Source organism: Gordionus sp. m RMFG-2023, chromosome 2, assembly GCF_954871325.1.
Source record: "Gordionus sp. m RMFG-2023 chromosome 2, tfGorSpeb1-WG-v2, whole genome shotgun sequence".
NCBI classification, from domain to species: Eukaryota; Metazoa; Nematomorpha; class Gordioida; order Chordodea; family Parachordodidae; genus Gordionus; species Gordionus sp. m RMFG-2023.
The window spans coordinates 26536387-26604417 of NC_088776.1; the positions used below are offsets into that span (position 1 = coordinate 26536387).

Here is a 68031-nt window from a genome sequence, read left to right on the forward strand (position 1 = left end):
TAGAAAATAGACGAATATTACGCCAAGAAAAACTTGAAATCGAAATTAATTGATAAAATAACTTAGTAAATGAATGTGATAAATAAATGTAATTAAATATATTTAAAACGAAAGAGAATGGATTAAATATTATAAAATAATATTTTTGAAAAATTTATCCGGCATCTGCATTTTTTGGCTTTGGGGGGGGATTTGCCCCCCCCCTTCCGCTGCGTACGCCAATGTATTAAATGATTTAACATATTTACAAGTTTGAACTATTTTATGCTAACCCCCATGAATAATTTGCTAGCTTTTTTTATATAATATATAAAAATTTCCACTTGAGGTTTGGTTAATAATAATCTATTTGAATTCCACTCCATATGGGGAGATTGCAAAGTCTTTTTGTATTTTTGCATTGCTTTTTTTAAAGTTATTGTAGGAATATTTTAATCGATATTAATAGTATGGAAATTAATGATAACATCAATTGCCAGTTAAATTTGTTCATCATTTGCATTTTCATCAAATGTTATTCAATATGAATGTGTGAATGTATTAATTTTGGCTAGTCAATACATGGCCAGACGACACTCACATGTTGTATTATAAATAAGTGCCTTTATATGTATATTTAATAAAACTTGGAAGCTCTAGTGTGAATAATGCTAAATACCTAAGGATAATATTATAAAATATCAGTAATTTAAATTTGTAATATTTTTTCACTATGCAAAAAAATGTATACCGTGATTTTTCTAGAAAGAGATACTAATAACTGTTATTTAAAAATGAACTTAATAATTATAAATATACACATTTTGACCAATTTTGAGACAAATTTGTCTAATAGATAAAAAGTTAAAGAGTGGTGACCAATCTTCAATCATGACCATTTATGCCACATCTCTCTATATTATAAATAAAATTTTGCCATTGGTAAATTGTTTATGAGCTCCATATTTGAACTATACACTTTTTTTTACAGTGCGGCTACACTTCCATATACAATAAGATGTGTGATCACGTGCGGAGTGGATTTCGATATATCTCACTTAATATGCACTCTGGGTTGCACCCTAAACAAAAACGGCACTTGTTTTTATTTCGTTAGTATGGCTTTTTGGTGCGTGTCGAAAAATAATCAAAATTTAACAATTCAAAAGATTATTACCATATGGTATATTATTTGTATTATTTTACTTAGGTTGATGAATTATTTTTATCCATAAGCATGCAAGATTTTTCAGGGAAAGGGAACGTTTGTGGCAGGGGTGAACTGGCGAGGCTACGGCCTCGTATGCATTTTTTATAGCAGCCCCCATACCCTTCTATTTTGCGGGCCTTCGGCCCTTAACCGGCCTTCCCCCGGGTTCCCTTAAATGGCTTATGATTTTTATTACCTCTTATTTTTGAAAATAAGTTCAAACGATTTACATTTTTAATAAAAATAGAATCGTGTGACACGATAATCATATATTTTACATTAAAAATGCTTCTAATTTTTCTTGGCCTATATTAGCTCTCAACCTATTTTTTAAGAATTTTTTACACGCATATTATACACTTGTTACATTTATTATCACACTCTGAGTTATTATCATATTGTAATATTCCATCAACTATATTTGACTTCTCACTGGTACATACGATATTATAGTCCGTTTCATTTAATTCTACTATTAAAACACTGGCAAATGAACACAATTCGTTACATAATTTAACACTCAATATATTTGCCAATTGTGCCAGTTTTTCTAAGGCCTTTTCAGAAATACCTTTAATATTTATTTCATCAAAATGCCTTGGATGCAAATATTGCACATTCAAAATAAACTACTATTCGCAAAAAACAGTTCCGACACGCTATTTATAATTTGATGAATTATAGGACGAAATACTTCCACCCTATAAAAGTCAATCGATTCTTAAGGAAGTTCATCTTAGCCTTCGTCACTATATATTCTCTTCGCTCTTCCTATTCGATCTACAGATCATTTTGTACTCAGAGACTCTCCGGGAACTATAAATATGAAAATGTTTCATTTAAATTAGAAGCATTTTTATTGTTTCATTTTGAATCGATGTAATAGTTATCGATGATACAGAAGACTTAGCATCTTCTATCATTTTCCATGCTGATAAAATATTTAAATTTTTAGTTTGAAGATATAATGACATCAATATAAATTATCGACCAAAGACTGAGCTTCTTATGAGGTTTTTGCCTCAAATGATTTATTATCTTTATAAATTGAAGTGCACTTATCGTTATTGGGAGCAAGCTCTCTTTACCATTTTTATAAAATTTCTTCACCTTTTATACATACAGAAAATTATAATATATAAAATATAACTAAAACAGACTCTCGTCGAATATAAACATTTTTTATCAATATTCAAAACAATCTTTTTTTCTTTAAACATTTTTTTTATTTTTATTTTATTCAAATTTACTACAACCATACATCATCTAAAGGCTATTCCCTATTATTTCCAGCCTTAGCTTACTTTAGCCAGATAAATTATTCTGTTTTACCCAGGCACCCATCCTTTTAATGATTTACTAAAGAAGTTGCTAGTCTGTTCAATAATCCAAATAAATTTTTGGCTTCAATATTATCTCATGAATCACATATACTGAGATTTAATATGTGACTCTAACCAAATATAAAAAACTATCTGGAGCCTCTAGTCTAATAAGAGCATGAAACCCAACAAATTCACCCCACATATTTGCAGCACTATTAAATGATTCTCCTATTATATTTCTAATTTGAATTCCATGTTTTAAAATCATTCACTCAAGATATCAAAAAATCCTTTTCCAGAAGAGTTTGTAAGTACAAAAAGCCTTTCTGTTATTTTGCCATTATATATGTATTGTAGGCAAAAGGTTGCTTGATCATAAGCGCTAATGTATTGAGTAATATCCATTTGCAAACCATTTGTTACCAATCTCCTTTTTTATTAAATTCCTGATTTGATCAAGAACAACATCAATAACATTTTTAACAGTTATTTTTGACAACAAGGTTATAAGTGAACCTCTTCTCTTCGATTATGATTTGTCAGAAAGTAAGCTTTTCTTTTCTACGTTTGCTCTTTAAAATAGCTTTCTCTAAATGATCTCTGAATATGTAATCATTCTTTGATATAATACGAATCATTTCCTTGGAAATTTACATGATTCAAATTTTCATTTTTAAAGTGGCTAAGTGTTTAATTAACATTTGATCCTTTGTAAGGTAAGTTTTATCTGCCTAAAAATTTATCTTCGATATTTGTTTTATTGTGGATATTGTTATAAATTTGTCGATTTTTTCCATTTAATATTTTAACACTAATTCAATTATCAAATGACTTGTTTTTTGATGCTCTGAGGTAGGCTCAACTGCACTAATATGAACTTTTGAATTTCATGTATTTTAATTACTAAATGCATATGTCGAAAATTTGTTGAACTTGTTATGAAAGTGTTTTCGCATACTGCAAATGCCAGGCAGATTGAGCAGTACACAGTTTTAGCTTTATTGCATATTAGTTTTATTGTAACACATGAAAATCAAATTGATCAAAAATTTATTTTATTAAAATTATTATACCTGGGTTTTATTTAATTTCAATGAATTAAGAACAAGAAATACAATTATAAATGTTGACTATATTATTTTTACATTAAATCATTGTATAAAAATGTAATATAATAAATTAGTCAAAACTTAGCTTTCACTCTACTCAAACGGAAGCGTTTTCGCTTCATTTGAAAAAAAAACAAAAAAAAGCACTAGGTAATGATGTATAGCATCAATCGACGTTATTGATATTTTATGCATTAAAATATAGTAAACGACATAATTCTCAAGGAATGTGATATTCAAATAATATAGATGTCTTTAAAAATAAATAAATGATAAGAAAAAATAATGTAAACATAATAATATTATTTTTTCTAATCGGCCTCTTTTTGATACTATGATCGGCCTCAAAGATCGACATTTTCTCGCAGCCTCGTGGGCAAAATGCCTATCTGGTTTTATGGCCAGTCCGCCCCTGGTTTGTGGAGCTATTCTGGCATTCAATTTTTTGAAAGGACTTAGGCCCACCTTTGTCGATTATAGAAAAAAAGAAGTGTAAACCCATTTTTTTAAATACTATTTAAAAAAATGCATGTATGTAAATAGTATTTTGTAAATATAATCACAATATAATATAATCTATTTGCACAATATAATATATCTATTTGCAAAATATAATATATTTTATTTTATAATATAAATTTAACAAAAGAAAATAATTGTATTATATCATATTGTAAAAAAATAATGATTAAGAAAACTTTCAGGACTCAAGGCAAAATATAACAAATGCAATAAATATTTGACAGTTTGCAATGTAAAAAACTGAATAACGAAATCCTATACTCAAGAAAGATGTAAAACATTTACAACTTAACATGAAAAAAGAGAAGCATATCTACCTTTTCAGGTTAAAGATTACTTCTTCTTTCTTCAAGAATTCTCCCAGTAGTGGAAAGTTTTTGAAAAGTATTACATAAATAGTTGTATAATTAAATAATACATTCTAATAAGAAAAAAAATTTGGTAAGTATTGAATCCAATAATTTTCTTGCTTCTGAGAAAATATTTCTTTCAAGGTATTGTGATATTTCAGTAATAGCATTAATAATCGGCTCTTCTAACTCTATAAGCTGTTACTGCTTGATGGCGGAGACTCGATCTTGTTGGACAAGCTTGCAATTTCTTTCTCCCTGTTGGACAAGGAGTTTCAGAGATAATTATTATTTGACTAGAAATTTAGATAAATAATACGCCACTAAAATTTGAAAATAATAGGTAAATTACGCCAATGAAAACTTGAAATCGAAATTAATTGATAAAATAACTTAGCAGATGAATGTGATAAATAAATGTAATTAATATATATGAGATAGGAAAAAATATTAACAAATATAAATTAATATTAATAATATTTTTGAAAAATATAATCAAGCATCTACATTCCCCCCCCCCTCTGCGTAGGCGCCTGTTTATATATAATCAAATATTTGAAAAATCTCCAAGCTAATATATAATAAATATAATATTAGAAGTAATAAAAACTTATTTTGCTATATTATCACCTCTGATAACGGTAGAAATATGGTTAAATCTACTCAATTGTTAAACCAAGAATACTAACAAATTTATGGTGCGAGAAACTGACAATTTTACTGATAATGCCTCTCTTAGTTCTTTAGAAGTTGAATTTCACAATTACAAAGTCCTTTAATATTAGAGCTCATAGGGATTATTTTAGAATGTAAAACTATATTCGAGAATTTGTGGCATTGGAGAAAAATAGACGATATATTATAGATACTGAAACCACTAAAATAGCAATAAAGGCATGCCAGAGTGAGCAACTAACGTTGATTAGTTTATATGTTACATGGCTAAAATGGGCACTCCTCTTGCCAATGTAATAGCAGCTGGCATAAAAATGTGGGAACGTGACTAACTTAGAAATGATACATTCCTTTTTCCCTGTATTTGGATCTTAGATTCCAAATTTTAAGAAAATTTTTGGGAAAATGGTATTTACTTTATTTATGGACCAGAATGCTAAATCGAGGATGTTATTAATATTATAGATGATGAAATTAGTGTTGATATTGACATGCCATCCCTAATGATGAACTAGAAGGGTTGTTGGGGCAGAAAGAAAGTAAAAACTCTGGGAAGATTACTTCAACAAAAAGTGAAAGAAACATTATAATTTTATTAACATGTTTCTTAGCTTGATAAATTAACTTCAATATGATAATCTATGTGCTCTCTATTTGATATTTTAGATCAAGGCAAAATATTTCAAGACCAGGAAACACTTGAATATAGAAGGAGTGAAGGAAATCCAGCCTCAAATTGTTAAATTTCCAAGTGGTCTTAACAGTTCCAGCCATATATGTCGGCATGTAAAGAGCATTTTCTTCTTTAAAATTTATATGAGCCCATAGATCTAGAATGGACAATAATTTATTAGAAGATATATTAATTATATGCTTAAATAAGCTGTTTATAATAGATGCATTATAAATATAATTAAACCTGTACGCCGGCCGACCGGCGCTATTTTTGGCCACGCCGAAAACAAGCCGTTATGAAAATTGTGCCGGTACGCCTTTAAATCCCCAGCGCATGACCGACGCAAAATTTTATTAAAAATAATTCCCATATTTTATGCATTTATATTCTAATAAATGGTCAACATCACTATTGTAAATTTTTTATGTCAATCAGGATGAATTCTTATTTAATATTATTACTTATTTTAACATATAATTATTTTGAAACCATTTTAAAGTTCAATCAATCAAAAATCTAAAATTCCAAAAATTATCATAATTTTACACATTTTTAAAATGAGACCCAATATTAGAAAGGTTGTTTGTTAGGTGAATACAAGCACCACTTATGCTTTGGTAATGGTTTACATAATCTGGTTGAGTGAATGGTATTAAATACCTTGTGTTAAAAATCTTATCAAAAGAATAAAAGAAATTATTATAGCTCTAAGTTATAAAACTGCAAAGATGGAATTTGAGTTCGAGGCAGATCAAAGAAAATACCTAAGTATAATAGTTCAAACATCAGATATGCTAGATATTAATAGCACTGATCTATACCCAGAGTTGGGCAGGTCCTCCGGAAAAAGAATCTAGATACAGATTTTTTATAAAAAAATAAATCTTGGATACAGATACTAGTAACTTCTCAAAATATCAAAAAAATTACTAAATTAGAGTATATTAAATAGAAGATACTTTAAAATTATCATTACCAATTAAATTAGAATAGTTTATAAAATACAGATTTTACCATTTATTTATGAAGACCATATAGGGATAGGTTCTAAATCCTAAAACAAAAATCGCTAAAAATTGGGAACATGGCTTATATCTCCTAGAAAATTTTTAAAGTAAATTTGAAATTAATATTAATAGATACTAGGGACTAAACACTTCTATTTAAATTGAAAATTTAAAAAAAATCGCTAAAATGGAAGAAATATCATCCAAAATCCCAGTTTTGGGAATCAAATTAAGAATTTGGATGATATTTCTTCCATTTTAGCGATTTTTTTTAAATTTTCAATTTAAATACAAGTATTTAATCCCCTAGTATCTATTAATATTAATTTCAAATTTACTTTAAAAATTTTCTAGGAGATATAAGCCATGTTCCCAATTTTTAGCGATTTTTGTTTTAGCGATTTAGAACGGGAACCAACATATATGCATATAATAAGAATGAATATTTTCAATAATTAATAAAATATTTAATGATGAGTTAATTATAATAATCAGGCATTTTAATATGAGTATTAGCCCATTCTTAGCATAGATAGGGAAGGGAGACTAATGGGAGTTGAAATATTAAGCAAAAAAGTATTTATTCATTATTTTATAAGATAATCAAATTTTTCAAATAATTTATCATTAAACCTTTACCGTTTCGGCGTACTTAACATTTTGCTAAAACTAAATAACCTTTCAATTGGATCTGATGAAGGTATTGCAGTATTTTTAAAACATTTTCTTAATGGAGGGATAATAATTAAGCATTTATAATGTATTTCGACAATATTTAATATAATTTAAAATCCAGTTCAATGTTATTTGTATTATTAAACTCAACAACATTTGTTTCACCAAAAGAAAAATAATCATTATTTTCTTTATTAAATGTTAAATCTACTGATGTAATGAGCCTGAACTCTGGTAATACATTTAGAGCACCTTTTAATATTATATTTTGAAACATTCGACTCAATCCATAAGTTCTTAAATGCCAAAAAAGCTTCATTATATTTATATCATAGAAAAATATTTTCTCAAAATCTTTTGCCCATACCATCTTGGGCAGTTCTTTTAATAAAGGTAGACAATATAGTAAACTTGAATTTTTAAAACCTATGCCCATTTTAACCACACATAAATAATAAACTTTAATATGTTTAACAAAATTTGTGTTTTTATAATTTTTTTGTTTATACAGGTTTTACATCTATCCTGTACATTGTCTTTTTTTAACTTTTATTAAAAAAAATTTCTATCTAAAATTTTAAGATTGGGTATTAATTCAAGGGAACTTATTTTCATAATTTAAATTCAATACCTTCTTCTTCACCACCATGAGTTTTAATCATCAAATAAATTAAAAATATTACATAAAATTGGTAATGATCTATAGTTACATTTATATATAAAATATAATCTGCACTTATTTCGTTTTGGTGTTGTTATATTTTATCTATCTATCTTAATGTGAGTTGTAAATTTTCCAGCTAATTTTGGTTGTCAATATATTTATAATATGGCTAAAAAAAATTAGGAAATTAATACAAGATTCGCGAAGAAAATAAGATGCGATATATAAAATTTTGAACATAAATATATAAAAGAATCTGTATCTGTATCTTTTGTCAGGAAAATAAAATAGATACACCAGGCGCGTACGCAGGAATTTGGTCTGGGGGGGGATAATAAAATTTTTTAAGAAATATTATTGTTATTTAAAAATATTAAGCATAAATTTATTAGGACTAATAACTTTTCTAATACACAATTTTAAATTAATGTGAATTACAAAAAAATTATATATATGAACTGGCATTAAAAAACTATAAAATAAATGTGAATTATATAATATAAAATGAATATAACCACGATATGAATCACTTAAATGACTCAAAATTGAAATTTGAATTTTTTGAGCCCTAGTATAAAAAATTTAAATGTTGGAAATATAAATTAATACACAAAAAGTTTCTTAGGAATAATTGTATTTTGTATGTTTTGAGAGCTAATTTCAATTATCTATTCATGCTTGGCGTTAAATACCTATGAATATTCAGAAGATCCAAGTCATTCAATCTACTTTCAGAAGTTGTATTTCATAGGTATGTTTCTCAGAATTTTTTTTTTAAAAAACACCCGGGCTGGGTCTAATTTCTAAAAAAATATCCAGGCCGAGCTGTATATTTTAAAACTAAATATTTGAAATCGCCATTATAAGCTATACCGGGCAGGGCCCTGAAAATGGTATATATGCAGGGCTCTTTTATTCTTATTAAAAAGAGAATGTTCTCTCATTAGTTTACTAATGGGAAGAGTTGATAATATATATAACCATTTTAATACATTAGGAATATAATCTAAAATGTGTTTGAAATAATGCAAAGCATCCATAGCATTTTTGGGACTGTATCAACCATAGTTAATTTTTTAATCATAGTTATTCAGCTAATAAGGCATCATAAGATACTTTAACATCTTCATGATAAAAATCTAAGAAATATTTTTTTTTCTATCACCATCTGAAAAAGCTTGGAAAGGCTTTTGTGGAAGTAATATCTGCGGATTTGTAAGTGCTGCTTGATGAATTAAAACCATTCATTTATTTGGGTTATAAATGTATCTAAGAGAGGGGACATTTGTTTTATAATATTCTACTGTACGATGAGCTTGCTTGCTGCAAGTCGAGGGGGACAAATTTTAAACACGTATAGCTCTGCTTTTGACTCAACAATAACATATAAAATATGAAATTCTTCATTAACATTAGCTCTAATTTCCTTGAGTTCTAATAAAATGCTCTCCGCTATTCTCATCTTCTTAATCAAGTCAATGTCACTTTTTTGAAAAGTATTACATAAAATAGTTGTATAATTAAATAATACATTCTAATGAGAAAAAAAATTTGGAATAAGTATTGAATCCAATAATTTTCTTGCTTCTGAGGAAATATTTCTTTCAAGCCATTGTGATATTTCAGTAATTGCATTAATAATCGACTCTTCTAACTCCATAAAAGCTGTTATGCTTGATGGCGGAGACTCGATCTCGTTGGACAAGCTTGCAATTTCTTTCTTCCTGTTGGACAAGGAGTTTCAGAGATAATTATTATTTGACTAGAAATTTAGATAAATAATACGCCACTAAAATTTGAAAATAATAGGTAAATTACGCCAAGGAAAACTTGAAATCGAAATTAATTGATAAAATAACTTAGTAGATGAATGTAATAAATAAATGTAATTATATATATTATATAAGATAGGAATAAATATTAACAAATATAAATTAATATTAACAGTAATATTTTTGAAAAATATAATCCGGTATCTGCATTTTTTGGCTTTGGGGAGGGGGATTTGTCCCCCTGCCCCCCCCCCCCCCCCCCCGCAGAGTACGCGCCGAGATACACGATTCGTTTCTGAATAAAAGATCTTAGATACAAATATTAGTATCTTATTAAACATGTCAAAAAGATATTGAGTACAAGATACAAAAGGATCTTATATCTTAGATATAAGTATTCGCGGTACTATCTAACTCTGTCTATACCCTGATACCTGTTATAAATTGGTAATTTTAATGATAATAACAATAATGCCACATGTGTGAGTGAAAACGTTAAAATTAAATATCCTAATCAGGTAGCACAGAATGTAATTATGCTTGAAAGCATATCTGAATAAATAAAAATTTAATTAATAACGTTTCGAAAAGAAATGGGAAACACTATCTCAAACTATAAATCAGATCTGGTAAAAAACTATTAGCTTTTCTTTTATAATTCAAAAAAAACAGTTGAATTTCTATCTGCACAAAGCCTACCTTAAACTTGACATCACTTTTTAGAAGTAAAATTGAAACAAATTTAATAGTAAATTAGAATGATACCTCAGAAATCATTTCTATTTATAAAAAATTTGCCTTACGATTTTCGGTTTGTGATCTTGTATAAGAGAGAAAAAAAGGATTAAGCTTCCTAATTTTTCCAAGCTAGTCAAAAAAATTCATTGTCTTCCGGCAACCACTCTTATTGAAAGAGATTTCTGCAGGGTTGACGTTGAATTTAAGGAGATCATCATTATATCCAAAAATTTTTTATATTTTTATACATGGTAATTATTAAATTACAAATCGATTTTGAATTTATAATGAGTTTTCTCTTCAATAAAGATCTAAAAATGTGCGAAGATATCTGTAATAATGAAGTTTATATTTTAATATAATTTTTCATAGAAAAATTAATTAGCAATTAAAAAATATGTGTTATAAAAAATTTATAACTAAAAACTGGCATGCCGCTGGCCACTGATTAGATTTTTGAAACTTGCACTATCCGCCGATAGTTTGGTCAGCGCAAATCTAAATATAACTAATGTCATATTTTCATTTTGTTATATACTTAGGGGAAATGTGCCATGAATGGCCATGTATTTACTTTTTTGAAAAAAAATTAAAATTTATGTTTAACCAAACAAATTTTATATCAATGTGTAGCCTAAATATTAATCTTTAAAATAAAATTTGAATCAAAGCTATATGTATAATACTTTATGAGCTAAATGAGATTATGTGAAAGTTGTTTTTCTGGACAGTCAATACATACTAATACTATATATTGACTGGCCATATACTACGTGTTAACTGGTCATAATATATTATTTAAGAATTTTATTATAAATATAAAATAATACAATATAAAATACTTGTAAAAGAAGACCTATGTTAATATTTCTACATTTTTTAGTTATATAAAAAATTAATTATACACTAATTTAATTAGTATTAAAATCTCAATTTATTACCACATCTATTTAATGATAATATTATAAATTAATATCTTAATTTTCATTTTACTAAACATTCTTATGTTCATCATTTTATTTCACCAAATGTTGTTTTGCAAGAGCTTTTCATTTTAATATGAATATGTGAATGTGCGAATTGTGGCCAATCAATACATGACCAGTCAATCCTCACCTCACTATTATTATTAAGCGCCTTTATATGTCTATTAAATAAAGCTTTTAAAGTCTAATTATTTGTGTGAATAATGCTAAATGCCTAAGGATAATATTTATATAAAATATCAGTAATCTAAATTGGTAATTTTATCATCAAGCAAAAAAATGTGTAACGTGATTTTCCCAGAAAGAGGTACTAAAAATAGTTTATTTGAAATATTTTTTTATTGAATTGCTCTATTCAATAAATGAACTTAGGTAAGGTACATATCATAAATATACACAATTTGAATAATTTTGAGAGAAATAGATAAAAAGTTAAAGTGTGGTAGCCAGTCTTCACACATGGCCATTTATGGCACATTTCCTCTATATATTATTCATTATATATTCTATATATTTTTTTAAAAGATATGTATTTTATATTTAAAAACAAACTATAAAATTAAATTTGGATAATTGAATCTTGAAACATATTTATTTCTTTATTTAATTTTAAATATTTGAAATTATAAAATTATAAAATATAAACATAATTTTAATAAAAAACATTCAAAACTAATTTTCAGCTTTATTTTTTGAACCGAACCCGTTTGAACCCGCGTCAAACCCGTTTCTATTAAACCGAAACCCGAACCCAATACTTTGCAAAATCTCAACTTAAATCCGAACTGAAACTCGGAAAATTAAAAAAAGTTTCAAATTCTTTATTTAAATTTTTAAACTTTTATTAAAGAATTTGAAACTTTTATTTTAATAATTTTTTTTTGATTTTTCTCATAGTTTTATTCAAGGGCCCAAACCGTTATTTATAACGGTTCAGTATGTAAAAAATTATAATGGTTACGTTTTGGTTACGGTTCTTAAGAAAAAATTAAAGGTTCGGTTCAGTTCAGCTAATTATAAAGGTTCATAATGGTTCATTACGGTTAGAATTTTTTTTTTATTGAAGCAAGACCATCGTCTAATTTATTTTTATTATAAGCATCTATGAATTATATATTAAAAAAATATATAAGATTCAAAATAACTCATTTTTAAATATATTATAAGTAATATATTTTCTCATATAAATGGATACATATTTGTTTGTTGTGACGATAACACAAATTTTAGTCCCTAAAAGGCCCTTGCTACAGAAACTTGTGTTGCGGGAACCATCATTACTATAAGAGCAAGTTTATATAATTCTGGACATTCAAATTTTTTTGATTCCTAAAATATAAAAACTGAACCGGTTTAAACCGGTTTAACCTTTTTTATAAAGGTTCTTTTTACTCCTTTAAAAAATAATTATATCGGTTCGGTTACTGTTTCGATATTTATAACGGTTTATAATGGTTTAAGGGTTCGTTACGGTTCACTCCGGGTCTATAGTTTTATTATATTTTTTCAAATTTGACAATATAATATTTAAAAAAATGATAAAACACTAAAATATTAAAACAAGTATATAAAAATATATAAAATTACTAAATAAAAATATATTATAAGTATCTGAGGCTTTAAAAAGAGCTTAAATTATTAATGAATATGTGTCTAAAAAACAGGTATAATTGTGTTTAAAAATTTCTACTTGAAGTTTTTGTAGAAATATGGATTTGCGATTCTCGTTTGTTATGTTAAAAAATTTTTGCGATATAGTTTTTTAAAAAAAATATGTAGACTGTGAAAAATTGCCGTTAGTTGATGTGACTATTGGCTGAAATATAGTTATTTAATTTTGAATATTTATTTTGGAATTATATTTTGTTACTTTTATTAGTGGACTGATGTTCCCCTCTATTCAACGTGCCCCAGTCTCCCCTAATCTCATAGCTGGATTAATATTTAACGCCAAAAGAACATTTTTTTTTATATAATCATATTATTGTGTTGTGTTTGCTTAATTAAAATATATAGATTTCACTCATAATAATAATAAAGTAAATTTTATTTATAATTCTTTTATCGGGGAAAAAATAAATTTGGCCTTTTTTGATTTTATTATTTTCTTAGTTTTTCTTTTCACTCGGATTTATCGGGATATATTTAAATATTGACTCGTAATTTTTTATGTTCCAAGATTATTTTGTTTTATAATTGTTGTAGATTCATATTTTTACATAATATAGAATTTTATCTAATATAAAAGGACAATCAAATATGTGTAAATGTCATAGATTCGCATCGCAGATTATATATGTAATTTTATATAATTATTGTCAAATGATGTAATTCATTAAATTAATTGTATTCGGAAATCTGCCAATGTGATGCAGGGTTTCTTTGTGTAAGCAGGCTGACAATAAAGATTCAATGGAAAATTATATAATTGATTTGTCAATTGTTTCTCAATGGAATTATTTTAGTGTAGTTGATTGATTTTCAGAATTATTTTAAGGATTATTCTCTTGTGAGTTCCAAGATTGTTTTCATCAAATGAACTTTTATTTGGAAAATATATATATCAGAAATTAAACCAATTCAATTTGTTTGGTTATATGGACTTTTTTTTCCTTTTTCAACCTTATCTTTGAGGACCATTTTAGAAACCTTTAATTATAATTAAATAAAAGCAGCAACCTTTTTTAATTTTTTAAATTTTAATTCAATTTTTTAAGATTTTTTCATTTTACTTAATTTGATAAAAAATGAATGAATCTAGAATTAAATTGAGAAAATACTGAGAAATTTAATTAAAATTAAAAAAAATATATAAAAATAAGTAATTAAAAATTATGTTTTTTTGTGATTTTGCCCATTTTCTGCTTCATTTTGTGTGCTTTTATAAATTTTTCAAGTAATTACGTCTTTTCGTTATTTTTTGTCAGTTTGCGTGAGTTTAGAAATTTTGTGTTTTTACATGGTTAGGTAATGCCCCTTCATCCTTGATTTATAATATGTTGTAAAAGAAGCTATTTTAAAATACATATTATATAATAATTTTTAACATGACTATTTGAACATAAAGTCTCAACTCAATCTTTGCAAGCATTTTAGTGGCTGGAATGCCTAACTCAGGAATAATGGGTTTAGAAATAGTGTTTAGAGCCGCATCCTTAACTTTAGATGGATTAGAATATTTACTGGTTGTTAATTGGTTGATGTAAATAAAGATTAAATTCAATATATTTGTTTTTTTTATCAAAGTGATAGATTTACAACTATGATAGACGTATTTGGGGATTGCATTTTGGCTAACATGGCTGAATATCGATGGAATAAAAAATTAGCCAAAAGTATTATCATGAATAATATAACTTAATTTATAACTTTTATTTAGATAGATTTATAAAATAATGTAAAGTTGTAGAATATGAATCGAATTTATTTTATGTTATATTAAAGAAACCATATAAAACAATACATTTAAATTTATGCATATATTGCCGATCAAGTATTAACAAATAAAAATGTAATTATATATAATATAATATTTGCTCAACTTAGTAATTATGATTCATTATATAGAGAATAACAACACTTGTCTCTATCCTTTAAAGAGACTAATACCCTATCCCCTAAGATACCATATGATGCCTGCACCTAAGACTAGCTCTCATTTGAACATGGTGCTCTTATCGCTCGGGTAAACGGGTATAAGCGCTTTCCTAGAAAACAATGTAGATCCAAAAATTTTAAGTTTCAAGCAAAAGAAAAACACCAAATTATAAATAAGTGTTTAGCCCAATTCCTTGCTTACAATATAATAAGTGTATCTACCAATTAGAGGCTATGATTAATGTGATATTTTCACCATAAACAGCAGCGTAAAGTGTAAGAGGCGACGATTTATAAAAATGTTAATGGGGGCTAAAAAAAATTTAAAGATATGTTCAAAGTTGAAAAATATTTAATCAAATTTTAATTAATCTTAAAAAAATAGCACGAAAAACTTGTAAATTTAATTTTGTATAGAAATTCTTATTTTTTTTCCTTGATGTTTTTTATAATATAAATGGCGAAGTAATATTATATATTTTTATATTGTGAATGATATAGTATAATAAATGTTAATGTTTTTAAGGTAAAATGTGTTTCTTCTTATTTCATTTATATTTATAAAAATATTCCTTTTCACATTTACATAAATCAAGTTATTTTGCTTATTCTTTGATTTAAAATTCCGATATGATTTAATCGTTGCTGTTTAATCGTATAAGGTAAATAAGATTTAAGACGTGTTAGTCCTGTAAAAGATCGTTCTGTAGAAGATGCTCCTACGGGAAATCTCAATAGCATTTCAATATATTTCACATAATGATCGAAATAATTATTTTCCTACTTTGTTCTTTTAAAATGGTTTTTACGTCCTCTAAAGAATTTTATGATCTAAAACTTCATAATAAATTTGTCTCTAATATTCATTAACTGACACGAAATGATGGCATGATAATTTCGAGCCTTCTTCGAATCTTAAATATGTTTTTTCTGTCGCTTTAAATTGAGCTTCTTTAAATTTACTTCTCTCCATAGCTTATTTAAACTCACTTGTGATATTGCATCAAGAATTTTGAAAAATTTCGACTTTATATTTAACATTTAGAGTATATAATGAAGAACTTTCCGTATTTAGGGCCCTGTCTTGGTTTGACTTACTTCTAAATAGACGGCTGTTTAACCGGATATATAGCTTATAACCTTAAAATTAAGAAATAATTTAGTTTTTAATGCCACCATTTAATTTTTTAAAAATGAAGTACATAATAATAATATTAGGAATAGAAAAAACAAATACGAAAAAAAAATAAAAACTATTTTATTTCAACAAAAAAAACATGTATATTACAACAACAGTACAAAAAATTATTTTAATAAACTGAAAAAAAATAAAAAAATGAAAAGTAATAAAGTCACCAAACATTTAAAAACCCCATGAAATTAATTTATTTTTATTATAATTATCTAAGAATAATATATAAAAAAATATATAAGAATCATAACTCATTAACGTATAGTATAATAAGTTATATTTTCTAATTGTGGATTCATATTTGTTCGTTGTGTCGATAACACAAATTTTAACCTCAACAGCTTGTGTAAATATTTTGCATACTAAAATATAGAAAATAAGAATATGGCTCTAATACTATAAGAAATAAATACAAAAATAATATGGTCAAAGCAAATAAATATTGTAAAATTATGATATTTGATAAACTAATTAGAATTCATCATCAATTTGTAAAGCCACATCATCTGGATATTATTGGTTTAAAAATTTACAATCCCTCACACCTAAAATAATATAAATACTTGTATTTCAATCAGGGACCCGAAGTAAACCGGAAACCGAACCGATATAATTATTTTTTGAGATGAAGTAAAAATAACCTTTATAAAACAGTTAAACCGGTTTCAACCAAAATAAAATAAATAATTTTACATTTTTTTTCATTATTTTCCTTGAGGTGTATTACATATTTTACCATATCTACGTCGTTATTTATAATTATTAAATGATCAAAATATTTTTTTAATATCCATTTTTTCACTATGACTTAAATTGATTCACAATCTTTCAACTACTTCATATAGTATTAGAACATTCCTATTTTCTCTATTTTAGTATGCAAAATATCTAAAGAACCAATTTATAGATTTTTGATTTAGTTGTATTTATTTAATTAATTTAAGTATAATATCACTACTCCCTATGAGTATTTGATGGTAGGGTCATTATTCCCATATAAATTTTAAAATGACCAAATTTATAAGGTTTTGACTTTATATATTATTTATCGATTGGAATTTGAGTATATATTTTAAAGCATTAGTAGTTATAGCCTTTATTAACAAAAATAGATTTTGTGTTGTCTTGAAATGAAAGTATTTGCAAATCATTCGAATCTGCTTTTTATATTATTTTTTAGGTTTGAGGGATTGTAAAATCCATATGGTGTGACAAATTGATATTGAATTCTAATAAGTTTATCAATATCATAATTTTACAATATATGTTTGCTTTGACCTCATATCTTTTGTATATATTTCATTCATAGATACTTATAATAAATAAATTAATTCATCTACTTTATAAATAAACAATATATTAACTTAAGGGATGGAAAAAATTTTAATAAATAATATTCACAATTAAAATAATTATACAATGGTGTTGCTTTAATAAAAATAATTTTAAAAAAAATTTCTAACAGTAATGAATCTTTATAAACCTTTACAATAGCTGAACTGAACTGAAACTTTATAAATTATTTCTAAAGGACCGCAACCTAACCTTAACCTTAACCATTATAATTTTATTTTTTACAAAATGAACCATATCCAAAATGAACTGTTATAAATAAAGGTTCGGGTCACAGATTTCAAAACAACACAAAATCTATTTTTCATAATAAAGGCTATACTACTAATGCTTTAAAATATATATTCAAATGCCAAAATTAGATAATTAATATATAAAATTTATTAATTTGTTCATTTTGAAATTTATATGTGAACAATGACCCTTCTATCAAATTACTCATGGGTATAGGTGGTGATGTTATATTTAATAAAATGGAACTAAATCAAAAATCTACAATTGGTTATTTAGATATTTTGCATACATAGAGAAAATAGGAATGCTCTAATATATATGAAGCAGTTCAAAGATTGTGGATCAATTTAAGTTATAATGAAAAAATTAATACATCCTTATAGATATGAAACAAATATTTTGATCATTTAATAACTAGAAATAACGAGATATGTTAAAATATGTAATACACCATAAGGAAAATAATGTAAAATTATTTATTTTATTTTGGTTGAAACCGGTTTAACTCTTTTTTAAAGGTTCTTTTTACTCCTTCAAAAAATAATTATATCGGTTCGGTTACGGTTGAGATATTTATATATAACGTAGAGGTTCATTTCGGTTAACTCCGAGTCCCTGATAGTGTGTCCTAGTCCAAAAGCTATTTAGCCTAGTCCAAAAAATAAGCATCAAAAATTAGTCGAACCACGAAGCCTTAAAAGTTTTCAAAAAGTATTTTGTATAATAAATTTTTTGCTCTTGTCGCATTCACCCCGCAAATATTTATAATTTCTAATAAGAGTTTATGAATTAATTTTAGCGATATTATTCGTATACACCAGCCATTTGGGGTTTCCTCTCAGACCAAAACCCCCCAAAAATGTAAATTATACGTTAAAAAGGTTCAAAATTTACTTTATATTAAATAACTTAACAGAAAATATTTTAAATGCAAATTTAGTTCAATATGATTCTGAACATTAAATTAACGTGTGGGGGAGGGGGGTTAAAAAATTATTTGGATGGGGGGATTTGTCCCAAAATAATTTTTTGTTACTATAAAAAATTCTTATATATTATAAATTTTGGTGGTCTTTATATAATCTCGGTAAAGTTGGCTGAACAAGCCCTAATTCTAAAATATGGCAATGATTTGTGCTTTATTAGAATCTGGCTGTAATCAGTATAGTAACCAGTATAAAGGAAAAAATTATTAGTAACAAGAATTTTGTCAATCTTAAGTTTAAAAAGTGACTGAAAGTATTAATTAGTAAATTTTAACAATGTTTATCACAATTGTATATTAATTTAATCCGTTTTCTAGATAGTATAAAAAAAAAATTCCCAAAATAGATATCGTGCAAAATGGAAAATATAAAAAATTATATATCTGGCGAGCGTTAATATTTAATGCCTGACTAATACTTTCAATTCTTCCTTAAATATGAGAACTACAAAAAGAAACTGAGCTATAAACAAAATGAAACTGATTTCACGCTCTAAACGTGAAATAAGCCAAACCTATAGAGACACTAATTATGAAACTTATACTAACCCATTAAATATGGTTTATTAGTATATTTTATTGATTTATTCTCTTTGGTAGTTGGTTTAAAAAGAAAAAGAATTATTGGTAAAAAATAAAAAAAAATTCAAAATTAACATCCTGCCAGAACGGAGAATATAGAAGTTCTAAATATCTGGTTTGCGTTAATATTTAATACCTTATTATTAATTCCTTACTTTATCCTTCATTACACTAGCGGTCCGAAGATGCTGCATTTCTCCCGTTACATTAATACAAAAGGTATGATTCTTGGGAAGATTTTTTTATCATAACAATGATGGGAAAATAGAAAACGCATATAATTCTCAGATAACTGAAATGCCAAGGTTACAATCAAAGTTGTTAAAGTAGCGGCTACTTGTAGCACGCTATCTTTTTTGGTGGCGATAGCTAATAACGCGCTATTTTTTTCCAATTATTAATTTTTTTAGCGCGCACCTATTTTTGAAAGTAACTAAGTAGCACGCTACTTGGCTACTTTTTAAAAATATAATGAATATAACTATAAACATGAAAATTTAAATATAATATCATAAATAATTATTATTTTTATGATTTATTACTTAATTTTGAAATTGAAATTTATATTTTCAATTTGATTTATATACCTAATCATCTCATCTGGTGTAAATTATTTAAAATGTTATTGAAAATGATTATAATATTAATGAAGAGGAAGGTACCCTAGAAGAAAATGTTCTTGATGACATCCATTTATATTTTCAAATTAATCTAAAAATAAAAGGTGGTTACAAATTTATATGTTTAAAATGTAAAAAAAAATATATCCTCAAATAAATCTAGTAGCTATAACTTCAAAAAGCATCAGGGTAATTGTCATTTTTAAATTATATTAGTATTTATTTTATAAGAATGTTCATGCCAACAGTTTTAAAGAGATAGAAAAACATCGTAATAATTTTAGTAAAGAAGAGACTACATCCAAAAAGACCAATTCAATTCAAGCTAAATTGATTAATAATATTGCACATGCCAATATTTCTCTGATTCTAGCTGATAAAGTCATTGCCAATATTATAATTAATACAGCTTAGTCAATGTCGATGGTTGATAATCCATCATTTATCATGATGATTTAAGCTCTATCCCCTGGTACAACAATTCTATGTCACCAGACACTAATGTAAGATAGAAGATAACTTTGAAGTGATGAAAGATGCTCTAATAGCAGGGTTGTCAGAAATATCCTATATATGTACCACGGCAGATATTTGGACACATAACACAAGGTAAAAACTTATATATATTTAATCTGACATTAATATTTTTAGAGCTTATTTGGGAATCACCAACCATTGGCTAGACTTTAAAAAAAGATCTGTAGCATTAGCCCTTAAAAGGATAATAGGATGCCAGACATACGATTTACTTAAAAATAAAATTTAGGATTCATGCCAATTTTTAACTAAACTGACCATATCAATTCAGATGATGCTAAAGATCAACATGATAGACTCATGGTAAAGCTGAATAGTCTCATATCAAACAAAGATGCCCTAGTTACAGCCACAAAAACGACTTTCACTGACAATTTTTTTTTAAAAATAGATACTTATATTGATATAATAGAAAATTAGACGCATTTTTAAATCCAAAAATACTCAAATGAGTATTTTTAATAATTTTTCTTGTATTAAAAATATGGATATAAAATTAAATACTACATTGCCCTCAAGTACTATGAGAAATTATTTAGTTAGGCGAAACTTATACTTTCTGATCGTATCTGGATTTGGGAATGATAGTATAGAAATAATTTTATTAAAAATGAAAACAAAATAAATAAAAAATGAATATTACCATAAATAGTTATTTTTATTACATAAATTATAGTCTTTTAACATAAATTTTTTTATAATCAAAACTAACGATATTTAAATATTTATAAATGTTAATTTTTATGTATTATATACTAGTTACTTTTAAAATATCTACTTTTTTTTGATGGGTAGCGCGCTACTTTTAAAAGTAGGGTTTAACAACTCTGGTTACAACGAGAAGCAGTTATGCTTGCGATTTTTATTATGATTTAGATACAACCATATTAAGATTTTGAAGTTCAGGCGCGTACGCAGCGGGAGGGGGGAGCGAGGGGGAGGGGGACAAATCCCCCCCTAGCCAAAGCCAAAAAATGCAGATGCCGGATTATATTATTCAAAAATATTATTGTTAATATTAATTAATTTGTTAATAATTATTCCTATCTCATATATATATTTAATTACATTTATTTATCACATTCATCTACTAAGTTATTTTATCAATTAATTTTGATTTCAAGTTTTCCTTAGCGTAATTTACCTATTATTTTCAAATTTTAGTGGCGTATTATTTATCTAAATTTCTAGTCAAATAATAATTATCTCCGAAACTCCTTGTCTAACAGGGAGAAAGAAATTGCAAGCTTGCCCAACGAGATCGAGTCTCCGCCATCAAGCAGTAACAGCTTCTATGGAGGAGTTAGAAGAGCCGATTATTAATGCTATTACTGAAATATATTTCTTCAGAAGCAAGAAAATTATTGGATTCAATACTTATTCCAAATTTTTTTTCTCATTAGAATGTATTATTTAATTATACAACTATTTTATGTAATCTTTTCAAAAACATGACATTGACTTGATTAAGAAGATGAGAATAGCGGAAAGCATTTTATTAGAACTCAAGGAAATTAGAGCTAATGTTGATGAAGAATTTCATATTTTATATGTTATTGTTGAGTCAAAAGCAGAGCTATACGTGTTTAATATTTTCCCCCCTCGACTTGCAGCAATCAAGCTCATCGTCAAAACATTAATATAGGATCAGTAGAATAGTATTATAAAACAAATGTCCCCTCTCTTAGATACATATATAACCCAAATAAATGAATGGTTTTTAATTCATCATGCAGCACTTACAAATCCGCAGATATTACTTCCACAAAAGCCTTTCCAACCTTTTTCAGATGGTGATAGAAAAAAAAATAATTAGCTGAATAACTATGATTAAAAGATTAACTAGAGAACATTCTCTTTTTTAAGAAGAATAACAGAGCCCTGCAGAGGTACCATTTGCAGGGCACGACCCAGATTTTTTTAAAAAATTTTCAGGCCCACCCCAGGTGTTTTTTTAAAAAAAATATCGGGCCCAGCCCGGGTATGTTTAAAAAAATTAAAATACGGTCCGAATCGAGGGCCGGGCCTGCAAATCTCTGAAAATATACCTATAAAATAAAACTTCTGAAAGTAGCTTGAATGATTTGGATCTTTTGAATATTCACAGGCATTTAACGCCAAGCAAGGATAGACAATTGAAAAATTAGCTCATAACATACAAAATACAATTATTCCTAAGAAACTTTTTGTGTATTAATTTATATTTCCAACATTTTAATTTTTTATACTTTATATATTTTTAAAGGATCAAAAAATTCAAATTTCAATTTTGGGTCATTTAAGTGATTCATATCGTGTTCACTTTATATTTTATAATTCACATTTATTTTATAGTTTTTCAATGCGGGTTTATATATATAATTTTTTTGTAATTCACATCAATTTAAAATTGTGTATTAGAAAAGTTATTAGGCCTAATAAATTTATGCTTAATATTTTTAAATAACAATAATATTTCTTAAAAAATTTTATTATCCCCCCCTCCCCCAGACCAAATTTCTGCGTACGCGCCTGTTGAAGTTAATTACCAGAATCATTTATAATATTATCAAATCTGACTAAGTAAATGTTCATGTTGATTTATTCTAATATTTTATTATAAAATTGGTAAGTACAAACATGAATTTACTAATTATGGTAAACATTTATATAATAAAATTTGATTATCACTAATAATAAATAATTATATAGACAATACAATTGAAATGCTACTATATAAGTGCTAGATAATGATAATTAAAAATATAAAAATAAGACAATAATCTCTTTGAATATGTTGATTTATTAAATTTATAGAATTTTACGCTAAACTTTTAAATCAATAAATCAAATGTTTTTTTAAAATCAATTTATTGAAAATAAAAACTGGAGAATTTATGTAGAAATCAGATCATAGCAATATTTTTAACATTTTAACGCGTGCAAACGACGCATGGAATTTCATACCCGCTAGGATATTTATGACAAGGTAGATTACCGCATTCACTCTCGACTATGTAAATAGCTGCCCCGCCAAAATCGTCCTGGTTATTGGTTTCCCCTTCTGGGTCGGAATCAACGCAAACATAACTCGTGCGAGTGTGCCTAATATTGGCGGACATGAGGAACCCGTCATACTCTTTGACAAAATTGTCCGGACACTTGGAATCCCCAGGCATCATTAGCAAGGCATTTCTACGGGCGTGACACACTGCGCAAGTGACTGTTAAGCCGTCTAAAGACGAACCCGATCTCACTGGACTACCATAGCCTAGTTTGAAGACGGCACCAAATATTTTGGACTTAGAATCAAAGGCATCAGTATAAGACAAAAATTCAGGGCTTGTTGGTAAGCATTGGTAATCACCTCCACTTCCAGTATAAAAGTAATGACCTGTGCCGACGTGACCTGTTTGTTTAAATACGATTTATAAATAATAATCTCGTTCGATTATAATATCTTGTTTTATCCTAAGTTTATAAAAGGCTTAAAAAGTAAATAATCTATTTTTAATACCTTATACTTAAGTTTATTATTTAATTTCAATTTATCGATTAGTAACACTTAAGTTCTACTAATTATAGATATAATATTATCTAGTATAATAGTTAAAATCAAAATATTAAAAAATACATAATAATTTATTTAATTAGAAATATTTTTAAGCTATATACATAATAAAAGAATTCCATATAAAATAAAATTATTATATAAAGAGACAAGGCAGTCATGACAAGACCTACCCTGGGAAACTGGGTTCTATGACGGAATGGTTTTATTTTTTGATAGACAGCCAATTAAAAAAATTTAATTTTTAAAAAAAATATTCTAGAAATATATTATTTTAATATACTGTAACAATTATAGTATTCTAATAGTTATCTTAAACCTTTCACGGTTCTTTAATCTGTGCGCCATTAAAATGAATGCAGTTATTTAAGGTTTGAGGCATTAAAAGAAAAACATGTTTTAATGTAAATTATTTGCAGTGTGTGAATCATCTAAATATACAATCTGCTTAATTTATATATATTATCTTCATATGTATGCATTTTCCTATTATTTTAATTATTTTATTTTATATTAGATATGTTAATTTTAATATAATTTTATTTGATAGTAAAAAAAAAATGTATCAAATAAGGAAATTATATAGCCTAATGTTAATTTATTATTTTCTTTTCATTCTTTTAAAATTCCCTCTCCGATTTATACCTAAAAAATGAGGAATCAAATCGAATATTTGCATTTTTATGTATTCATATAACTACGAATAAATTACTTTTATATTCTATGAGATAACATTATTTGATTCGAAAATTAAATACAAATATTTTCAAATGTGAAAAAATGTATTATTAAAATTTAAAAAAAACGATTTTATGTGAAAATAAGATTAAAAAAATTCCTAAAGGAACATGTAGCTTCATCTACGAATAATTCTGAATTTGTAAATAATTTTGAATATGTTTATAAAATTTAAATATTTACGAATAATTTCAAACATTTAAATATAATTTCCAATATTTATGAATAATTCGAATAGCTTAAAATTATAGGAATAAAATTATTTGATAGATAATATATTTTCATTTTTCTTATTCAAATTTTCGAAGTGAATATATTATTATTCGTATTTGTAATAATCTAATAATTAATTTGAACATAGCAGAAATATTTTTGTAGAAGTTTAACATGTACATTAATATTATTAATTCAATATATAGCATATCTTAGTCAGCTTAGATTATATTTAAAACTTTTTTCAAATACCTTTATCGATTAAAGGTTACTATTAGAAGTGAATAAAATGTAGCAAATCATATTTTCTAAATATAATATGTATATCTACTTATATGCGCCATCTATAAGCACCTTATATATAATAGTATTTATTCAAGTTTTTATTTCTGTTATTTTTTAAGAGAATTTATTATATTTATTATAGAGATTAGCGAGTAAAAAAGAAAATAAATTTAACTTAAATTAATAATAAATAAAATCAAAAAATAAATTTACTAAGGAGGGTAATTTTATTTTAAAGGGATTAATTATGTTAAAGGGGTACAAAGGCATGCTTATTTTAAATTTGATTTTAAATTTTTTCATGTCCTAATTTATCTTGATAATTTTTTCCCACTCTAGTACTCAGGGACAACTATAATTACCCTCGATTTTTATATCGCAGGTGTTTTATGGATTTCACCCTTATTTATTTTCAACCTTGCCATCTAACCTATATTTTATTTCTTTTAAATTGTTTATTTGATTCCAAATTAATCATCACATTTTCATATATATTGTTATTTTCCGAGAGCTCTCTTTAATTTGACCTTATCTTTCTACTTTCAACAAAATACGGGATATACTGTGTATGTATAAATAATTAAATTTCACTAGCAATTCGCCCATCAAAGATAATGAGCGAATTAGAAAATTATCCTTTATTTGATGAGTGTTTATTCAGAAATTTTTGATTAATTTGATAAAATAGATTAGCGAAGTATATATTTAGTAGCTTCTTATAAACAAATATTTGTAACATGCAGTCAAGCCGTTCTGATTTGGGCTCTTGATAATCGGGTATGTCTCTCAAATTCCTATTAACTACTATTAGAAAATGCTTTGATAAACTGGGCAACATCTACTTTGAAAATTGACAGATTTTTAATTTTTTGTCCATTTGCGTACCTCTAAGTAGACTTTTGTTGTTTTTGCATTTATTCATTAATTTATATTATAAAATTTATCATCTTTCTAAAACTATTTATATCAAATGGCAAAATTAATAAAGATATGACGAGTTATCGAAAAATTTAGATTTCCTAAATTTTAAAATCATCACACTCAAAAAGAAAAGTTTTAATATTTCTGAAAGAACTGTTCATAATATTCATAAATCCAAAGAAGACATCATCAAACGCCATGCAAATAAAACATATTTTACCAAAAAAGATAACATCTTATCTTATTTTATAAAAAATTTTTATTCTTATTTTGTACAAATTTATTTGTATAAATTTTGTTTTTTCCGACAAATGTGTTATTTTTCAACTTTAAAATCATTTTCTAAGCACGGTTTTTTAAATTTAAAAATCTGAATCAGATTTTACCAAAATTAATTCCATCATGTTTAAAATTCCTACCTTTTGAATTTCGGACAATTTTGCCATAAACGTTTGAACTTAATATAATTTGTATTAGTTTTTCCATACATTTTTTATATAAATTTATCAATGGTTCGGCAAAACGGTCTAAAATTCATAAGATAGGTATTTCAAACATTATGGAATACATTTCCGGTAAAAACAGATTTTTATATTTAAAAATACGTGCTCGAAAAATGATTTAAAGTTGAAAAAATAACACATGGCTGGAAAAAACACATTGACGCTATATATACAAAATTTTACTTATGATTTAATTAATTTAAAAAAAATATTTTAAAATGATTGCATATAATCTCACTTTTTGCTAAACTAAGAATAACAGATGGATAAATGTTTTTTTATAAAAAGTAAAAAGTCTTGAGCAAAAATTTTGGTTCCAACGGTTAGAAATATGCAAAGTGAATTTTTCACAATCCAAGCCGACTCGAGCCCGATTTAAAAAAATTTCAATATAAATAATGAGGAGTCGAATTTTTCAGGTTTTAAATAAGTCCTCCAATCTTCAAAGGCCCTACTAGCCCCCTGAAAGCGATCTTTTACTGCTGAGGTAGCAGGGATAGCTGAGAACTTAAGAGCCAAAAAACTTAAATTGGGAAAGTCTAATTAACCTGATAGTGATGTAAATAAAGTATGTAATACACATAAATATAATAAAAATAGTTTGGTAAACTGATTTTGTGTAAAAAAATAATATATGTAAAATAATAATTGAAAATGGCATGTTAATGTTATTCATATTGACATCATATATTAAAAATATTTATATAAATTTATCGGGTCAGGTTGGGTTTCGGGTCGGCACATCCCAACCCGGAGCCCAGCCCGAACACAAAAAATCATATGTGTCCGAACTTGACCCGAAGGTTGGGTCCGGCTACTGACAGCCTCTGGAGACCTCTACAAACGGTGCTCAAATTAGACAGGTTTAAATGTATTTTAAAATCTAAATATACTTATTTTAAGTTAATGTATCATAAATATATCAAAAAATTGCTTTATATGCACAATAAAAAATCTTTACGATTATATTTTATACATTTGTATTAGTAATTTATAATCTAAAAAAAATCAATTTTGCTAAGTAGGTTATAGAACAATAATAAATAAGAGATATGCAAAACTCGCACTTAGTAAGAATAAATTTTTTAAATAATAAACTATTAATTAATACAAATGAATAAAAGTGTAGTTGCAAATTTATTTATTGCTCATTTAGGCAAATTTTGAGATAAAATTTTATGAAACAATAACTTAAAATTAGTATAGATTTACAAATTTGTTCCAAATATTTGTTCACATTAAAGGTACTAAATATATACTTAATTAATATATTTTAGAGAATAATTTAAACCCTAGTTATATGCAAAATTTGAGAAAGAAAATTTTAGGCCAATTTTTGTTGAAACAAATTTGGCATCAGAAGAGGAGCACCCCTTTCCAATAACATATTAATTCCTTAGGGGTGATGGATCAGTCAGAAGTATCTATTTAATCTTACAGTGAGGTTATGCATCTAATATAAGATTCATTTCAGTAAAAAAAAAGTTGATCTGACTTGCCTTATACCAGCAAAACAAAGGTATAACTAGCTTTAGCATGTTGCCTTTCTAATAAAATCAAAAACATTATATTTATCTCACCCCAATAAGTGGTATAATAGCATACTAAATTTAATAAGCTTTGTTCGAAGAACAATGAAATCTGATTTCTCACTGTCACATTATAGTCATGATAAAATCTATTAAGGAAAATTTTACATCCGAAGTGATTCTATATTAAAAATATTTTCAGAACAAGGCCAATTTTATTGAAAAAAGGATTAAAATTACAAAAAAAAAATTGGTGATGAGGCGGATGATAATAAATCTTGTCAGATTTGGAAATTATTTTATATTAACGTATAGAACTATATTACTATTGTATATGTGATATAGATATTAACTCAATGAATAACTATTCATCAATTATCAAACCGATTTTGAATTCCTATTTAACATTCCTTTAATATTGCAAAGCCCTCTAAACTATAAAGATATAAACAATATGTTACTATCTGAAGAAGTTTAATTTAGCTCTCTTCTGAAGAAGTTAATTTAGCCCCTTTTATATTTTTTAACGACAATGCTCGCTCACCAAATCGAATTTACTTTTCTGAATATATATATTGTGTTGCCATACGATTTTTGCTAATGCTATGAAATATCTTTATACTTTATAGGATATTAAAACTTGATAGACTTATTGTGCTAAATAATTTAAGATAGACTGAATAATTTATCTATCCTACCAATATTTTATCATAAGAATCAATTTTATATCATTTGTTATATGAGGGGGGGGGGGAAATGATATTATTCCCGCTAGAGGAGAAAGAGTAGGCCACCTCTAAGATACAAATATTTTTAATTTAAAAAAATGTTTAATACCATTGTATAATAATTCAGCAGTATGAGGACACCCCCTTCTACCGTATCGTATATAAGTAATAGCGCCATCTCCTTTTGGTAGAACAGTAGAGCCGCAGTCACATTTGTCGTTCTTTCCAGAATTTCCCGCCTTACCAACTTTTCCAGGCTTACCATCATTTCCAGGAATGCCCCTTCTGCCTGGGTTGCCAGATATACCTGTGATCCCCTTTTCACCTGGTCTACCATCGTTGCCTGGATTACCATCGTCCCCCTTAAGCATTGTTTCAACAAGTAAGATTCATAATGGAAGAGGATATAAGTTTTCATAATATAATTTTGCTTGATACAGTTTAATCAAAAAATTTATTTTTTATTGTTTGCTGAAAAAATTGAGAGATAATAAATGAATTTATTTATTACAGGGGCTCCAGGAAGTCCTCTTGTTCCAGGTATTCCGTCTTTCCCTGGGTACCCATCTTTACCATGAAAACCTCTAGGGCCTTCATGTCCCCTTGCTCCTTGTTCGCCCACTGGGCCTACTTCACCCTTCCTACCAGGACCACCAGGTCTTCCATCATTACCCCTATCTCCGGATAGACCCTGATATTCATATATTAAATTACTTTCATAATTTGTTATTTACAATAGTGAATCATGTGAATTATAAAAGTCTAAAAAATTATCATATGTATTCGTATGTGTACTATAGCTATGTAGCTGGTTAATTTTTTAATTAAATCGTTTCAGGTAATTGATAATTTAATAATTTTAACCGGTTCTCCTGCCAACCCATTATCCCCATCTCTTCCAGGTAAACCATCCTTTCCAGATTTTCCATCATTACCAGGTTCACCTGGTGCTCCATCTACACCATCTTTACCCGGAGATCCGGGTATGCCACTTATTCCTGGTCCAGTAATTGATAAACCTGGTTTGCCAGATTCTCCATCCCGTCCTGGCTCTCCGTCAATCCCATTTTTACCCTGAATACCTATTATTTATCAAATGAAATTGCATATTACAATTACGCTATTCTCAAAGAAAGACTTTTATATTTATTTTATAACTTTTTGTAAATTTTTTTAAACAATCCAAATATTTATTATTTTTGATCATTTAAATGTGAAATTTATTCAATCTGACAGGAGAATTCATGGGACTCAATTCCAGCTTATGGTTGAATTTTGGTTTCAGGAAGATTAAATTTCTTTAAAATAGAAGTAAATTAAAATTTTGTGAGATTTATCCAGATAAAAAGCATTTTTAATTGCAAAAAATAATTCACCATTATTAAAAGGTTAGAATATTAAAGAATTTTCTACTTATTAAATTTTCCTTAGATCTAATTTGTAAGGAAAAATATAGCGGTTAGTTACAAATTTATTCAGATTTCACAATGTATGTAATTTAAATGGCAATTAAGGACCATCTTTTCCATCCAATCCATCATCGCCTCTGAGCCCTGGTGAGCCGTCAGAGCCTGATTCTCCATCTCTACCAGGGTTTCCATCAGGACCGGGGATCCCATCTCTGCCAGGTGTTGCATCTATTCCATCTCTACTCTTACCTGGAATTCCTGGTTCACCCTTTGTTGTAATTATTTTGTCGAAATAAATTATAATTTTAAGTGACAGATTTTTTAAAATATAATTAGTATTTTTATATGTTATTACCTTATTTGCACACAGGTTAAAATAAATTGAGATTTTCCTAGTTTTAAGTAGTTTATAAGTTATTAGTTAATTTTCCCATATTTAAGTTGTTAAGATTTTTTAAAAAAGAAATATTTATTTTTTTTACTGGAATGCCATCATCGCCAGGTATGCCGTCTTTTCCTGGTTCTCCTTCTTTCCCTGGTAAGCCATCATTCCCTGGAGATCCATTGGGTCCCTGTTTTCCGTCGTGACCTTGATTGCCAGGAGGTCCCTTATTTAAAAATATTTGAAAAGTTCTAGAAAATATGAGTTAATTGAGTTCAATTCTAAACACAATGCATCAGCAGTTAGTGAATATTATTCTAATCTTATACTTTCATCAATGAAATTTATTGTTTTATAAATAAGGTATTGTATAACATTGATAAGTTACTTTGGGCCCTAACTTCCCGGGAATACCATCTTTCCCAGGTATTCCATCGTTTCCTGGAGTTCCATCTTTACCTGGATTTCCAGCAGCTCCAGATTGCCCGTCTTTTCCAGAACTTCCTGTGGGACCCTAGTTTATTTATAAAATGTTGGGCTACATAATATATATTAGATATACATTCTTTATTCATTTATTAGGTTTATTAAGAAATCGCTTTGAACCAAAAATTTTCGCTCAAGTTTGAAAATACAGTCATGTCAAATACTCAAATTAGACAATTTGCATTGGATATAATTTTACCAATATAAAAAAACATTTGTTATAGATTTATTTTGTAAAACTTTTATGCCTGGTCCTCCAGCACTTCCCGGTTTACCATCAATCCCGTTAATCCCAGGCTTTCCATCATTACCTTTTCGACCTGGCGTTCCAGGGGTGCCAGGAATTCCTGATTTTCCCTCCAGACCCTTTAGTATGAAATATTATTTTGATGCAAAAAAAGGATTAAAATAATTTCTATTTTGGAGATAAATATTATATGCTACTATAAATTTTTAAATTTTATGACCATTTTTTTGTCGCGTTAATCTTTAAAAAATTTTAAAATAAATATGATGTATCATAACATTATAAAAACAATATATAAAAAATAATAATATCTACTTTCAAAACAAATAATATTCAAAAATATAATAATATAAAAATCTTATCATAGACGGTTAAAATATTAACTATTTTTTAGTTGGGTTTCCAAAAAGAGCCATAGTTATATTTGAACATATCAATTTGCATTGACGTAAAAAGAGAAATCCTCTTGATTCATTAGTAAATTTTTTAGCATTATTTTAAATATTTGTTTTCCTTGTTTCGGATGTTAGTAAAGGATTCGAATTTTTATCTGATGGGAAAGATGAGACACAAATGAAGTCCAAAATAAAAGAATTTGCCTGACTCCCAAGAGATTGTAGACAATCCATGTGGTCTCAGACTATCCTCTGATGATAGATTAGTAGGTTCGAAAATGTTTAGGATGTGAACAGCTTTTAGGATTCAACTTATTATTAGATTGATTGAAGTATGACATAGCGGCCTTGACTATATTAACAATTAAGTCCTTGCATTCCCTTAGAGATGATCAAAGTGTTGTAATCAGTACAATTGTGTGGGTTGACAATGCCACATCCTAATTGTGTAAACCTATGGCTACTCTCAATTGCTCATCTGATAAGAGATTACCAAGGTTTGAAATTGGAAAGGCCTCCAACCATTCCCCCTAGTCTGTCGTCGAACTGAAACAATTGTATCAAATCTAATGGGGGATTGGATAGTATGTCGGCAAGAAAGTTATCTATAAGGGGTTGGAAATTTATTTATGGTTAATAACTGATGGATAAAGGGTGTCTACCGAAATACTTTCGGGCCATGTATTAACTAATAAAAGGTTGGTTAGTGAAATGAAACTAGATATCATGAAGCTGTTCATCAATCTAGAGGCAATAAAAGAAAATAATGATATAAGATGGAGTGAAAGAAGATCTAGCCCGCCAGATCTTGCAGGTACTTGGGAAAGAGTCCAGTTAAAATCTGTTGATTAAATATTTATTCAAAAAATTTTAAATTTGACTGCAATTTATCAGTAAAATAGTGTTTTTTTAAAAAGAGGAGCACCTAGTGATGGCTATAAGAATATTAAAAGATAACCCAATCTAAGTTAAATTTGTGTTTTACTTAGAAACTAGATTATGGATGCTAAATAAAAAAGAAGAGGAAGGATATTATATAAAATGAGATTAATAACATTGATTTTGATTCTTATTCACTTATTCAAAATAATAAATAAATATAAATTCTTAATAAAAAAACCCTAGATTGAAACCGACTCTATATCTAAATACATTGTCAGTAAGTCGGATATTTAAACTTATTTAGAAATAATTTAGAAATAATTTAGAAAAATTGGCAAAAAAATATGTACTGAAATACACCATTTACGATCAAATAAAATTAAAAGATTGAGAAATAATATATATTTTTAAAATATAGATGAACATTACCGGAGTAGTTATGGATTGACCTGGTAAACCATCTTTTCCAGGATCTCCTGAGTTACCCGGAGATCCGGGTTGTCCAGATTTTCCATCAACTCCTGGTTTCCCATCTGACCCTTGTTCTCCAGTAGGGCCCTTTAATTTTAAGATTAGATATAATAAAGGTATATATAAATAAATACTGAATTAATTATTTTTTTCATTGCAATCTGAACTATAAATAAACTTATCTTTAATTGTTTACCTTTAAAATATTTCTTTGTTATTTAATTTTTCATATATTAAAATCTAAACCAGATATTACCTGCCCTCCATCTGGTCCTGGTCTTCCCGGATTTCCATCCCCTCCTGGTTTACCAGAATTTCCCGGTTTACCATCTGTGCCTTTACGTCCTGGAATTCCATCTTTGCCCGCTGGGCCTATAGGGCCTGGTTCTCCATCTTTGCATTCTTTGCATGCCGCTAAATTTATATAAGATGAACGTATTATTGCATGCAATATTACATAAATCTCTAATATTAAAAATAAAATTAGAAATTATAACTAGTTATATATTGTACTGGGTGTTTAATGGGTACCAAGAATTAAAAAGTGGAAATTTATTTTAGAAAAGTATTACATTTTATGTCTTCTTTATTAATTTAAGTACAAGTAAACGTAGAATAAGATTATCTTATACCAGGAGCTCTATACGAAAAGGGGGCTTTCGGTCTATTCCAAACACTTCGTTTCTTTCTTGTAATGACTGGTGTTTCAGATTCTGCTAGTTCCCCTACATCTTTCTACATTGACAAACAAAAAAATTATAGAAATAACTCCCTAAGTTATAAATTTTTTTTTAAAATAAACTCGTAATTCGGAAATTTTTGTATGTAAAAAATTGATGGTTTGTTGATTTTGGAAGAGTTTGTGCTTCAAATTGGTCAGCAAATTTTGGTGTTCAACTTTGATTTCATCTATTTGATAATAAAAAATTGGTAGTATAATGCAGCATGCCAAAGTAACTATCAAAAAGCATATGAAAGAAACTGCCGTCAAGTTTTTCCCGTTGTTTTTTTCCCTTATTAAATTAGATCCTGATGGATACATCTTTGGATCTTCTTTGGCGTATAGCTGAATGTTTATTAATTTCTAAAAAGTTATTGTTTTTAAACAAGAAAATGAAAAATGAATGAAAAATATTTATATTTACTTTTATGAAAACGATATGACTTAAATAATCATCCACTCTAGGTATATTATGTAATATTGAATGTCTATCTAGAAAATGAAATTTGTACAAAAAAATTTAGGAAAAATAATTATTTATTTAAAACAATATACTATATATATTATAAAGTTTAAAGTGACCTAAATAAAAAAAATATATTTGTATTTTTAAAAAATACTTTCTCCAATAAAATATAATATCCTCTGACTTTCTTTTTTTTTGACCGAATATGGAACAATCCCCCTTAAGTGATGTATGTGAAATTTAAGCTAATTTCTGAATCTAATTAGCACACAAATTTATTAATTTTTTTTTATAAAAAGAATTTAGTCCAATTTTTTTAGGTCATTGTGTTAAAATTTTCAAAAATAACAAGTTTTCAAACTTTATATAAGAAGATTGATATTTATTATGTTTCTAAGTATATTATATATTTAAGATTAAATTTTAAAAAGTGATATTTTATAGTGATAATTAAAAGTACAAGCTATATTGAAAAAAATCATTTTATACCTCATCACTTTACACTTACTTTCAAGACCTACTTAAGAAATATATGTTGATTTAAAAGAGTTAAAAATTAGTATTTTAGTAAATGTGTTTTGATTCTTAAATATAAATATATAGGGAAGACTGGTTGGTTTTAGCTCGGGGCACGTATTGTCTTTCAAACTAATATACTTTGTGAAGATTTGAGGTTTCGCATAAAGCAATCTATATAAATTTTAGATGGAACTTTTAATTTTCATCAACCAAAAAATTATTTTTAAAATTTGTTAAAAATAATATATGTCCTTCCTTTATTATACTATAACATATTTTAGTTATATTCATTTAAATAAAGAAAGAATTGCACAGAAAAAAATAAAATATTACAATAGATTTACTAAAATTTGAAAATAAAAAATTATATATATTTCATCTCAGGCTACGTACAAATTTGATTATAGTAAATTACCAAATAATCAACCAAATTTGAATAGAATGATGTAGGTAAGTCTATTTTGTATAAATAAGAGCTAAAAGCTTTCAATAGCTATTTTTAAACATAAAAATTTGAAAATCTGTAATCAGGTTAGGACAGTTGTATTTTAATGCATCATGTATAAAAACAAAATTCAATTTTGGAGAAAGCTTTATATAAAAATGTTGTGGTAGTATATCCTGAAATTAAATTTTGAAAAATTGTTAAGACCTGCGGCAGGTTTTTCAGCTTAACATAACAAATAAAGACGCTGCTTCTGAAAACTTTCCCAGTCTTTATGAGACCCAGACATTAGATCCCAAAACCAAAAAAACTTCAGATCAGACTAAACGCCCGATGGGATTATTCAAATACCTGGAAGGGAGACCATTACTTGTATTGGGCTATTCTTGATCCTCTGGCCCTCTTCAACCAAGCCCTTAACATTCAACGGAGCAACAAAAAATTAATATATTGAGAAATTTTAGATGATAGCATTTTCATACAAACATACCTACCTACCATAGCACGTTGGTTAACTCGCCCTATCATTGTCATAATGGATCTCCTACCGAAAGATTCCCGTTCATTTTATAATTTTCCTTTTTATAGATAACACAAGGAAATTCTTCAATAAATAGATTTTATCTTTAACATATTTTGGTAACTATTATTTTATTTTGTCAATCAGTTTATTACAAACTTCTTCAAAAAATAGTTTTGATAAAAAATAACTCTGGAGAAAAATACTATCTTCACTGAGAATAGGTCACAAGTGAAACTTATTTGGCAAAAATATATTGTATAGGTGTTAGAACAAAAAAATGAAAATGGCAAATCTTTTATGATATTATATTATAATTAAAATTTTACAATCCCCTTTATTATTTTTTGTCTCAACCCAAAAAATACTTATAAAATAATAAAATAAATTCATATATTTTAAAATTGGCATATATAAGTCATTGTTTTTATTTTAATGATAAAACGATTTTTATAGAAAAATATTTTGGAACATTATCTCAATCAATATGAATGTTCTTGAATAAAAATAGCAATAGTCAAAGTAATATAATATTTTATCTACTAAAATAATAATATTAATAAGAATTAGCCTATCCAGTAAAAATTAAATTATAAAAAAACAAGCAGTCTCATTTTGGCAGATAAAATATTTAGAAAATTTTGGCAAATAATTATTAATTACTAAATCTAACTGAATTTAAAAAATTAATATGAGTCGAGAATATAAAAAATTATTTAAAATAATTTACTTGTAGTGAAAATGGTATAATCACAATCTTATAAAAAGATGTTTGATATGTGGTATTATATTGAAGAATATAATTGGTTTCGGTGAAATCAAAATTTCTTTTTATTATTTTTTAAATTTCTTTGTTACCTATATTAAATGTAGTTAGTATATAAAATTATCTTCGACCAAATTTCGATATTTACCATATCAAATATAAAATAAATGACATAAAACTTTTCGTGCTAGACAAATTTTTTTTTATAAATGCATCATTTGATTATAAAAAATGTTATATTTGTTTATGGAGGGGGGGGGTGTTGTTAAGAGCCTTTTTTTTATTATCATTAAATTGTCAAAATGAATATATTAAATCATTTTTAATATATATTAACTCTACCATATCTTGCCACCCTTCGAACCTTAATCCTAAACACTTTCCAAGGTTGGTTTCAGAAAATATGATTGATTAAAATTGGGATTCTAACCAATGACCTTAGCTACCAATCCACTTAAAACGACTGCAATTTATTTTATACATTACCGGTAATGTGCGTAATAAGGCCATACTTTTAGGCAATCCGTGTAGTTTCAGTGTAACTTTAAGATATAACCTATAAATATCGCAAAAGTTCATGATAAAATTGTCTGAAAATTACAAGATAGGTATTTTGCAAATAAGAGAATACATTTCAGCAAAATCAGGTCTTCATCAAAATGAGCTCAAAAAAATATTTTCCAATTTTCCAACTTTAACTCATTTATAGTGCGTACAAATTGTGCGTTGCAACGCTGCGTTTCAAAACGCAAGCAATGCATTTTAAATGCATTCGTTCAAATTGAACACATTTCCGTTTTTCATTTAAATTATTTTTTTCAAAACGTAAACCTGCTTGCGTTTTCAAATTTTTTTGAAGTGGAGAAATGAAAACACCATCAAAAATGTAAGAATATATATAATTAAATTATCATTTATTAATTATTTTAGATCATGGAATGAAGAAATAACAAAAAGATTTAAATGTTGGAACCTGAAGAGGTTATTTGGAATCAGGCGCATCCTGATCATAAGAAGACATTCTCTGTGATGGAAAAGCTTTCCATCATAGGAATTAAGTTAAATAATACTCAGCATCGATTTGTTTGTTACAGTTAGTAACTTTTGGATTAATATCCTCATATATGAGCTCCAGTATATAAGAAAATGTCGCTCTTCTCATTCTTGTATAATTATAAAATTGCGAATTTGTTAAATCGCCTTTAATATTAATATATTCCGAAAAAAGATTTCTTTTAACAAATATTTTGGACGTCTTGCTCTTCTTCCTTCCTTTATTTCTTTGTAGTAAATACAAAGCAAGTAATTTTTTTTGTTTTAAATTTAAATGTTTCATATTGAAAAAATAAAAGTTAACGCATCAATTTATACATGGCTTCGTTTACGTTTTTTTATATGCGTTTTAAAACGCTGCGTTGCAACGCACAATTTGTACGCACTATTACTTATATTTTTTAAATTTAAAAAAATTGATTTTTTGGCTGGAAATATATTCCAGCATGTGGAAAATACCCACTCTATAAATTTCATCAATTTTATAAGATATTTCACATATTGCCTGATTATTCACATTGCCGGAAACATAAATAGCAATTTTTTTACAAATTATTAAGAAAATCTGATAACGAATAAAAATAAAATTTTAATATTCATATTTAATTTTTGAAATTCCCCCATCCCATATATACTAATTCCAATCGGGGGAGATAGGGGCTATATGGCAGGTGTTTATCTCCTTTACGATAAAATTTTATTTTATTAAATTAATTGCATTAGTGGATAGCCTCTTAATTAGAGTACAAAATATAAAAAAATGTCGGTTCTTCCTTTTATATTAGTAAAGGTAGGCTTTTTACTATTTACTAACGAACCCTGGGTAAGATGGCAAGCCCCTTGAAATTAGATGGCAAATATCTAATTTAACCACCAATTTATTTACTTTTTTTGTTATATTTAATATAAATTTTAATAATTACAAAGATACACTTAAAACAGATGATTCCTGGCACAAATAAATGCCTATTCGGGCTAAGTGCATCATATCAAATCTTGGCGCTACTAAATTACAATATTACTTCCCTTCAAATTTTACCAAATAATTTTATTTTTTCTACACCATAAATATTATTAGTAAATAAACGAAATTTAAACTAGAGGTCTGTAATGGGCGGATTTTAATCACCACCAGTTGTTGATCTCTTATCTAATACATCAAAATTGGCTTAAACAACCATACCATACCTCTACCCTCATTTTGCTTCTATTTCTTCCTACCTCACTCCTACTCCTATTATATTTTAATGAAGATCTTGAGTCATCCCCCCCCCCCCCATCCCTCCACTTGTTAGGTAGAAGTATCTGCTATCATGATTAGAATAGATAGTGAGTAGACTATAGGCACATTACGATTCCGAGACTTACATCATCATGTTTGGTAATGTCGTCATCTAAAAATGGTTTCATAAAATATCAATGTTTAGTGGATAGATTCAACAGAAGAAAACCCGCTTAAAATATTATATGAGATGTTACTGAAAAATTCTTTCTTTACAAATTTGTCATTTTACCCCTTGCCGTATAGCCCTTGGGGTGGTGATAACTTAAATCGCTCTAGTTCTAGGTACTCAATATTCCGGACTAAATTTATTCGGTAGCCTAGATATGGAGCTATATATCCTATAAATTTGATAAAATCCGAGGGAGTACTTTTTTATCAAAATAAATAATACCCAATATAAACGTTGGTAAAAAGGGATAAAATCTATTTTTTTTCAATATCTATTTAAGGCTGATTTGCCACCTAAATGAACATACAATAGATTGTATATATAAAAATGTTTGACCAAATCAAAACACTTGCCTCTAAAGTGAAAAAATTATAGATGCTTGCCTTTTTACCCCACCCCTACTTAAAATTAAAATGGAAATAACTTTGTTCATTTGTGAAACAACTAATTTTTAGATTAAGTTCCTAATTTAAATATAGAAACATCATTATCAGTCATATTTCATATACTATGGGGTAAGAAACCTTCTCCAGGCCCGTAAATTTTGGGATGATAAAAAAAACACTTTAGTAAAAGAAATGCTTTTTTAAATTTGGATTTTAAATTCATAAAACATTAATATGTTGGATCTGCCCGAAATATGGTGTTTGCAAATATTGTGGGTACGCCATACGGCATTATTTTAAATAAAAAGGATAAAACTAAATTTTATTAAATTAGCTATTATATAATGTCGCAACGAATTTTTTAAAACAGCATGCTAAATATTGACTTTTACATTAAAAATCGTATTTAAATAGGGCAGTTGCCTCTTTCGAAAATTGATCTTATTTTTTTTTTAATTCTAAAATATTTGGGCCAAAGGATGTGTGTAATTATTATTATTTATTTGTAAATTATATCATAAATTGCCATCCACCATCCCTTCTTTTCTAATTCAAACATTCTAGTTAAGCTATTACAAAGATTCTGTCAAGGATTGAATTTAACCCCTCCCTCTCAACTACGATAAATTCTCTTTTAATTATTTTATTGGCTTTTAATATATTATAATACTTAAAAGATTTTTTAAAATGATCTACATTTTGAAATAAATGTAGTTGAAGTTTTATTATTTTTAAGTGAAGTTCAAAATTTTAAGAGTGGTATATACTAAATTGGTCTTTCTCTTTGTAAGGTATTTTACCTATTTTTGACATAAGATGAGAGAAAATTAAAATATTTGAATGACACACATTCTACGTTTCATTTTTTGATAGGATATATTATTAAATTTTTTAAGACATTTCTTTGTAAAGTTATATTCAGCCTTCTAATTTTAATTTTATATTAAATAAAATTACATTTTGTGAGATATGCTTAAATTTATTAATAGTATTTAATAATGACAAAATTACTTTAAAAAAATTATATATTATTTGTAGATATTTTAAAATTTTATGTAGAGCTCTCTCTTTATAAAGAGAATGGATTATATCGATAATAAAAATGATTCACCTAAATTTTTAATTAAGCAAGTAAAAATGTGTAGGAAGGGGCCATCCAAAACCCTGACGTTGATCTGCGTAACCTGTTTTATAATCTCGACTATAGCATGTTGTGTTTTCTTACCATTTTTTTATTATCAAATGGGACTTCTTAAAAACGATCATTATACACTAATCCAACATTTAAAAGCGAAACATCACGAAAGACAACAAGTTATAAATTTCCTCCACAATAAAATCCGGGAATTTCAGGTATTAAATATTTGTATTTTAGAATTTATAGTAGGGAGACAGGGATAGTTTTATCCCGGGACATGTATTTTCTATCAAATACTTTTATAACATATACCTTGATATTTGAAATTTAAACCACAAATGTATTTTAATAAGATGCTTCAATATTCTAAAAATGTTTTGCAGAAATATGCATATGAAAAGTTTTAAATGCGAATTTAAATTTTAACACGCCTGAAGTAACTTTTTAACTTTTTACCTTTTTAAGATTAATTTTTTTTTACAAATGTTACCTAGGTAAAATATCAATTCTAAATGATAAAGTAATATCAATTTTATCAAATATAAAAACAATGACAATATTTATGGTAAATTAATATATTAAATTAAATTTTAATTAAATGTGAAGACCTGGGGTTTAGTTAGTCATTTTTAAGCAGGGGTTTACTTTTAATAAAAAATCCACCTAAATATATAAGAGCACCAAAAGCCACAAGTTTGTCTAGGGGTATGGCAATATGAAAATGGTTGACTTGTTTTTTTTATAAGGTATATGACAGTTTTAAATGACAACAGATTCTTCCGGTTAACATATAATATGGTGATGATTCTGGTCCAATTCGCATATTTGGCAATGTATTTCCATTAATTTACTTAAGATTAACATTTTTATATGAAAAAATCTAAAAATAAAAAAGTGCTATAACACGCGGGAAAGGCTAAAAAGTACCCCAAGTGTTTTTCATTTAAAAAACTAAAAGACTTTTTTCTCAAATATTAATTTCTTCCGATAATAAAACTATGTTTAATTATTTTGGAATATTTATTCTATTTTTACAACAACTAAAATTTTAATGGATAATATAATCCAGCTCTTCTTTATACAAAATTATATTTTACAGGACTGGGATGTAACAAGTATAGTCGAAGGCTTCTTCTTGTATTTAAGATACTTGGAAAATATTTGCATTTTAATCCAAATTTCAAAAAAATACAAAAATCCTTTTTTTTATTATTTTGATATTAGTTTATTTATTGATTTTTAATATATAAATATAAAATATTGGCTTATGATTTTTTTGGGCAGTAAATTTATCAAAATAGGCAGTATTTTTATTATCAAATAAAAAATAATTTAAGCAGTATATATAAAATATTAAGCAGAATATTTATTTGAAAATTGTTTAGTATTAATACAAATATCTTTTTATTATAAGCTCTAAGAGTTGTTATGGTATCTAGATAAATACAAAAATGTTGTATGAGTATCTTGATACTCTTTTATAAAAAAATATCTGAATATGAATTTAGATACTATTATATGTATCTCTATCTATATTTTTATATAATTCTATTTTATGTTAGTTTATATTAAAATAATATTTATTTGAATTTAATTCATTTAACTATATGTCGAAGTGGATTTCATTATAAAAACACAGACAATTTTTATTTTATGCGATGGATACCGACAAGATGGTTAATTTTATATTATAATTTATTTATATTCATTTAAAAAATGTATATCATAATTTGTAGATCAATATTACTAGACAAATCTATATTGCGGTATCTCATATGGCTATCATGTAATACGTTGAATAATGTAGAAAAAATATATAATATGAATTACTTCTGGTTGGCCAAAAACAATTAAAGTTAATGATTAGATATAGAATTTGTGGGTTATACATTACTGACTAGCATTGAAATTATAAAATTATATTTCTCTAAATTTTTGAAATAAAATACCTTGAAATGTAAAATAATGTTCTTTGGCTTTAGCCAATAACAAGATACAATGTCAAACTAGTTGTTACTATCAGCATTAGGGGAGGCTGGGACTATCCAGCAGATGGGGCAATAAAGTATATGTCTATTTTTCATATTTAAGGCGAATTGTTTCAAATTTCGTCAGTATTTCTACATATACTATCTAGTTCATTTAATACGGGAGCTCAGTATTCGAAAGTTTTCAAGCAAAAACAATTTTTTGGCCCATTTTCACCATCTTTTATTATAATGTTTTTTCTTTGAGGAAAAGTAATTCTTCAAATTTTATAAAATTTATATGAGACATTCCACAATGTCTAACCTATTGATTATAAACTTGGTTGATTTTAAACCAGTAAAATTTTATAAAGTCATTTAAGTGAAATCACTACCCCTGGTGCTATGGCAGGGGGTTTGATGGCAAATAAAAGAAAAATAAATTACAGGAAAAAATTATTAAAATCTAAAAATGTTAATAAAATTTTTTTTTAAAGATTGGAATTGTGTAATGTCCGGCAAAAGTTATAATCATACTAATGAAGACAGATTAAAATGTACCAAACAAATATCACGAATGTGCAAATTTAAATTATGCTAGAAATACTCCATTTTATGAATGCTTAATTGTGTAGATTCATTTCTTAAAATATTTATCATTATATCTAAAAATTAAAAAAAATTTGTTTTGAGTGTTAAATTTTAAAATTGCTGTCTTACCCCAAGAGTCTTGCCATTTTACCCAGGGTCATCGGTAAATAGAACAAGCACAATTTCTACACACCTTAATGGCGCCAATATTTTAAGGTAGGATGCTCGGGTTTTTTATTTTGTAGTCAAATGATGAGGCTATCTAATGATATAAGTAGTTTTATCCTTTAAAATTAAGATTTCTCAAAAGCAAAACACCTATCGGACATCCTTTTCCTATTAAACTGAGCAAAATAACCCAAAAATTATGCAAAATTAGGCAAGAAGCATGCAAAATGATGAAGCAAAATTTTAGAAAAGCAACCAAAATATAATGCATAAAATCGTATAGCACACAAAATTTCACATATATTTTTTCTTTTAATTTTAGTTACATTTTTCAGTACTTTTTAATAATTTTTTTAAAATCTAAATTAATTTTGTTTATTCAATTTTTGAAGACCTTTTCCTATCTTTTTTTAAAACTTTAACTAAATTTTTCAATACCTTTTTATTTTAAGTATTATATCAATTTTTTAGATCATTTCTGAGAACTTTTTATTCGATTCTTCCCATTACTTTCTTTGATCTTTTTCAATTTTTTCTCATTTCAACTCGATTTTTGAGTGCTCTTTTTGATACTTTTTATTTTAACTAAACTTTTTAGCACTATTTTAAAAATTTTTTAAACATTTTAAATAAATATTTTTTTCAATTTTTATTCAAATGTTACTCAAAAATCGAGTTGAAATGAGAAAAAATCGAAAGGTCAAAATATGAGATAAAAGGATAGAAAATGGAACCCAAAAATTGAATAAAATTAAAGATTTAAATGTATAAAAACTTAATTAACATTTTAAAAAATCAAGAAGGTATTTGCGCCATTTTAGGGGGTTCCTGATACATCATTATACATACTTCTTGCGTCATTTTTCCCGGAATCCATGCTTTTCTAACGTTAATACATGAAAAAAAGTAAGGTGGGGGTTCGGATAAGTTTGCCCAATACGGGGAGGGGGTGAATAAAATTATATTGGAATGAGAAATATGGGGAGCAGGAATAAATTTTGGCAAGTTGCCTTCAAATTATTTTCTTTTATGTTAATTTAATTACCATTGATAATTATTTACAGTATTTCAATTTATATAGTTTATATTTTATAAGTAGAGTATTTGAATCCTTTGTCTATCTAAAGTTAATTTTCAAAAAAAGTAAATCGTATCTTAGATAAATTTTTAAAGATACTGTATGTTGTATTATTTTGAAATTTTTACCAAGTATCTTGAATCTTCGTCATAAAATAGTATTTGTATCTATATTTGACTACAATTTTAAAAAATTTGCCTAATTCTAATATTTTTTGTATTTGCGACTGTATTAGGAGGAATTAGGTGAAAGCACTCCCGTAAAATTAAATATAAGAAGAAGATATAAAAGAAGTACTTATGATCGCCCCAAGAGTCTTTATGAATATAGAAAAAAAGGTATATTAATAAATAAAGGTAATTTTTAACATAATATAAACATTGTTATACCTTTGAAGGAACTCTAAAAAGTTACTCTTCTTTAACATCATCAAATTAATTCTCAAAACATATTCAATTAAGTAAAATACTCTTGAGTGGGTAATCTTTTAGAATTGTATTAAAAACTTGTAAAATTATTATGTTAAAATTTAAAGAGAAACAATATTCATTTAAAAGTTATGTGTCCAGTATGCAAAGAAGGTCCCCACGGGCCTAAGGGTCCTGCTGGTAGAGATGGAATTCCGGGCAAAAATGGTTATGACGGTTCACCTGGAAAGCCTGGGAAACAAGGATTAGACGGAAAGCCTGGACCGAGTGGGCAGGATGGAAGACCTGTATGTTTTACATTGTAGAATTAAAGTTAATTTAGAGTTTTGTAAAAATCATTTAGGTGAGTGACTTATTTTTATAGGTATATATTTATTATTTAAGGATTTATGGCAACTTAGAGCTTGTCTATCTAAAAAATGAAAGAACTACGTTTATTTCTCACTAAATGAAACAATATAATACACTAAATTTTTTTTAACCCTTGCTATTATAATAATTATAATTTCTATAAAAATAAAACAATTCAATTATAAAAAGGGTCATCCAGGAGGTCCGGGAGCAGATGGAAGACCAGGTAGGGATGGAAAACCAGGGATACCCGGTTTACCGGGCCTAGACGGGATCACAGGAAAAGATGGAGACCCTGGGAGAGACATTTTAGAACCAGTTTATATGATATAATATAATACGAATTATATCCAATAATATTATTTTGGTTATTAAATAAACCCTGCATTGCATAGCTCGTATTAAATTAACATAAATTTGTCAGTAAAATATTTTATAAGATATTTAGAAGTATAATTATAAAACACAGTATATTCACAACACAAATGTGAAGCCGATTATGAATCATTAACGTTTACATATTTATACACGTTTTAAAATCCATTTTTTCAAAAATCTTTATGTAGCTGAAAAAAATATTTAATTAATAAAGGTTACATTTTTCAAGAATAAATAATATATAATTATCAAATTAGGTCTGCAAGTGGCAAGCTAAAAAAAATTAAATAATGAATGGGAGGCAGGTGAGTTAAAAATATTTTTAAAACAATGAGCGTGGGTTAGGTGAATTGACTAAATGAGCAGAACTGGCTTATATTAAATAAAAATAATGTTTTTTATTTCATATAACCATCAAATAATTTTTAAGCATTGGCGAGTGAGCCAAACAAAATTTTTGTGTCAAAGGACAGGAATCATTTTCTAAAAGAAATGGATGGACGGACAGGGGGGGGGGTAAAAAATCTGTTCATTGTAAACGTCTATATCAAATAAAGGTAGTTAGAATTTATAATAATTTCAAACAAATTAATTCTTATTATTTCTATCTAAATTAAATTTCTACCATAGCTTAAAAAAAGATAACGATAAAATTTTGTTAGGGTAAAAAAAAATATATGGTTTGATGGTATCACTATATTTTTTGATATTGCGTGCAATACAGGGTTAAATACGAAATCATATTTACTGAAATGTGACCCCACTTACCTTCATTAAATGTATATATGACAAAAATGTCTTTATGAAGGTCAAATAGGATAAAAATATTTGACCTTAAAAATGTTATGATCGGAATTTAAAGTATTATCCTTTTAATTGTAGAGCAGACATCATGATGAATATACCATACTTATATGAATGTTAAAAGATGGGTATTAAGCTTTAATATATTAGGTTAATCAAGAAATGATGGTGGGGTGTAGTAATTTCCAATTTATATATTCATTTTATCTCGCTACTACATTTTTTTCTTAAATCTTTGTAGTTTTATATAACTAATTATTGTATAACTTTGAACTTCATTTAGCTTATTGAATTTTATTATGCTAATTATAAATAGGGACCAGAAGGAAAACCTGGAAATCCAGGACAAGATGGTCCAAAAGGTAATTCGGGCTTAGATGGTAAGCCAGGTTCAAAAGGAATAGATGGTAAATCTGGAACTTCGGGAAGTCCAGGATACCAGGTCAATTATCATTATATAAAATCATATTTCGATTGTGGTTTTAATTATTTAAACACCTAATTTATACACTAATTCTATTAATATTAACATCTCAGTTAATCATCAGACTTATCTATACTTATTATTTTTTTTAAATTGGCTTATGTAAACATAATGATTTCTTTATGGCCATTCAAGACTTGGCCAGATAAAACTTACTGTAATTTTATTAAGTGCCTACACATCTATACTAAGGAAGAGTTGTAAGTTCTTTTTTAGAAAATATTTATACAAAATATCAGTAATTTGAATGAGTAGTACTAAAAACAATTTTTAAAGTATTTTCTTATGGATTTCTCAATTGAATATATAAACGGCGAGATATATTTCATGAATATACATATTTGGACCAATTTTACGAGAAATCGGTCAATTGAATGGAATTTTAAAGTCGGGTTGCAAGTCTACGTCTATGGCCATTTATGTTATACTGAAAATTACATATTAGGGCTATATTTTAATAATTTAATTTATAAGTATACACATTAAAATCATTCATCAATCAAGTCAAAATTTCAAAATTGAAATAAATTTAAATTATTAATTTGATGGATGTGATAATTTTTTCTGAATTAATAATTTATTTGCGAATATGAAAATGTTAATTTTTTTATTCTTTTTAGAATACATTTACTTATTTTAATGTTATATCATTTTGTTGTTACAAAATAAAAGGGTTTGCCAGGAAATCCAGGTAAGGACGGTGATCCCGGCCCAGATGGATTACCTGGAAAGGATGGCGATCCAGGAAGAGACGGAGACTCGGGTAAGGATGGCATACCGGGAAAACCGGGTCCAAAAGTAATTATACAAAATTCTGGTAAATAATGATTGTTTTTCTGAAGTTTCTTAAACTATCTAAATTAATTTAAAAACAAAATAGAGACCATATCCGTAATAACCACCTCACTGAGTGCCCAATTTTATGGAAATTTTATTATTTAAAAAAATCACATAAGATCTTTTGTTTATTGCGAAACAACAACATATTTAAGGGGAATCTTTTTTTAAAATTAATCTAATTTTTGAAAAAATAACTGACATGTAAAAATGTCAGGAGGACAAAATGTTATTGAATTATAAAAATATAAAAAATTAAAGATTGTCCAAGGACATTCTATTTCTAGCACCATTAACTTCACCATAAGGTTTCAAAAAATGAGATAATAGGGTTATTTAATAAATAAACTAAAAATGTTATATTTTTAGCCAATGAATATTTTCCAAATTTAAGTATGGCAACATTTTTTATTTTAACACTATTCTTGCTATTATTTAACCGAAATAATTTTAAGGGTCCCCCAGGACTAATTGGAATTGACGGAAAAATAGGGCCCCCGGGTGATCCAGGAAAGGATGGTTTACTCGGTAGAAATGGTGAACCTGGCAAAGATGGGCGTCCCGGTGAAACTGGAAATCCTGTATAATATGATTTGCAATCTAATAATATTCTGTTTTATATCGTAATTCTCTAACTATAAAGAAATTCCAGATGTGTGAGAGAGACAACTTTTTTACTTTAATATTATTAATGATCAAGTTAAATATATTGAATAATCTATTCCATTATATTAGATTATCTGGAATCTTTCATATGTTTATTTATTTTTACCAATATTAAATTTATCAATAAACATTAAACTTTTATAATTAAGGGCCAAGTTGGCGATTCAGGTAAAACGGTAAATGGAAGGGATGGTATTCCAGGTAAAGATGGTCTACCAGGACGGGACGGAATACCAGGTAGAGAAGGAGAGCCAGCACCACCTGGAGAAAATGGAGATAGAGGTCCGGCAGGCAGAGATGGATCTGAGGGTTCCCCCGGCAAAAATGGGCTAGATGGATTACCCGGAAGGGATGGACACCCAGGTATCAGTTTATAATGATATATTAATTTGTAAATTTACTAATATTAACACAGAGATGTTATACATTAATTTATAAGTAATCCCCTCTAGATTAACTAATTCAAAATATTTTTTTGTTGTGGGTCACAAAATAGGCAAAGATGGTTTTTCAATTCGATATCCGGGTCCACCTGGAATTCCTGGTCCACCCGGTAAAGATGGATCAAATGGTAACCATGGCGAACCTGGTCTAGATGGCTTGCCCGGCAAAGATGGTAAACCTGGCAAAGAGGGAGAAACTGGACCTCCTGGAGAGCAGGTGAGTTATTAAATAATATAATCATAAAGGGGGTTATTTATTTATATTTGAGCGTTTGATAAGGTAAACCTAGGTTTTGAAAATCGAAATGAAATAAAAAAACTTGTTGTTTATATTTTAATTTTACAATTTTATATAAGATATTGGTAACAAAAACATTTTAACCCAGTTTGGATAAAATTTGGATACTTTTCTGTGAAATTCCAATTTGGTATAGGTTAGGATATAATAAGAAAACATCAATTAGCTGGGAAATATAGACTCAGGCATCAAATAAAGATATGCTTTAAAATCACTCGTTCGATATGAAAAATGTTCGAAATCTGGAAATATTAGATTCGTTATTTAAAATGTCTGTTATTTTATATATTTTTTAAATGATCGCTAATAATAGCGTCATGTTTGACCATCTAACATTTCTTCAATTTTGGAGTTAATTTTAATTGTACGTTATTTATTAGAGATTCAAAAACATGTGGTATACCACGGTTAGCCTTAAGAAATCTATTATTTTGATGGACATTTTATATATTAAGAATAAAATCATATTGGAGTTTATAAGAAATATTTATTAAAAATATTCTTAATATTTAGATATGTAGGCCAATGAGGGTTCTTTCTCAAAATTCTATAGTCAGAATCAGAACTAAAATATAATAGTTTGAGATTCAATTTTTAAATTGAAATAATCTATTTACCTAATATAAGTTCTTAGTTTTAAGTGTGAGATTTTAAATTGGCGGATGATCCGAGAGTATTAGGCGAAAGTCATTTTTAATGTTTTTTTATTACATCAAACAAAGCTTTTTGAAAACTTTATATTTCTTAAAATGATACAAGCAATATTAGAAGTTTTTAATGTTGAAATTCAAAGTTTTTGATTACTCTTTCAAAAATGATAGTTTCGATATGTTTTGGAAAGAAGTTAATTTAAAGGCAAAGGAATTAAATTTAGAGATAGATAGGCGCATTTTAAGGTGACAGGAAAAAAAATACTCTATTAAAATTCGGTAAGAATTTATTATCATACCATCATTTTGGGTCAGTTACTGAATATACAGACAAATTTATTATCAACTTAGATTATACAATAGCAAGTATAAAAAATCGTTTCAACAAACCAGTAATAGATCATTTAAATACAAAGCAATTTACTATCCAAAATCTTGATGGAAATTATGTTTCAGTATTCTATGGAGCTGATTTTGAAATGATTCCTCTAATTTCATATAGAGGTATGTTTCTGCACTACTCAGTTGGAAGAATGTACATTAAACTCTTTAAAGGACGTTATAACCATATTAAATGAGCAGCGTAAGAAAGAAATTATTTCGATTTTTTAGAGCATATAAAATTTATTAAAATACTAATAACAATCCCTACAAGTTATTGTTCTGCGGAAAAATCGCATTCAGGACTAACACGTGTTAAATCTTATTTACTTTTTACGATGAAACCACACCGACTAAATATGCTAATAAAAAAGCAAAAGAACTTGATTTAAAGGTGATAATGATTATTATAAATGAAAATGAAATAAGAAGAATCAGATTTTACCTTAAAAAAATATTAACATATATTATATTATATCATTCGCAAAATAAAAATTAAAAAAACTTTAATGGAAAAAGGTAAGATTTTCTATACTAAATTAAAATTACAAGTTTTTTTAAATATTTTTTTCCAATTAATTAAAAATTTAAAAAAAATTTCAAACCCCTTAAACATTCTTATAAGTCGCCACTATGATATTTTTTATTTTATTGAATAATTTTAAGAATTTAGGAAATATCTGAAATCAATTTCTGCATTTCCTAAATATTATAGAAAAGATGTGAACATTTACTTTTAGCTAAGTGTCTCAAATATTAACCTTAATTTTCCAAATGGTGTTTTTGAACTGGGATTATCAAATTTGCTGTATTCTGTTAAAAATTTACAAAAGACAAAAATTTTTAAACTCAACATGCCCTTTAAGATTTTTATAAACTTTCGGCCCAGCCCGTAAAAATAATGGACCGCGAAAGGCAAATTTCTAATTTATAAGACCTGATAGTATGACAACTATACCTTGGGCCATCGGTAAATCACTAATATGGGATTTCGCATGTGTCTCATCATTCCCTTCAAACATAAATTTCAATTTAATAACACTGGAAGAAATTAAAAAGACAAACAAATACAAAATTTTAAAAAACTTCATATTCACTCCAGTAGTGACCTCTAATTCGCCTTCAACATTTATGTTTTTAAAAAATCTGGGTAATAAAATACGACTTTTCACAAATGAATCCAGAGAATTTCTTTTTATTCGACAAAAAATTAAAATAGAAATTTTTAGACACAATTAGGGTTCCTTTTTGGGGACTCAATTATATAATTTTATTTTTAATTATATAATTATAAATTTAGAAATTATATTTTTTTAACTAGGTTTTATGTAAAAAAGAAATTTAATAAAATATTTTAATTGTAAAAAAAAAGAAAAAGTAATCAACTCATAATTCAGGAATTTTACATAAAAAAATTAATGAAAATTAAATGTCTGCCTGGAAAGGGGGTAGACGCATCGTCGACATGGGTGCTTTCCCTCTAGAATATAGCGTCCTTGTGGAATAAGACTCGTCTTAGTATACCTTGGAATACGTACCGTTTAGATATAGAGTCATAAGAATGAACCTGTCCTTGAAAAAGATAGAAAAGACGGAATGATTATTTTTATTATTTATAAAAAGATTAATATAAAAAGATATTCATTTTTTTTAATGTACCTACCCCTTGAATATATTATATATATTTATTTATAATATCTTTGCGCATCTTATATATAGTCAGGAGAGTAAATCACCTGCTTCTTTGAACCATATATTTACAATCATAATAATCAATATACAATCCAATAAGTATATTAATTGAAGACCAAATCATAATTATATCAGAGATCCACGAATACGCATCGGTGTCAAACGGTATTGATATTGGATATATTTTATTATTTTGAAGATACCAGTTTATTCAACTCTCTAAAGGTTAGTGTTCTAAATTTTCGATATAATTTTGCACAAAAAAAATTATATTATTTAATATTATTAAATATTTTTATATTGTAAAAATACTTAATTTTTTAGACCATTTTTATTTTTTATTTAATATAATAATGTTTCTAAAAAAATTTATTATAAAAGATATTCTCCGTCTGATTTGGTTCCTTTAAAAAAAACTAACCTCGAAAAGAAAATAAGAAATTGTATATGTTTTTTCAATAATTTTTGTATAAGTGCCAGATATCGGTGGTATCGGCCGGATACCCGGCAGTATTGAAGTAACGACATCAGTATTCGCTAAGAACCATTATATTTCTAGATTCTATTTATTCATTACATTAAAATTCGGGAAATCTTTAGTATCTAATCAAAGGAAAATCGGCATATTAAGTTAAAATCTAATTATTTATTTATTTAAAAAATACCTTGCCACTATTGGAACTATCAATTTTATTATATCTGCTTCTTCATTCTCTCTTTGCTAGCTGATTAATGCACCACCATTCCTCTACAATATATAAACCTTTGCTCAACAGTAAACGCTAATTTATTCTACTAAGTGTCGTGGTGTTTGGAATAGTTATTCCCAGGGATGCGAACCGGGCAAAATTTTTTAAAAAAATAGATGGGTTCGGTTCGGGTTTGGTTCAGGGAAATTTTTTAAACCCGGGTTTAATTCCGGGTTCAGCTCGGCTTTAAGAATATTTTAATTGATAAAAAAATCTATATTTAAATCATAATTGAAAAACTAGACATAGATTTGATACAAAAGATAAATTTTTTATTTTATTTATAGGCAAAATATAGTTAAAAATACAAAGCATAGTCATGTATCAATTTTAAAAATTTTATTTAGACAAATTTCTTTAAATTAACAATATACAATATAATAATTTTTACTTTTACTTGTTCACTTTCATTTTCCTCTAATTAATAATCTTTGAGAATAAGTTAAAAATTAAAAATAAATGGCGTAAATGAATTTAATTGTTTAAAATTTATTAACACTTTATAATAGGAATCTTTGGGAATAAAAAATTTTAAAATGGCGTTAAGTTGTTTAAAATTTATTAACACTTCACGACAATATTAAAATCTCAATTAAATTATTAATATTTTTATTTACAATTATACAAATATCTTATATGATTTTAAACAATACACTTGAACCGGGTTGAAAACCCGCAAATAAAATTCCCAGGTTCGGTTCGGGGTTTTGAAAATTTTATAAACGGGGTTCAGGTTCGGTTCGGGACCAGATTTTTTTTCAAAAACCCGGGGTTTCTTCTTTGGGTTCGATTCGAATCCCTGATTTTTCCAGTTATCATAACATGGAATTTTAATGGGAAGATGAAAATCGATAGAATTATAGAAATAGGAGAAAAAACAGGTGATCACAGCACTATGGATCAGTCATTATTATTCAATCAAAATAGTTTTAATTCTGAATGGATGCCTGTCATCACCCAATTGAAAATGTATACTTTGGAATCCTCAGATTTAAATGTTAAAATTTGGTCAATAATAATATAAGACAAATTCTGATAATACGAAACTATCATTTAAAGGAAATATTATGACGTAAAATAAAATATTATTAAAAATTTATAATCTTACAAAATGACAAGGGACGGTGCATTCAGAACTAAAAATGGGAGACCATATGGGAAGGGCATATAACCTTCTCTATCTACATTGTCATATATTCTTAGCTTGTAAATAACAAATTTGGCACACTATTTTAAAATTCATTTTTTTATGGAATAGGAGAACTAAAAATTATATTTATTTTTATAAACTTGGCATTTAAATATTTTTTAAAATAAAATCTAAACAGGGCTTACAAGGATTTAGAGGATCAGTGGGCAGAAATGGTAAACCTGGAAGAATCGGTAATACAGGTCCGTCTGGAGATAAAGGCTCTAAAGGACCAGAAGGACCTAAAGGTATACCAGGTAAAGATGGTGTGCCTGGAACCGATGGCAGGTCTGGGGATAGGGGACCTCAAGGAGATGCGGTTTTTAATTTTAATATATAATGTTTAAAAAATAGAGATTTTTCAATAAAATATTTATTTCTATAAAAAAAAATTAAGAGGTTGTATATAAGAATTACTATTTATGTGCAAAATTTAAAAGAAAAAAATGGAATTCTCTATCAGAAACATATCATTTACAATTTTAATATGGCTATTTTAAAGAGGTAATTATATATTAAAATTTTTCAATCATAAAAGCATATTGATAGAGGGCTAAAATTTGAATATCTTTTTTCGATTATTTTTTGACGAAATCGTGTTGAATAGAATAGATTTTGCTTGATTTGAAGTGAAATACCAAATATTATATATTAAAATTATAATATATAGGCAACCTATCGTAAATAAATCTTTTAACAACTTTTCTAGGGAACTGATGGCACCCCAGGTATTGATGGGAAATCAGGTGAGAAAGGATTAATGGGAATTCCAGGAAAATTAGGCCACAGGGGAGCCCCTGGAAAAGATGGTGACAATGGTAAATCTGGAAATCCTGGTAGGCCTGGGAAGAATGACAAATGTGATTGCAGCATTCCTGAAATTAGCGGAGATGGCTCTACAACGTATGTTAGATACGGTCGCTCAGAGTGTCCTTCTAATACTGGTGCGGAGTTGATTTATACAGGTATTTGATTCACCTTTTTGGAATATTTATTAGAATATATTAATTAACATTATTAATTGCAACAGGTTATGTTGCAAGCGGTCATTTCTTTTACACGGGTAGTGGTGGAGATTATCTATGTTTGCCAAAGGAAATGCAGTACAATAAATATAGCGATGAATTTGATTCAAAATCAAAAATTTGTGGATCCATTTTTAAATTTGGTAGAGGAGAAAATCATCCATTCCGAATTAATTGGCAAGCTGATGCTCTTCACCAGACAACGATATCGTCTTCCAATTCAAATAGTAATAAGATGCCGTCAAACGACGATATTGAAATGACAACAACTGGAATCAAAGTTAAAAAATCAACAAAAAAAGAAAAAAAAATAATTTCTAAAGAAATCAAAGACTCAGACGATACATCTATCCTAGAAGTTAGATCTCTGAAAGATAAAGACAAAATAGAGAGGACTATTAGAGAACCTAGCTTATTAGATTTGGTTAAGGATCTGATTGACCCTGATTTACAACCTTCAACATTTAAAACGAATCCAAACTCTTCAAAACAAGCAGAAAGAAGCGCTGCAGATTATCAAACTTATGAAATACCATCATCCCAACCTCAACCACCATATCATGAAAAGATTCCAGGTGACCCCTTATCCGGGCTTACAGCGTTATGTTCTGTGTGCTACATTGCTACTAGAAACACAAATATAATGATTCCTGGGGACTCTCGATGTCCAGAGGGTTGGACCCGTGAATATTATGGATACCTTATGGCTGCTAATTATAAACAAGCCCGTACAGCTTACATATGTATGGATGAAGAACCCGAGGGAGAGTATATCCCTGATAATACTAAAGTTGGCGGATCTACTTTATATTTGGTGGAAAGTCAATGCGGAAATTTGCCTTGCAGAAAATATCCAAATGGATATGAAATGCCTTGCGCTGTATGCACTCGTTAATGTAATCATTTATTTAACCATCAGTAGCATTATTTTATTTTCACATTATTTTTAATTTTATATTATATAGTTATGTATTTTTATCAAACAAAAAATTATATAAAATATTCGTATATATCAATCAAATAATAATATTATAACAATCTAATAAAAATTAATGAGGAAATCCCACAAAATTTTCAAAAATTAGAAAATTTCATTTTTATCTATTCTGTTATTTCGATTTCATTTTCACGATTTTATCAAAGCAAAAAAATATATTGAAAATACCAATGTTATCACAATAATGAATTGAGCATAAATGTTAATTTTGGTAAAAATTAAAGTATAATGATAAAATTTCATCAAATTAATGAATCAATTTTGCCAATAGGTTGCCTTTGCCATATGTTGCATAATGCAACTAAAAAAGGTAAAATATTTTAATGTTTGATGATATAGAATTAATAACTATAAAGTGGTGCAAATATATTCAACAGATTAGAGCTTAAAAATTACAGATATTTATGACATTGAATGGACAGATGTTGTAAAGTGTGTGCCTATGAGATACTTGTCACTTTTTCATGCGACTAATTAGCTATCAATCTCATTTTATTAACTTATAATACATACAAATTAAAAATATTTTATTCTAATAGCTCATCTAATCCAGTACTATAAATGTCTACTAACAATTCGAGGTTTAGGGTTCATATATCGTAAGGTAAAATTTTTCCACGTTTTTTTATTAAAATAAATTCAATACAAAATCTATTATAATAATCCACAAAAAACGTCAATCAAAATTAACCAATAGTGTTCTTTTAAAAAATATTTGTCCAATGATAATCACTATAGCAATTTTAAGCCAATTCTCATGTGATTTATAATATGACGAATATACTCAACACAATATCCATATCAAATTTGCCATTGCAGGTAAAATACTCTTATTTCAGCAAATTTTATTTAGATAATATTTTTAAAATATTTGTTGCTGAACACCAAAGTAAACACTATTTATTTCAGTATATCCAAAGAATAGTCAAGTTTAAATTCTTCAATTATTTTATTTTTGATGTGTGAACTTTCATTAGAGTCTATGAATCTGGGCTGAATCAAGGAGATTTGGTTTCAAAGTTAAATTTCAATTATTTTATTTTTGATGAGATCACAAATACCAAGGTAAAAATTTATATATTTTATAGGTTTTTGATAAAATGCCTAAAAATATTTCATTTAAATTTAGCCTATTAAACTGTGACTAACTTAAAAATATATTGCAATTTTTTTCTTCTAGGGATAATAAATCCCAGTATTGCAAACAAAATGATTGCCTTAAATAGCTTAAATATTGTTTATTTTGATTTAAAGCAATAAATTAAATTTTTGGATATGGGCTTGGGCAAAATTTTTGAAACTTATGATGGGTTTGATTTTTTTTTATTAAATATGGAATGGGCCTGCAAATTAATTTTACTGCTGACCTGAGCAGGAGGCTGATGAATAAATCATGGCCTGTGAAGGTCTCTAATTTCAATAACTGAACTATTTCATTTCTCATCTAACTTTATTTGAACTTAAAGAAATGGGCAAACCATAGATATGCCTTATTTAAATCATTTGCAAAAAAATTTCTGATAATTGCTGGATTCAAGAAATGGTTGGGCACAAGGAAATAAAGTAAACCATTGTGAAGTGTATATATGGAGGAAATATTAATCCATTTTTTTAGCATAAATAACAAAAAAAAAATGCCTGTTGTGACCTTGCTTTAAATTTACATATATTTTAGGGATTTTTATGAACTCTTTATCAAAAATATTAGTTAATTGCCCGTCAAGAATGACGGGTAATCAGAATTTTCTTCTTTATTTAACGATGGATGAATAATAAATTTTACCTTTATTTGATGATAAATGAATCAGAAATTTTCCTATCTTATGAGATGTGATTCAGAAATTTATATTTATTTAGATGAGGGATTAATCTAAAAATTTTTATAAAATATATTTATGAAGTATATGGTTAGTGATTTTAATTTATGTGCACGATAAAAAATCTTAACTAAATTTTTATTCATTTGTATTTGTAATTTAAAATAATATATTCTTGCTAGAACCTCATAAGATAGGAAATCTGATTCATTCATCACATACACGTAGCCAAGATTTTCATAGGGGGGGGAATTACAAAATTACTGGGGGCCTCGCTCCCCAGACCCTATTTTTGGCGGGCCTTTGGCCAGCTTTTGTCCGGCCTTCGGCCGGATTTTGGTCTATATAGTCATAAAATATTTTTACAAGAATTTTTAATAAAAAACATAAGCCTGGAACAAATATGAAATACATTTTTATTAGTTTATATAAAATATAATAGATTACTTTTGTATACATTAATATAAAAGTGTTATAAAGAGATAACGGTGGTGATAGATAATGGTGGTGTTTTTTTATTTATAATAAATTTATTCTAAAACTAAAAATGATACTAAAAATAAATATAAAACAAGGTATATATAGACATGTGCGCCGACAGCATTTTCGACGGCGGCGTTTCTTTTTTTTAAAATGATCAGCTGGCGGTGGCGAATCGATTTAGACGCCGCCAAATATTTTTCTAACTTAAATTTTTTTGATTAAATTTATAAATTCATTGGAAACACTTTTAAAATATAATTTATACTTTATTATGTTTATAACTATAATTAAATGATTTTATTAAGTTATAATTATCATGAATAAATATTATTTTATTAAGATTTAAAGGACATAATAATGATCTTTTAGAGTTCAGAGTGAGCCCAGCTATAGAAAATACACGCTCTCTGGGTGTGCTCGTAGCTGGAACGCACAGGACCTTTCTAGTTAATATTGAAAGTTTAGGAAAATCCAATGCTCTTATCTTCCAAAAATCTAAGACATCTCTTATCTCCAAATTATAAGGCGAAAATAATGAATAACACTCTTTTTCTAAACTAGTTAAATAGTGTTGTTGTTCCAGGTTATTGTTTTGAATAGATGAATGTTTCGTAGCCAATGACTTAAGATAATCGAGTTTTGAAGCAACTTCCGTCGTTTCACATTCGTTTAATTCGTCCGTGTAAGGCCGTAGAGAGGTAGCGTGTTGACATAAAAATTCAACCGGAGAATATTTTTTCCTTTAAATTTTCATTTCCTATGTTTATTGATTGAAAACGAGGATCCAAAAATGCTTCTAACACCTAAGGAAAAAAAATAAAAGAAAGAGAAATAATTAATAAAAAATAATTTATGTATTTTAAAATACTACCTGAAGATCGTATTGGAAATCTATGATCAAATTTAGTAAGCGTATTTTGTTTAAGGGATGCTATGGGCGGACTATCATATTCTTTTACAATTAAATGATTTTTAATTTCACGATGAAATAATAAGGCTAAATTTATAGTAACTCCTTTTTGGACAGATAAAAATTCAACAGTTTTTTTGAAGGTTTTAAGAAAATTTAAAAGTTCATGCACCAAGTACCAATCGGAGTTAAATAATTTGAGATCCGGTTTCTCCATTCTATTTAATAGAATATTTATAGGATTTTTGTTATTGCCAGTCACACTTTCCAGCATTATTAAAATACTATGCCAACGTGTAGGCACATTTAATTTTAAGGTTTTATGTTTTTTCTCATATGATTTTTGATTTTCACTATCATCATCAAACCCCAAACTATCTTCATAAAAAGGATCATTATCATCCAAATCTAAAATATCCGATGTATATGATATCGATTCAAAACATTTTCTATTTTCTATATCGTTTATATTTTCAAAATCTGCCATTTTGAATCTTAAGGCAACTATAACTTCTCTCACTTTTTTAATGAGATTTTCTATTTTATTAACTTTTTTTATTCCATCGAATGTCACTAGATTATGTAATCCACTCCCCAAACATAAATGATGGTCACATTCTCCTAGACGAATACTTTTCTTTACATTGGGTCCTGCACCCGTAACCATTTGAATTTTCTTGGACCCTAAATCAAATTCATTTTCAACTTTTTCTATTTCGGAAAGAATAGTTTCAGCGGTATGTTTTTGGGTGACATGATGTGTCGCCAATGTATAAAATACAAGATTAAAATTATTATCTATTTCGTGAAAAGTAAAGGTGATATAATTTCGCCGTCTATATTTGTCTGTCCACATATCAAAAGTTATAGCCCAAAATTTAGGACCTACATTAATTTGTTGGCATATGTATGCTTTCATTGATAAATAAACATCATCTAATCCACTCCGGCTAAGTGTAGTTCTGTCAGGTAATTCTTTGGCATCTGAAATAATGCCATATTTCTACATAATAAAAAGTTAATAATAAAATATTATGCCATAAAAAATTCTAAATGTGGGATGTTATAAAATAATTAAATATCTTAACAAATAAAAATTAAGATTGCCCTATAAAAAATTATAATGATTTTACAAATAACCTTTAGAAAATCTTGCATCCAGTATTATTTATAGAAGAGAATGGCATTAAATCCTTGCAACAAATGAGAACATAATTCCTTACCAGAATCCTTTTTTTTTATCTTTTATAGGGTCAGTTGTATCTTTTACAATGGGTTTGAAAAATAACTTTAAATTTTGTTTAGATATTTCTTCTTTACATGATAAATCATGTTTGTCAAGTAAATGTTTTATTATATTTGATGTGCTGATATTTTTTGAAAAAGATTTGATTGGATAACTAATTAAAAAATTTACTAATATTTATAAAATAATCAAAAAATTTACTCTGAAAATGTAGAATTATTTTCATCCTCACCATCTTTATCAAGTGCTATTTGCAAGCATAAATTACAAAAGACTTTATCTGTAGCAACACTGGTTCTCTTATTATTTGTGTCATTTTTAATATTAAGGATCCAAAATGTTTCCATGCAAAAGAAGGTTTTGCTTGCAAGGATATACTATATTTTGTTACAGGGTATTGCAATGCTGCATCCATTATAATTGTTTTAGTGCTCGTATTTTTATATATGTTATAATGGCAACAACATAAAAATCATTAATTAAAATTTCCTATTATGATAAAAAATAAATTTTATATAACGAGTTGTAAATTATTTGAAGCATCAAAATAAAAGAATAAAATATAGAATTACCTTTTCAAATTTAATGTCTTAATCTTATCTTATCTAGCACGTTGGTCACAAACCAGCCCAAAGTGAGCGAATATGGATTGTTACATATCAAATTTATAGCAAATAATATTTATTAATTTTAAAAAATAAAATCGCATTTTTTAATAATTCAAAAAATATTTAATATTTTTCTTATAATTACAATTCATAAATAATATATAAAATAAATAAATAATAAAATAATAAAATATATGTATCACGCCGCCGAATTTACATCGGCGGCGGCGTGTTGAGCTCCGACAATTTTTTGACGTGCGGGAATCATCGGCGGCGGCGCACATGTCTAGGTATATATATATATATGTATTATAAAAAAACAATTTAAACGAAATACATAGTTAAAGGCTAACATGTTTAAAATAAAAACAATTTAAGTTAAACAAAATTTAAAAAGTCAATCTCGATTAACAAAAAGTATGGTAATAATTTATTCCAAACAAGCAGCGTCTACATGACAGGATTTTCACTGGATGCAAATCCCCTTCAAAAACCTTTGCCTACCCCCCTAAAAAATTGCCGCCTTCGGCGGCGGTGTCTCATTATCATTATTTTCACCTATTTATTTATTGATACTCTTTTCAAAGAATTTATAAAAAATAACTTAAATTAATCTATATCTACTACCAACTATCTATATTTTGTGATTATAAATAATTTATTTTTTAGATAATAAATTCAATGAAAACCTCCATTATTTATAATGAATTAGTTATTATGGTATGAGCTTGCTAAAATATCTAAACCTTTTAAATTACATTTAAAAGGATAGTTTATTTGGAAAACAATGTGTATGATTGAAAACAATGTGTATGATTGTTTGCAATATATAGATTTGGTCGATGAATTGTATTATAATAATACTATAATAAAAGTATAATTTTTACAGCAATAAATTTTGTCTATTTCATCTCAAAATTTAATAGATAACCCCCCAAGAAATTTATTCTACCCACAATAAAGCAGCTTACCTCCTACCCCCTCAAAAAAATAGGATGCAAACTGTTCCTACCCCTCCCGCTCATGTAGACGCTGCAAACAAGTATGAGCAATTTATTTATAAAAAGTAAGTAGACATATAGTATTCCTCTATTATATAAAATTGGTTACAAAATACTATGTAAAATTCTTTTACAGACATATTTGACAGTTAGAGAATATATTACAGTTAATATTTTAACAAAATTTACTAATCAATGCTCTTGATAATAAATATAGCAACAATTTGCATTCAATTATTTAACACCATCTATTTATTTTAAATAAAAAATGATATTAAAAAATAATTTTCATATTATTCATCCCACAATGTCTTTAAGAGATATTTTCTAATGTCCTTATCAATATTTTATAGTTTTCTGTAAAATATATAATTCGCTATATTGATAAAAATTATTTGATTGTCATATGATAATTGATAAAATTAGTTATACTCTAAATCTACGACATATAATATTCCACTGTATGTACTGCGCTTTAATTTTTTTATTTAATTTATGATTTAATTTTATCAATTGTTTTATAATTATATTTTACTTTTATTAAAATAAATAAATTAAAATTACCCACTTTATAAAAATTTTGATATATTAGATTATTATTTAATAATTTTATGGATCTATTATTAATAATTATAATACATTTCACTTTTGTCTTAAGACTTATCTTTGGCTTATATTCCATTTCTTAAAAAACATTTTTGTTTCACTTTTTTTATATATAAATGCTTTTTTCCAAAAATGTATAAATTATGATGAATAGTTTTATAAAAAAATATCAACTTTTACATTCTTTCTTTCAAATTATTGTCTAAGATATATGCATACATTTTTGGGGGTCAGGGAGTGAGGGGAGGACTAAGGAGGATATTTTTTATTAGCTTAAAATGATATTCACAAAAATTGATAAATTTCTGAAGGGGGGGGAATTTCCCCTTATCCCCACCCCTTAGCTACGCCTATGATTCATCAACAAATAAAGGTATAAAATTTATTATTCATCTATCATTGAATAGAGAAGAAAATTCTTATCCGTAATTCTTGACGGGCTATCAAAAATCTGTAAAAATTATATTTATGTGCTCAATCTATCTATTTTAATAATCCTCAAATACCCTTATGTCAGCAATTCTTGAATCTGCCTTCTGAGGGTTCTTCCAAAAAAACATTGAGTAAAGAAGAAAATTCTGTCATCTAGTTTTATAATAACATGGAAACTGTATAATTTTTTAAAATTTAATTAGTGTTGTTAATGCTAGTTAGATTTATTGGAGATAAAATTTTGTAAAAAATTACTATGTGTAATTTTATCGTTTGCTTTTCTGTAATTTATTATATATTTTTTTTATAATAATTATGACGCATTAGAATAAATAAATTCAATAGTTACACCTATATATCTATGCTCTAGCAGTCTATATTGATTCACAAGAAAGATTTCAAATAAGTGAAGTATATTTAAAACGACATGAGATGGTTTCAAAATTTATTTAATGAATTATTAAATGATATAAAATTCTATAAATATAAATGAGAAAATAAAAATATTCATGGAATTAGGCAAAATGTTAAGATAACAATTAAGTACAAACATAAAAATTATTACAATTTATGAATTTCCATATTAAATAGAAAAAAATGAAATAAATGTGCATTTTCTGGGAATTTTCCTATAATAGAAAGTAATAAAGGAAGGGAAGATAATGACTAGGTGAAAATATTCTGAAAGTGTCACCATGGATATCCAAGCCATGAGATGTGATAAATCTTTGAATCAGAATTGAGATCCATTTAGTGTGTGACTCATTCATCAGTCAAAATCTGGAAAAGGTCATTGGGTTCCCTTAATAGAATAAAGAAAATGGTACACAACATTTTTATACCATAAGCCCTTTGATGGTTGCATATCAAATTTTATTGAAGACATTTTCTTGGACAGATTCAGACCTTGATTTTTAAATATTTTATTTTTATGAATATTATTTACAAGAATAAGCATAACATTGTTTATTAAATTTGAATGCTTATTCATTTTTGAAAAATATTAAGAATCTCAAATTTTCCCAATCTCTTTTGCCTAATTCTATACTAATGACTTTGTAGTTTAAGCCTAATTTATTTTTTCTTAATATAAAAATAATATTAAAAAAATATAGGTGGTGTTGTTAAATTGCTGGGCCAGGTGTGCTTGGCCGAAAACTTAACAGGGTTTGAGCCAAAAAAATTAAACCCGAGTCAACTTATTTAACCATAGGTTAGACCCTACCATGTCGGCCTCATGAGTCCGAGTCGGCTCGGGTAAACAAAATATATAGAAAATTTTGTTTGTTTTAATCTGAGTTTAGAGTTTTTGATATTAGAAAGGTTTTAAAATCTTTGGTTCCAGTAATAAATTGACATTTCCATTATATTTTATTCCACGAGGAAAAAAAGAAATATTTGACAAACTTTGTTTTAAGCTTAGTAAAAAGTTTTTGATAAGACAATTGTTCTACCCTAGTGTCTAATATAAATTAATATTGCTACTATTTATTATTATTTTTTTAACTTAAGTTTAGTTTAAAATTTTTGGTATTAGAAATGAGTGGTATACCATTTGAAACTTTTTTGGTAGTGGAAAAGAAATGACTGGGGAAGTTAATCAGTGGATCCCATTTTAAAATTTAAGACACTTGGATATATAAATTTATCCTAAAAATAAAATAGATTTTAAATTGTGCATCCATATGCTAAAAATATTTTGAAATGTTTGTATAAATATTTTATATCAAATTAGAAAATGTTTGTGAGACAAATAATTTTGGCAAATTTTGAACTATCTTTATTTGTTTATTTTACAAACATTTATGATGAGTTTTACAAACATTTATAATGTCGGAAGGGAATGATTAAAAATTGCAAAAAAATTATAGCAAAATAAAATTAAGTACGACAAAAATAGATTTTAAAAGAAAGTTATTGAAAAGATTGATATATTGTTTGAGGAGATTGTTGTACCCCCTAATTTTTTTCTTCTCCAGAATACTTTAAAATAAATGGTCTAAAAGCATTGGAGAAATGGGTAAATATTTGTAAAAATAACGAAAAATCCCCCAAAAGTTGTCCAGTATCTATTTTAATTTTACTTTAATTTGTTCACTTATAAATAATATTTTTTTATATTTTTTTCATGTATCCCCATCTTGTACCTTTTTGAATTCTTTGAGCTAGGTTATAAACAATTTATTATCACACAAAAATATGATTATTATTCCCTTATGTCATTTCTTAAAATATATGAAGCGTAAAATTGCACTTTCTTTTAATTAACAATTCACCATTTATTAGAAATTTTTTAAAATGATTTAAAAAACGCATATCTGTGGTTTGTCCATAAAAAAATATCAGTTATTGAAATGTTAAACAATTTAAAATCATTACAATATTCATTAACCGAAAGAAAAATGAAATAATTTTCCATTAAAAGAGAAGGCAATATTTGTAATAAATATAATAAGAATGGATAAAAAATCCAAGTAGATGCATTGAAAGATATGTTATAGACATTGCATTTAATGGGTTGATCTTAGGTCAGAATCTCTAGAAGACATGGATGGAAATAAAATAGCCAAGAAGTCTCATTTAGAAGAGTCTATAGATTTTTTGAATAATAAAAATGTTTCTTTAAATGAGTCAAAGTTGCTTGACATCTTAACCGAGTTTTTAGATGAGAAAATTACGGCTAAAACAAATTAGACATGATAAGGAGTTCGGTTTATCGTCCTCAGCGTTATGAAATAAATATAAATAAAATAATTTTTTATAATAAAAAGAAAAATAATTAAGGCTAGGCATAGTCTTATGTAATGCTGACGGGCGATTAGCCGAAATATTTAGCTGATACCTAATTAGTTTAGCCGATTTTTAGGCTAAGCCTAATTAGCAAAGTTTTTAGCCGATTATGCAACACAAGATTAGACCACAACAAAACACTTATAAAATTTGGAAATAAAAATTTAAATCATGGGAATTTCCTTTTAAAAGTAATGAAAAACAAAGATTATGTTAAGTTACACACACAATATAATGCCAACAGAAGCTCTTCGTTATTTTAAAAATGGGGAAATAACAAGATTATTAAGATATGTATACACTATTTTTAAATTTTTCCGCAAATATGCACACAACTGATTATAATAATCTCGATACCGCTTATGAATATATTTTAACATTATAGATTATACTTTAGGCTATTGAATTGTGAAAGAACGTTTAGTAAAATTAAAATAGGCTTAGAGCAAATATGAGATAAAATAAATTGTAGGCATTTTTTATTGATGTCCTTGGAAAGTAAATTGATGCAAATTTAACTAGAAAAAATTTCATTTATTTGTGCCAAAGTTCTAAATTAATGAGATTTAATAGTTTTAAAAATTTCATCATTCTTTTAATTTATTTATTTAAATTCTAAGGAAACTATATTTGCAATATGCCTGATTTTATACAATTAATCTAATTATTGGTGCAATATGATTTGTATTATATATATTTTTGTAGACATTTCTGAGTAATTTGAAAGCCAGACTTAATTGTTGAGTAATTTTTTAGAGACTAGACCTGATTACGGCCCTGGTTGGATGTAACTAAAAGTTGAGACTGAATGATTATATTACCCAAAAATTGATTAAATTTTTTTAATAATATATGTGGTGTGATGAGATTGAATGATTATGTTGCCTAAAAATAAATTGATTATAAAAAAAATAATAATGTATGAAACATGATATTTCAGGTTATATGTGACTTGTAGAGGCATACATCGATTAAATTATTCATAATAAAATTATTTATAAAATTTTCCAATGGGTATTTCACAACTTTCTATGGTATAATCCTGGATTTCTATACTAAATTGTAATACTTTATCCCAAGAACTCTTTCATTAACGATAATAGGATGCGAAATTTCTTATCATGAGGATAATATTAAATGGTTAAAAAACAGGACGTCATGACCACTTTTCGATTTTAAAAAATTATTTTGTTTTAAAAATCGCATTACTATTAAATTTAGTTGAAATTGCTTACTTTGAATTAATTATTTTCACAAATATTATTTTTATATTTGTGTGGAACCTTTTAAATTTTCATAATTATGATTATATAAAAAAATATATTTTCAAACTATTCAGAATATGATATCATTAACCCTGTATTGCATATTGTGTATCTCATTCCACATACTACAAATTGTATAATAAATATCTTATAAATAAATTTTAAACAAATTGCATGGTGTGTATTTGAAGCCATATTCTATATCTTCGATTGGAATTTTAATTTGGGCCACGTGATCTATTATTTATTTTTAATTTCGCATTTTAATAAACCCTATTTTTAAAAATGGCTATTTTTTTATAAAAATTTTCTTCTCAATTTTCTACCCATCGGAAAAGGAAAAATAATATATTTGACAAATTTCAAAACATTAAAATTAGATGAATAAAAGGTAAAAATAAATGTTTATGAAATTATTTTATATATATTTATTATTTTTGATAATTATATTTTGTAATAATCATACGTGGACATACCTAATGATAGTGAAGATTCAAATTTAAGTGAAACCTCTCATGAGGAGTTTCTATCAACACAAAATAATGATTTAGGTATATTTAAAATTTATGCTCTTATATAATCTATAAATATATAGATTTCAATGAGAAAGATGATTCGGAAGAAAAAGAAAATATCAATAATGAAAAAGAAAACACTATGAGAAAAATAGTTTGGAATTCCACTTGGAAGTGAAGGCCATGA

The 68031-nt window shown here is 26.7% G+C and overlaps 2 protein-coding genes across 2 annotated transcripts; one reads left to right on the forward strand and one right to left on the reverse strand.

The window, feature by feature from the left end:
- Positions 1-23660: 23660 nt before the first annotated feature.
- Positions 23661-38126, reverse strand: LOC135924220 (collagen alpha-1(III) chain-like). Its single transcript, XM_065459268.1, has 14 exons — positions 38035-38126; positions 37451-37520; positions 34330-34611; positions 34160-34262; positions 33784-33941; positions 33486-33614; positions 31773-31898; positions 31435-31560; positions 31147-31272; positions 30773-30932; positions 30120-30337; positions 29767-29946; positions 29365-29617; positions 23661-24176 (listed from the first exon to the last, which is right to left on the reverse strand). The coding sequence occupies exons 1-14, from the start codon at positions 38124-38126 to the stop codon at positions 23701-23703; spliced, it is 2499 nt and encodes an 832-aa protein (XP_065315340.1). The 3' UTR covers positions 23661-23700.
- Positions 38127-45064: 6938 nt separating this feature from the next.
- Positions 45065-56074, forward strand: LOC135924602 (collagen alpha-1(XXIII) chain-like). Its single transcript, XM_065459690.1, has 11 exons — positions 45065-45137; positions 45357-45514; positions 45768-45896; positions 47077-47202; positions 47917-48042; positions 48537-48662; positions 48897-49110; positions 49244-49407; positions 54289-54468; positions 54859-55114; positions 55180-56074. The coding sequence occupies exons 2-11, from the start codon at positions 45359-45361 to the stop codon at positions 56067-56069; spliced, it is 2367 nt and encodes a 788-aa protein (XP_065315762.1). The 5' UTR covers positions 45065-45137; positions 45357-45358; the 3' UTR covers positions 56070-56074.
- The last annotated feature ends 11957 nt before the right edge of the window (positions 56075-68031 follow it).

Excerpts from the sequence above, each read along its gene's own strand:
- LOC135924220 (XM_065459268.1), bottom strand. The coding sequence starts at position 38,126 with ATGAGAAGAGCGACATTTTCTTATATACTGGAGCTCATATATGAGGAT. Across the intron at positions 33,942-34,159 it reads CTTTTCGTATAGAGCTCCTG|CGGCATGCAAAGAATGCAAA; the intron begins GTATAAGATAAT and ends ATATAAATTTAG. Across the intron at positions 31,899-33,485 it reads GTCAATCCATAACTACTCCG|GGTCTGGAGGGAAAATCAGG; the intron begins GTAATGTTCATC and ends TTCATACTAAAG.
- LOC135924602 (XM_065459690.1), top strand. The coding sequence starts at position 45,359 with ATGTGTCCAGTATGCAAAGAAGGTCCCCACGGGCCTAAGGGTCCTGCT. Across the intron at positions 45,897-47,076 it reads GGAGAGACATTTTAGAACCA|GGACCAGAAGGAAAACCTGG; the intron begins GTTTATATGATA and ends AATTATAAATAG. Across the intron at positions 49,111-49,243 it reads CGGAAGGGATGGACACCCAG|GCAAAGATGGTTTTTCAATT; the intron begins GTATCAGTTTAT and ends GTCACAAAATAG.